At 34.9% G+C, this 72089-nt stretch overlaps 3 protein-coding genes and 1 long non-coding RNA gene across 6 annotated transcripts in view; 2 read left to right on the top strand and 2 right to left on the bottom strand.

The window, feature by feature from the left end:
• The first annotated feature begins 28172 nt into the window (after positions 1–28172).
• On the top strand, positions 28173–30442 carry LOC142644596 (pentatricopeptide repeat-containing protein At3g02490, mitochondrial-like). The gene has a single exon (XM_075819175.1). The coding sequence runs from the start codon at positions 28294–28296 to the stop codon at positions 30271–30273; it is 1980 nt and encodes a 659-aa protein (XP_075675290.1). The 5' UTR covers positions 28173–28293; the 3' UTR covers positions 30274–30442.
• Positions 30443–34406: 3964 nt separating this feature from the next.
• LOC142641958 (uncharacterized) lies at positions 34407–40825 on the top strand. The gene is made up of 4 exons (XR_012845559.1): positions 34407–34690; positions 34780–34836; positions 34923–35023; positions 40469–40825. It is a non-coding gene; the product is annotated as an uncharacterized LOC142641958 (long non-coding RNA).
• A 3794-nt stretch (positions 40826–44619) lies between these two features.
• Positions 44620–54791, bottom strand: LOC142643369 (lecithin-cholesterol acyltransferase-like 4). The gene is made up of 11 exons (XM_075817973.1): positions 54277–54791; positions 53290–53381; positions 52884–53002; positions 51173–51308; positions 50957–51008; positions 49997–50097; positions 47771–47953; positions 46907–47064; positions 46676–46730; positions 46498–46551; positions 44620–45344 (listed from the first exon to the last, which is right to left on the bottom strand). Exons 1-11 carry the CDS (start codon positions 54521–54523, stop codon positions 44928–44930), a joined length of 1614 nt encoding a protein of 537 aa, XP_075674088.1. The 5' UTR covers positions 54524–54791; the 3' UTR covers positions 44620–44927.
• A 9110-nt stretch (positions 54792–63901) lies between these two features.
• Positions 63902–72089, bottom strand: part of LOC142643190 (peroxisomal ATPase PEX1) — a 24337-nt gene continuing 16149 nt past the window's right edge. For all 3 annotated transcript variants that reach the window (XM_075817736.1, XM_075817737.1, XM_075817734.1), the window contains exons 11-18: positions 71713–71943; positions 69346–69546; positions 67930–68055; positions 67790–67851; positions 66491–66608; positions 64763–65047; positions 64581–64666; positions 63902–64249 (exon numbers count right to left, since the gene is read on the bottom strand). In XM_075817736.1, coding sequence (XP_075673851.1) covers positions 64628–64666; positions 64763–65047; positions 66491–66608; positions 67790–67851; positions 67930–68055; positions 69346–69546; positions 71713–71943 — 1062 coding nt within the window. In that variant the 3' untranslated portion in view covers positions 63902–64249; positions 64581–64627. The remainder of the gene's footprint in view (positions 64250–64580; positions 64667–64762; positions 65048–66490; positions 66609–67789; positions 67852–67929; positions 68056–69345; positions 69547–71712; positions 71944–72089) is intronic.

Here is a 72089-nt window from a genome sequence, read left to right as displayed (position 1 = left end):
ATTATCCTGACGACATATTTCATGCTCAGAACAATGAGGTGCTCAATATGAGAGAGCATCAAAGAGATACTGAGAATGTAAATGAGGGAGATCATTTGAAGGAGTCAATTACGAATAATGGGAAGAGACCAGAAGTTGCTGCCAGTGATTAAGCTGCTGATGATGATGATTCGGCTAAAAAAGCTCTTGATGATGATGACACTAGGAGCATTAACAATTCTAAGGATGAGGATGAAAGGGTGGGATGTCCAGAGTTTAATGAGAAGACTGGCATGAGTAACTCTCAGTTATGCAAGGGTATGAAGTTCCCAAATGGGAAGGTGTTTAGGGTTGCCTTGAGGAAATATGCAGTGAAAAAACCTGTAGACATTAAATTCAAGCTTAATAAAAAGAACAAAATTTCTGTCTACTGCAAGTATGAATGTGGTTGGAGGGTATATGCATCACAGATTGCAAGGGAGTTAACCTTCCAAATAAAGACCATGGTTCCAACTTGTACATATGGGAGGACATTCAAGCATAGCCAGGTCACTTCTACATATTTGGCTAGGAAGTACTTGGATGATTTCAACAAAAACCCTGATTGGGCAATTTTTGGTGTGAAGCATTGAGTTATGCAGGATGTGTCTGTGGACTTGAGCACAAATCAAGTGTACAGAGCTAAGAAGAAAGCTAGAGAGTTCATACTAGGTGATGAGAGGTTGCAGTATGGGAAACTTAGGGACTATGTAGAGATGATAAGAGTAACTAATGTAGGGAGTCAGGTGATTCTGCAAACTGAGATTATTGAGCCTAACACACAACCTAAGTTCAAGAGGATGTATGTGAGATACAATGCATAGAAAGTTGGATTCTTGGGGGGGAAGGGTGCAGGCCTCTTATAGGATTAGATGGTTGCCACTTGAAGGGCAAGTTTGGTAGACATATATTATCAGCAACTGCAAGGGATGGGAATGACAATATTTTCCCTATTGCATTAGGTGTGGTTGAGCAAGAAACAAGGATACTTGGGTGTGGTTTTTACAAACATTTGCAGATGATATTGGGAGGCCAGATGAGTTGAATCTGGTGTTTATTTCAGATAGGCAGAAGGTAATACAATTCACTTGCTTTTTGAGATTTATGTTTGTTCTTAGTCATTACATTTCTGTTGTTTGGAAGTTTTGTTTTTGTTCTTAGGATGATGGTGTTCATTTTTTTTCTTTGGATGTTTTTTTTATTGTATTTATGATAACTAGGGATTAATACCTACCATGAAGATGTTGTTCCCAACAGTTGAACATAGATTCTATGTGAAGCATATTTACAATAACTTTAAGTTGAACTTCAAGGGTTTAGAATTAAAGGCTGCGTTATGGAGGTGTGCTGCAGCAACAACAGTTAGGGAGTTTGAGAAGAGAATGCAAGATATGAAGGAATTGGACAAAGAAGTATGGGAGTATCTAGCAAACATTTGCCTAACCTAATGGACCAAGTCACATTTCACTCCAAGGGCCATCTCTGATTGTTATGTGAACAATCTTAGTGAGTCATTTAATTCTATGATACTAGAAGCTAGGGATAAGCCTATCATTGCCATGCTAGAGTGGATTAGGGTTAGGTTGATGACTAGAATGTACAGTAAGAGGACTGGGATTGAAAAATTCACTAGTGACATATGTCCAAACATAGTGCAGAAGCTTAAGCAGTTGAAAGTTGATTCTAAGTCATTTTCTGCTGTTCCGTCAGGTTGCTATATATATGAGATTGATAATGAGTATGAGAGGCATGTGGTTAACCTTACAAGAAAGTGTTGTACTTGTAGAGTTTGGGATTTGACAGGAATCCCATGTAAACATGGTGTTGCAGCAATCTATAAGAACCTGAAGAGGCCTGAGGATTATGTGCATGCATGCTATAAAAAGGATGCCTATGTGGTTGCATATATGGAGATGATTACCCCACTGCCTGGCCAAGATGAATGGGTTGAAACCAGCCAACCTGCCCCTGTTGCTCCAATTGTGTACAAGCCTCCAGGCAGGCCACCAATGAAAAGGAAGAAAGATGCAGATGAGCCAAACAACCCATACAAAGTTTCTAGGTCATATAGACCTATAAATGTGGGTTTTTCCATAAGGAGGGACATAATTCAAGGAGGTGTAAGGTTGGAATAACTAGTGAGACACTGTGGCAAAGGAGACAGAGACTGGAGAGGCAAAAAAAATTTGTAAGTAAAGCAAGAATGTGTTCACTATAACAATTTATAAGTAAATCTATTTTTGATGCAAGACAATTCTTTTTGTAGGGACAAGGAACAAACACTGATCAACTAGCAAGCATTGACCAACCAACAAACACTGACCAACCAAGTCAAGGTGCAACTTCAGTACCTCTGTCAGCAAGGAGGTTTGCAAGGCAACCACCTTGGTTTGCCAACCAGGAAGCCAGCCACCTAGGCAACCAATAAGGAGGTTTGCAAGGCAAACAGCCACCAACCAGGTAGCCAGGCAGCCAACCAGCCAGGCAGCTAGGCAACCAACCAGCCAGCCTCCTAGGCAACCACCAAGGAGGTTACCCAGGCAACCAACCACTCAGGCAGCCAACCAGGCAACTAATCAGCAAGCAAGGCAGTCAACAAGATTAGCAAATAAGAAGGCAAACCAGGCAATTACCATTTAAGCAAGGCAGCCACCTAGATCTGCAAACAAGGTAGCCAATTAGCACGCAAGGCACCCACCTGGACCAGTAAACAATGCAGCCAAGTAGACTAGTCAACTAACAAGTGGGGTAGCTAGCCATTCAACAAGAAAGCCAACCACCCATCAAGCAAGTCAACTAGTCAACCAGCCACAAAAGTAGCCACTAAGGCAACCAACAGGTAAACCCTACACATAGCCAACTGAAACATCTTCTTCAGCTTCAAGTAGACCACCACCATCTGCAGTAGATTCAAGCAGACCACCACCATCTGCAGCAGCTTCAAGCAGACCACCACCAAGTAAAGCACCCACAACTCAATGGTTCTCATGCAGCCAACCCATCTCTCATACTTCGAAGGAAACATGGGACACAAGAAAACCTCTATCTCAAGTATATACACCACAAACACCACCCTTTATACTTACATAAAACATTGGATTAGATCTTGATATGGAGTTTTTCTGTATTTTGTAGCCTCCAAGAGGGTTGGTACCACCAAGGGTAGTTAGGAGTAGTCATTTATTCTCATATGGGAGAGGAGGTGGATTAAGAGCTGAGACATCTAGTGCAATGTTCTTAACAAGCAAGGGCAAGGGCAATGGCAAGGGCAAGGCAAAGTTTTTGGGAAATGAAGATTGGAGAATGTGCAAGTAGAAACTTTACATTACTTTTTTTGTTATTGTGCATGTTTGATAGTGGCATGTCACCACTTTTTTGTTATTGTGCATAACTTTCTACTGTAAAGTTATTTTGTTATTGTCTTAGTGGGGACAGAATCACCTATTATTGAAGTACTTTGACAGTGTTTAGCCATTAATGTTAGGTAGAGTCCACTTGTTTTGAACAATGCTTATTATATATGCATGGAATGGTACTCTTGCTTTAAAACATAATTTTTTATGCTTCTTTTATTGATGTAAACAAAATCTTGTGGGGTGCATTTGCAATTGCCCCTTATATAAAATAGAACATAGTGCATACCCTATTCAAATTACAAGAACACATTACATAAAAAACACATTACAAAACAGCATTACACATTACATAAACAAGACAGGATGCTCTATTCAATTTACAAGATCACATTACATAAAGAACACATTACAAGGCAACATTACACATTACATAAACAAGGCAGCATGCTCTATTTAATTTACAAGATCACATTACATAAAGAACACATTACAAGGTAGCATTACACATTACATAAACAATGTAGCATTACACATTACATAAACAAGAACAGATTACATAAAGAAGAACACATCACATGCATACTCTATTTAAATAAACAACATTACATAGTGCCAAATACACAGTTACCACTTTTTTTTTTTTTTTTTTTGGTGGTAGTACCCAAATTTATACTTATACAATAACTACAACAACTTGCCTTGCCTTCAAGGCAGACTTAATGGCTTTGTTCCAAATTCTCCCATCCTTCCAAAAAACACAAAAAAGAAGCAAAAAACCCCCATGACACAACAAGTGCAAATTTGTACTTCTGTAACTTCTCTTTAGTTATCCTCTCTCTAAACCTAGCTTTTTCTTCCTTTCGCTTGGCTACTTTTTCCCTCTCAATAGCTGCTGTTTCCCTATCACTAGCCTCCTTTTCCTTTTCCTCTGCAACTCTTGCTTGATTCTTGTACATACTGAATCTTGCAAGGACAATGGGTGCAACTTCAGACCCACGCTTACATGTTTTGCCATCCAACCACCTTAAGTATTTACAAGTAGGTCCATCATCCTACAAACAAAATCAAAATAGGGTTATTCATAACGCCAACAAAACCAGAAAACCAACAAAACCAGAAAATAAAAATAAAAACAGGAAAAAAAAAATCTGAAACCAACTGTTACTCACCACATCATAGTAGCTGCACCCATAAAACCTTCTCTCAAAATTGTTCAAGGTCAAAGCAGTCTGTAATCGACAATGGTCAGAAGAGCATGAGTGGTGACTGGAACCCAAGTAATAACTTGAAGAAGACATGTTCAGATTTCACTTGGCAATTGGAGTACGGAGAGTAATGGGTTTGGGGATTTTTAGGGATCTTGATACAAAGGAAATGGGTTTGGTGTTCTAAGGTAGAGAGAGGTAGAGGGAGAGGGAGAGAGCTTTTTTTTTTTTTAGGATTCTAATTGGGTTCTAATTTTGGCTTATATAGTAAATGAGATTTTCTAACGGAAAGGGCAGAGGTGGGTAACGGGGGTCTAACGGAGGCCACCACAGGTGGGTTAAGTGACAATTTTTAAACCACGGGTGGGCATTGTCAAAATGGGCCAAATCATAGGTGGGTAAAGTGCAATTTCCCCCCCCCCCCCCCCCCCACCAAAAAAAAAAAAAAAACATAAAAATCAAGATCTAAAAGTATATTTCTTAAAATTGTGAAGGTTTGCCTTAAGAACATTCATACTCACATTTTCAAGCATATCAATCCAAACATAACTATCAAGGGGATATTCTTCCTCCATTTAATCAATGAATGTTTGAGATATTCTTCCTCCATTTAATTAATGAATGTTTGAATTTTTGCATGTCTTCGACTTATGGATGTCGTGCAAATCACAGATGTTAGCCTCTTACAAAGTAATCTTTAGGCATATTTTGATATGATAAACTTATTCTGGACTAGGCAAAACCAAATTATTATATTCTGGGAGAGAGGCCATGGGGAGATGGAGATTAATAAGGCTTTGGGCAACTGGTTCGTCTCCAACTCTACTATTGTGCTTGAATGGAGTTCATTCTGGGTATTACCACCAAGAGTTGATGAAGATGAGATAGAAGGGGGAGGTGTAAGGAGTTTTAATTTAATCAAAATTTTAATTTTACTTCGAATTTTTATGAAATAATGAATTTTTAAATTTTGGATATAGAAATCAGAAATGTACTTATTTTTTAATTTGCTGGTGTGATATGCTCAATGTAGCACGCCGCTTTGTATATTGTACTCCTTCAACATTTTTTGTACTTTCAAGAGGATCTCTATGTTTATCTTGTTGGGAATTACGAATAATTATTCAACTGCTGGGAGGAAGTTAACTCTCGGCCACACTAAACCATCTATTACAGCGAAACCAGGACTATCAATCAAAATGAAGGGGGGAAAAAATAGAAGCAATGCCAGATACACAACTTTAACAATTGTTGAGTGGTCCAAGTTTTTATTGATTCTCATGTCAGAATATCCCCTTGAGAGTTTTGTTTGGATTGATAGGCATGAGAATGTTCTTTTAAAGAGAAGAATGTTCTTAAGCTAAACGTTCACCATTTTAAAAAAATGCTTTTAGATCTTAATTTTTATGTTTTTGTTATGTTTTTTTTGTGTTTTTAACTATGGAAGTAGAGAGATGGGTAACAAAAGCCTATACTATTTTTAAAAAAAGGATTATATATATATATATATATATATATGATGTACTTGTAAGTAATCTATATAATAATAGAAAGTTCTTGTAAATATACTTTACTGTCTTCACCCTGAAAAATTGAAGCTATTTCGTTTTGGTTTTTTACGTTAAAATAATTTTTTGACCTTTCATCTTTGATTATGTTTTTATGTTGGCCTTTTATGTTTTAAAATTTCATTTAGACTCTTCATTTTAGCTTTTATAAAAATTGAAAATTTTGGAATATAACAGACCAATCAGAAAACCAAATTAAGTATGAAGGATCAAAATAAAAATTTTAAAATATAAAAGTCAAAAATGAAAAAAAAAAAAATCAAATATAAATTGTCAAAATGAAAATTTTGAAATGTAAATGAAAAAAAATGAAAAATAACCTCAATTTTAAGGGCCAAAATATCTTAAGTTTAAGAGTCTTAATTATTAAACCAACAAAAAATATTAAAAAGAAAAAATAATACACCGTTGTGAATTATTCATTTTTATTTAATCATTGATAGATTCAACCAATTTGTGTTTGTTTTGTATTGATTTGAGATTTTGTAGTTTCAAAAGATCTATAGTGAGACTTACTACACCCTATATATTCATTTCATTTCTCTCTTCTCCTTTGTGTGTAAATTTTTTGTATATTTGTATGCAACTACTTATATTTTAAGTGCCCAAATTCCCTACAAGAACCAAGAACTTGCAACAAGGATATGGGTTAAATGGGAAACCCCTTTCTGCATTTATCTCCTTCTCCACACTATACTATAAATAAATTAATGCTATAGGCATCATTAGACTAATTATGACTATTTTACGGTTGTAAGCAAAATAATGTATTTTAATTGATTTAAAGAAATTTTAAAAATTCAGGAGTTATAGGTTAAAAATATTAGAGGAAAAAAGAAAAAGAAAAAAACTCACCTGCTCTTTTTAATTTCGCTTTAATCTCAATATTCCTTTATCCTTTACTTTTTTTGTTTGCTTAACTTGTTCTCCAACTTCCTTTTCTCTTAGCTTTCAATCAACACTTGCATACAACTTGTTTGTTAATTCTCCTTTTCTTTCTGTTTGCTTTACTCCACTTCAATTTCTCTTAGTGATTGAGTTTGTTTGGGGTAGAGTCTCTAGGTCTTGGAGGCACAAAAGATTTTGAGAGAGAGAAAGAGAGAGAGAGAGAGAGAGCCTAGCTAGGAGGTTTTCTAGGATTATGGGGGAACCTAGACAACGATGATTTGTTTTTTTTTAGGATTATTAATTTTGGACATTTTTGGATTGTGTACTCAATTGGCACACAAAAAAAAAAAAAAAAAATCAAATAATACATGACACAAAATTAAGCTCTAACTTGAAATCTAATTGGATATTCTCTCGATTTTAGCTTTAAATATATGCTAACTTGTAACTCATACATACGCATGAATGTATTTAAAAACAAATACTTTTTTTTTTATCATAAAAATGTATATAATTAATTGAATTATTAGAAAAAATAAACATAATTAGATACATGTTAAGTGGAGTAGGGCAGGGATGGCAATTTCGCCCTGCCCCACTTAACCCGCCCCTCCCCGTTTTGTCCTACGTGGGTTTTCTCCGTCCCGCAAAGGTGGTGGGGTAAGGATGGGGTAAGATTTTAGCCCCGCATCATGGGGCGGGGCCGGGATGGGTTTAGACTTTTTAGATCCACCCCGCCCTGCCCTGCCCCGTATTGCTAACGGTTATAATTGTAAATTTTTCATACCCTAAAGCCCTACTATTTAAACAAACATATCAATATTAACTTATTTTATTCTATCCGATATGGTTCTTTGCCTTTATATTGTTATGTGTTATACTATGAGATTTTTTTTGTTTTTTTTGGTGATTGTCTTGTTAAATGCTTGGATATATTATTCAATTTAAAAAAAAAAACTGATTTGATTTGATTGGATAAATTTAGTTATAATTTCAAGTATATATTTTATTAATGAAATAAGTTTCATTAAAAAAAATTGTACTAGTTGTAGGGTAAATTAACAAAATGTAGAGTTTTACAGGGTGGGGCGGGGTTTTGTGGGGTCCCAAGGGGCGAGGATGGGGTGAGAAAGTTTTCCCCGTCATCCTTTGGAGTCAGGCAGAGATGAAGACCTCATCCTTCGGCCCTGCCTCACCCCATTGCCATCTTGTACTTATAATCATTTTTATTCTAATTTTGAATAAGATAAAATGTGTGATGCTTTTTGTTGTTTGGTGATTTTTGTTGATTAAATATATGATTGATTTTTATTTATTTATTGTATTTCATTAATATTGGACTCTTAGTAATTCATTAACTTATTTTTTACAAAGATTAAAAAATTTAAATGGACACATTGATGTAGGACACAATTTACTATCTAATTATTGTAATTTATTATTTTTGGTATTTTTATGTAAAAAAAAGTTATTTTAGGATTAGGTGATTTATTTTCTCGTTTTTAGGTGCATTTAATACTTTTTAGGTCAAATTTGATTCCTGATATGGTTAGGTATTAATTAGGAGTTATTTTAGAATATATTTTCTTGTCTGTCAAGTTTTTTGGAGCCCTTAAATAGGCCCTTAAGTCTGTAAACGTTTTTCATATATTATTGAATAAAAATCAGAAAAGGTGAGGCTTTACTCTCCTTTTGGTTCTTCAGGAACTGTGAACTTATTAGGGATTCTTCCTTGTGGTGCTCAAAATTTATACCTTCGGTTCGTGATTTAGTTATAATCATTGGGTCGAGGTCTGTTACTTATACATTTGGTTCGCATTTCACTTATAAACGTTGGGTCAAGGTTCTATCAAAAATCTGAATTTTAGCTTTCTTGGGCAAATATTCCAATATTTTTGTTGGATCTCAAAGCGTGTCGATTGAGGTTCGCATCATTTGGTATCAGAGCACAGGTTCTAAAATTAGTTTTACTATCCCTTTATCTTTTGTTTCCTGTTATCATCCTATCTTGTTTCTTTTGTGTTCTTTATTTCTTGTTCTTATTTTGTGACGTGCACTAGGTTAAAATTGTGCACCAAGCTCAAAAGAAAAAAAAATGGAAAAAAACAACGAAAAAAGAAGAAGAGATGGTAATTATTGAGAACATTATGGAAGATTAAATTGAGGTCAAATATCAGAATGAGTCCACAACTCACAATCCTCAAGACTCAGTTGATTTGTTGAAGATGACTATACAATATGTTGATTTTCTTGGAGTAGAAAATTTTAATTTTATTATCAACCCTTTGTTGATTGATGTTGCAAATAAATTGAAAGTAGATGAGAAGAAATTTTATGCTACACTTTATGAAGGATTCAAGTTTCACAACCGATTAAAGTCATTAAAGTATTTGAAGTATTTGTTTATTTGGAGCGGAAGATTTCAGATTTCAAAGATGAACTCGAGGACGAGTTTGTTTCAAGTGGAGGGGTCTGATATAGGACACAATTTACTATTTAATTATTGTAATTTATTATTTTTGATATTTTTATGTAAAAAACGTTATTTTAGGTTTAGGTGATTTATTTTCTCGTTTTTAGGTGCATTTAATGCTTTTTAGGTCAAATTTTATTTTTGATATGGTTAGGTATTAATTAGGAGTTATTTTAGAATATATTTTATTGTCTATCAAGTTTTATGGAGCACTTAAATATGCCCTTAAGTCTGTAAACTTTTTTCATATATTATTGAATAAAAATCAGAAAATGTGAGGCTTTGCTCTTCTTTTGGTTCTTCAAGAACTGTGAACTTATCAGAGATTCTTCCTTGTGGTGCTTAAACTTTATACCTTCGGTTCGTGATTCAATTATAATCATTTGGTCGAGGTCTGTTACTTATACCTTTGGTTCACGTTTCACTTATAAACATTGGGTCAGGGTTCTATAAAAAATTTGAATTTTAGCTTTCTTGGGAAAATATTCCAATATTTTTGTTGGGTCTCAAAGTGTGTCGATTGAGGTTCACATCATTTGGTATCAGAGCATAGGTTCTAAAATCAGTTTTACTATCCCTTTATCTTTTGTTTCCTGTTATCATCCTATCTTGTTCCTTTCGTGTTCTTTATTCCTTGTTCTTATTTTGTGATGTGCACTAGGTTAAAATTGTGCACCAAGCTCAAAAGAAAAAAAAAAGTGAAAAAAAAAACAACGAAAAAAAAAAAAAGAGATGGTAATTATTGAGAACATTGTGGAAGATTTAATTGAGGTCAAATATGAGAATGAATCCACAACTCACAATCCTCAAGTCTCAGTTGGTTTGTTGAAGATGACTATACAATATGTTGATTTTCTTGGAGTAGAAAATTTTAAATTTATTATCAACCCTTTGTTGATTGATGTTGCAAATAAATTGCAAGTAGATGAGAAGAAATTTTATGCTACACTTTATGAAGGATTCAAGTTTCACAACTGATTAAAGTCATTAAAGCATTCAAAGTATTTGTTTATTTGGAGCGGAATATTTCAGATCTCAAAGATGAACTCGAGGACGAGTTTGTTTCAAGTGGAGGGATCTGATGTAGTACATGATTTACTGTTTAATTATTGTAATTTATTATTTTTGGTATTTTTATGTAAAAAAAGTTATTTTAGGTTTAAGTGATTTATTTCCTCGTTTTTAGGTGCATTTAATGCTTTTTAAGTCAAATTTGATTCCTGATATGGTTAGGTATCAATTAGGAGTTATTTTAGAATATATTTTCTTGTCTGTCAAGTTTTATGGAGCCCTTAAATAGGTCTTTAAGTCTGTAAACGTTTTTCATATATTATTGAATAAAAAAAAAAAAGGTGAGGCTTTGCTCTTCTTTTGGTTCTTCAGGAACTGTGAACTTATCATGGATTCTTCCTTGTGGTGCTCAAACTTTATACTTTCGGTTCGTGATTCAATTATAATCATTGGGTCGAGGTCTGTTACTTATACCTTTGGTTCGCATTTCACGTATAAACGTTGAGTTGGGGTTCTATAAAAAATTTGAATTTTAGCTTTCTTGGGCAAATATTCCAATATTTTTGTTGGGTCTCAAAGAGTGTCGATTAATGCGCTTTGGGACCCAACAAAAATATTGGAATATTTGCTCAAGAAAGCTAAATTTTAGATTTTTATAAAACCCTGACCCAATGTTTATAAGTGAAACGCGAACCAAAAGTATAAGTAATAGACCTTGACCCAGTGATTATAGATGAATCACAAACCGAAGGTATAAAGTTTGATTGCCACAAGGAAGAATCCCTGATAAGTTCACAGTTTCTGAAGAACCAAAAGAAGAGCAAGCCCTCACCTTTTCTGACTTTTTTTCAATAATATATGAAAAACGTTTACAAACTTAAGGCCTATTTGAGGGCTCCATAAAACTTGACAGACAAGAAAATATATTCTAAAATAACGCCTAATTGATACTTAATCATATCAGGAATCAAATTTGACCTAAAAAGCATTAAATGCACTTAAAAACAAAGAAATAAATCACCTAAACCTAAAATGACGTTTTTTACATAAAAATACCAAAATTAATAAATTACAATAATTAAACAGTAAATTGTGTCCTACATCAGACCCCTCCACTTGAAACAAACTCGTCCTCAAGTTCATCTTTGAAATCTGAAATCTTCCGCTCCAAATAAACAAGTACTTCGAATGCTTTAATGACTTGATCCGGTTGTGAAACTTGAATCCTTCATAAAGTATAGCAGAAAATTTCTTCTCATCTACTTTCAATTTATTTGCAACATCAATCAACAAAGGGTTTATAATAAAATTAAAATTTTCTACTCCAAGAAAATCAACATATTGTATAGTCATCTTCAACAAATCAACTAAGACTTTAGGATTGTGAGTTGTGGACTCATCCTCATATTTGACCTCAATTGAATCTTCCACAATGTTCTCAATAATTACCATCTCTTCTTCTTTTTTTCACTTTTTTTTTTTTTTGGTGCTAGGTGCACGATTTTAACCTAGTGCACGTCAAAAAATAAAGACAAAGAAGATAGGATGATAACAGGAAATAAAAGATAAAGGAATAGAAAACTGATTTTAGAACCTGTGCTCTGATACCAAATGATGCGAACCTCAATTGACACGCTTTGAGACCCAACAAAAATATTGGAATATTTGCCCAAGAAAGCTAAAATCCAGATTTTTATAAAACCCTGACCCAACGTTTATAAGTGAAACGCGAACCAAAAGTATAAGTAACAGACCTTTACCCAGTGATTATAAATGAATTACGAACCAAAGGTATAAAGTTTGAATGCCACAAGGAAGAATCCCTAATAAGTTCACAGTTCTTGAAGAACCAAAAGAAGAGCAAAACTTCACATTTTCTGATTTTTTTTCAATAATATATGAAAAACGTTTACAGACTTAAGGGCCTATTTAAGGGCTCCATAAAACTTGATAGACAATAAAATATATTCTAAAATAACTCCTAATTAATATCTAACTATATCAGGAATCAAATTTGATCTAAAAAGTATTAAATACACCAAAAAATAAGGAAATAAATCACCTAATCCTAAAATAACGTTTTTTACATAAAAATATCAAAATTAATAAATTACAATAATTAAACAGTAAATTGTGTCCTACATCACACATAGCACAAAATTAGCTCATAATTAAAATCTAATTTGAAAAAAGTTTACTATATTTTTGGCACAGAGAGAAAAATTCATATCTCATAAATCTATGCCCCATGTTCTCGCTAATGCCAACACAAGAAAGGTACACATCAAACAATGAATAAGTGGGTCATTCCAGTAAATGGGTGGTTCCCATTTTAAAACTCATTATAAGAAATAAGAATTATTAAATGAAATTTACAAGAGTATAATATGGGTCATCATTATTTAATTGCAGTTGATTTAGATGGCGATGTGAAAATGAAATGACACGAGATATGGGTATATAATATAAATATAAAAATTTCTAACCACAGTCTTTTATATAACATATAAATATAATAATAATAAACTATTAGTGTGATAAAAGTACATAATATATCATATAAAAATTTAATTGATGTTTGATTATATATTTTTTATGCATTCCTTGATTGCTTGTCTAATTTTTAGCAATCTTGAACCAGTTTGTAAAATATTTATCTTAATTATTATATTTATTAGGTTGTAATTTAATTTGAAATTTTACATATACCAGTAAGTTAAAAACTACTCCTATTAAGTCATGAAGTACTTAACCTATAATATATATAGGAAAAAATATTTCTCATTCCCCCCCCCCCCCCCCACAAAGAGTCAACCCACATCATCAAAAATAACACATATTATGCATATTCAACTATGAAAAATAAATAAAATTTAGTTTTATATCTGCATGTACAATCTCTTTCAAATTGTGTGATGGTGGATTTCTTCATGTAAATGAAATTTCTTCCCCTTGATTGTTTGAGGGAGTTGTGCGTGTGGAACTATGTACAAGATTGTGTTGACGATGATGACTGTAAAGATTGATGTTTGTAGATGTTGATAAATATAAACTAGGGTTTTTGAGATTTACTGAAATTGAATTTGGTGAAATATATATTGGACCCAAAGTTATTTCCTTTATTTATGGGACTCAAAGTTAAAATTTTAGTCTTTCTCAACCAAAAAAAAGTTAAAATTTTAGCATTTTGGAGTTTATTATTAATGTACTGTTTTGCCCCACCTAAAGGATTGTTTGGGTTTATTTAATTATTTTTTTGTGTTTGTGTTTGGATATTTTTAAAATTTTTTTGATTTGGCACACTAATTAGTTTTTTAGTTAGAAGAATATTGGAAATATACAAGAAAATAATACTCTATGACTTTCCGTTTTTGTGGTTCATGCTATATATTCATGGATTGAATATTCGCCTAAGAAAGATACAAATTTTTATTTACCACGCCTTCTCTTTAATAAGTCATTTGGATTTCATAGGTATAAACTGTTGACAAATTGGAAGAAAGTTAGAAATGTTAAAATTAAAAATTGTTTTTTTTTTTTTTTTTCTGATCATATGAAAAATTGTTCTAATTTTCTTCATAAAATTACTGAGAATCATGTGAAAACATCATGTCATTCATCTTGTTTCATCCACTAAAGAGTTCAGCAAAAAAATTCAAAGAAGATGAATGAGACACTTTACTTGCCACTATGAATACTTTTTCAAAGGCATATATATAACATGCAAGGCACATGCTTGCTGTGGAAAAAGAGTAGTGATTAAGATCAATTTTAGATTTTATTTGCATCACAAAATAAAGATATAAATCATTAGATTTTTAAAGTACATAGAGATTTACATTAATTAAAGAGACATTAATTTTAAGAATTTTGATAATTATGACGTATAAAGTTAATCTCATTTGTATAAGAACTTTGATCAACCACAAAGTTATGGTAGCTATTTAGCATATAAATATCTATATTACTATAATAGTTTTTTAGTACCTACTTGCTAAAGACAATATATCCACTCACTAAAAACTTCTAAGAATGATAATAAATACCATCATTTCTCAACAATAAACAACTGAGTTTTGCTATAAAAAAAATAATAACAAAAGCCATGTGTCATGAAATTTTTCATTAGATAAATTATAAGTTTTGAAAAGTTAAATCTCGAAAAATTAATATTCTTTAGATAACAAATAAAATACGTTATATCATTGTAAGGGCAAATTTTGAATCCTAGGCCCAAAAAGCAACAGGATTAGGGCCCAAAGAGCCCACACAATGAATTTGTAGAGAGGGGACTTGTAGGCCGGGCTTCACCGGAATGATTAATACGCACAGTAGATTAAGGATAGTAAGGAGATGAAGAAAATCAAGCTGCATATGAAGAAAATCACTCATTGGTAAAGTCCGAGGAGATCAGTTCTTAAATATATTCCTTAAGATTTGGTTACAATTTCTGTTCTAAGTTGCTACAATACTTTCTCCTACCATCCTCCTGTCCCCTTGCCTCTGGAGGGTCTCTCCTATTATATAGCTTCCTTTAAATGATCTTGACCCTCCAATTGTTTGTCGCCTAGGCTACCACTCGAATGATTGTCCCATCAGACATTTTTCCAAACACCTTGTGAGTTGCAGCAATCAAGGTAGCATTATTCAGGGGTCTTCTCCACATAAATGCAGCCAGGAGGTTTGGTGGGAAGTATTAAATGTGGTGACAACCACCATCTCTTCAATCAGGGTTGGCCCCTTCCATAAAGTTCCCTTTCTCTAGTGTGACTTCCTCTAGCAACGTGTCACTGAAGTGGTCTTACCGTCTGAGGGCGTGATCTCCTCGGAGCTACAATGGCCTCCTCGGCGTTAGGTATGACACGTGTCATGATCTCTCTATTAAGTTTCCGTACCCCATAATTATCATTCTAACTTTCCAAGAATTTCTATCATCTAAAACTAAAGATAAATGAAGAAAATTTTTGGGATGTTAAAATTTAGCAAGAGTAATTTAGACAGTACACAATAAAATATTTTAAGAATCATAAGTGGTTTAACTAAGAGAATAAAAATATGACATATTTGCTATTTTCCAAAATATTAAGGGAAAAATTGTTTGATTTTAAAGTTTAAAAAGAAATTGTAAACTACCCCAAATATAGAGGATGAAGAGTGTTTTTTTCCTAAGTTTTTGTGTGTAAAATTATGTGTTTTTACTTTTTTTTTTTTTAGAAACCGGTGTTTTTACTTAAAATAGTGTGCAAAGAAAAAAAAATAAAAAAATTCAACCCAATAAAATTGTATGTGAAATAGTGAATTTGGCTCAACAAAGTTGATTAAACCAACAATTTTTTTAAAAAAAAACACAATAAAATGACATAACATTTTCATAACACCTTTATAATTTTGTTATATTTTATTTTAATTTGTAAAGAATTGACAACTTAGCAGTTTTGAAAATATTGTGACGACAACAAGATGTCATAATATTTTAACACAAAAAATGTTATGTCCATGACATTTTCACAACAAATCATAAGTATTAGGTTGCTACAAGTTGTTATTAGTAGACAAAAAAGTAATTTAATTGGTAAGTTTAAATTAGAACTAATAACAATTTACCACCTATAATTTGTTATGAAAGTGTAATGAAAAATATTGTGAATGTAGCATTTCTTTTTTCACAATACCTTTATTTTTAGTTGTGGTTGGTTATAGTATGATATTTTATTATTTTATTTTTGACTTATAATGAATTAACACCTTAACAATTGTGAAAATATTGAGCCAATTTGTTGTGTTAATGTTTTATTATAACTAGATGAATTCTCGCACGATGTGCAGTACAACTTATTATTAGTTTTCTCTAATATTTCAATAATTTTTATAAAGAATATTGTAGCTTAACAGGTTGACACTCACTTTCCAATAGAGACATTTATAATTCAGATCCCTGAACTGTTGATGTGTAAAAAAAAATTTCAATAAATTTCCTTGTAAAAATTATAATCTTTAGTTATTTTATAGACAAAATAGAAAGACACTAAGAGTAGTGTAGTGATTTGATCACACTATATATGTGTGTGTGTCTTCACTAATTGAAAATTACATGATATAATGATTAATATAGATAAGCATGATTTATGCCTACTAAAAAAATGCATATATACTGTTTTTTTTTGGTACATTCTTGATTGTGCGTTACCAATTTCCCCCATTTTTGTTGGGCATTGCATCAATTATTGCATAATGCAGTGTTTTAGTTGTTTCTCACATAAAAAAAATGTTTCTCATATGATTTTAAGAAAAAATAATACTCCCTCCGTCCTAATTTGTAATCTAATTGGGACACCTTTTTAGTTGCCTCTTTAAAAATAACTCTTTTTAAAAAAAAAAATTGATAAATTTATTTAAGGATAGTTTTGGAAACACAAGACAATAAATGATATTCCCTTAAAAAATTTGACTTTTCAAATAGGACAAATAAATTAGGAGGGAGGGAGTATTAAAATTTCATTATGCTATAACAAAAATAAATATATTTATTCTATTACATGCGCGCGCGCGCACACACACACACACACATATATATATATGTATGTATGTATGTATGTATGAAAGGAGTTAGGAAGTTTAAAGGATTAGTAACTAAACATGAGTAAGAATGTCATACTCTAAATTTATTATTATTATTCCAACTAATAATTATCTCTTTTATAAAGTTTATAAAAAAATAATCATATAAATTCATTTAATATATGTGGGGGTAAAAGGGTCAAAACGCGTAGTTGGGCCTTAGGCCTGATATTAGTGGCGTAAGCTTGTCTGAGTAGGGCCTTTGAGGCCCACAAGTCAGTTTTTGTTGGAAAGGTTGATGATGTAGTCTGAGGAGAAGCATCTCCTCAGCTGAGTCCAATAAAGATTGTATGATATGTCATGATGTTTGGGAAGAGAGTTTTGGAAAGTTTAGTGGGTAAAAATATGTTTCACGCTGTTGTAGAGAGGAGGAACATTTGAGAAATATCAAGGGAAAAAGCTGTTACCACCGCATTAAAGACCCCGCACCTACCTCTCTGGTCGCATTAATGGGGAAATGACATTTGAACAGTAGCAGTTAGCCTTACAACTGTTATTTGAGGACCTCCAAATGGTGGTGGAGAATAAAAAAAAGATTTGGATTATTGATTTGTGTTACCCGTGGACGGTGAAGGGAAGAGGAAGAGTGATATAAAATGAAAAAGAGAAAGAAAAAGTGAGGGATCTTCTTCAATTGTAACTTATCATTTAAAGAAATAAGGGCAATACAAAACATCCTTGGCTTATGTTCGAGGAGAATTTTTGTTATTCTTATCCATTGATTGTGTAGATAGTGGCAATCTAGCCCGCCTATCTGTTATTCGATATCCATAAAACCTAGATTTCAAGCCCACGCTCTACAAATTTTATTGTATAAGGCTCTTTGGGCCTAAGTCCATCTAGTGATTAGATCGGGTACAAAGTGTGCACTTACAGTTGGCGCCGTCTGTGGGAACCTTGTGCTTACGGAATTGGAATACTATGGCAGGCTCAGATCCGCATCACGCAGAGTCTCAGGGGTCCTAGCGTGAGGATCATTTCCAGCGACTTGAACATGAGAGGGATCGAGAAGGTAGTGTACATACGGTGCGCACTGGCGGAAGTCGTTCGCGTAGTGGAAGCAAAGTCCCCCATCAGGATGATGCGAAGGCCATGCAGAAGGAGATTGATCACCTTAAGAAGAAGTTATGTCATGCAAGACGGAGGAGGACACTATCTCTTTCTGATCCTTCTTTTGAGGGCTCCCAAGGCAGTAGTTACAGGCCAAGGTCCAGAATTCCTCCTAGTGAAACTTTTTTGTATGAGAAAGATGATCTTCCAGGCCGTGGGGACAAGAAGTCTTCCTCCAGGGGCTTGGAAAACGATGCTATAAGCAAGGCATTGCACTAGATCTCCAAGTCTCCTTTTTCATGCAGGATCGAAAAAGGGAAGCTTCCATGACGGTTCACTCAGGCCACGTTCACTATCTATAATGGCAGAACAGACCCAGTGAAGTACGTCAGTCACTTCAATCAGAGGATGGCGATACACTCTAAGAATAAAACTTTAATGTGCAAAGTCTTCCCTTTAAGCTTGGGACCTGTGGCGATGAGATGGTTTAATGGCTTGAAGGCGGGTTCTATTGATTCTTTCATGGAGCTCACTAGGGCATTTAGCTTTTGATTCATTACCTGCAGTAGGGTTCCTCGGCCTTTGGACTCACTGTTGTCCATGGCTATGAGGGAGGGAGAGACCTTAAAGACGTATTCTGATAGATACTAGGAGATGTTTAATGAAATTGATGGCTATTTTGACTAGGTGGCGATTAACACCTTCAAGGTGGGCCTCCCAACTGATCACGACTTAAGGAAATCGCTGACCAAAAAGCCTGTACGGAGTGTATGTCGGCTTATGGATCGTATTGACAAGTACAAAAGAATGGAGGAAGATCAACATCAAGGTAAAGGGAAGGCGAAGGTAATCCCTCAAGAGAGGAGGGATTTCAGGTCGGATAGATACAATAACAACAGGCCGAAGAGAGATTTCACTGGGCAGTCTGGTTTAGTGGCTCCTTAGGTAGTCAACACCGTGTTCCGAGAACCGGTGCATCAGTTACTGGAGAAAATTCGGAAGGAACCATACTTTAAATGGCCTAGTAAGATGGCTGGAGATCCTACAAAGGGGAACCAGAATCTCATTTACCACTATCATTAGGACGTAGGTCACACCACCGAGAATTGCAGAACATTTTGGAACCATTTGGAGCAACTGGTTAGTGAAGAAAAATTAAAGCAATATTTGTATCAGCCCAATGGACAAGGAAGCCATTCAGGTTTGATCAATCAAAGGAATAACTCATCCCGGCCTCCCCTGGGGATGATTAATGTCATTTTTGCTGCCCTTGGAAGGACTGGTTCCTGTCCTACTAGGGTGATGTCTGTGTCCCATGTTCTTGCCGAGGAGTCTGGGTCGAAGCTGAAGAGAATTAAATGAAGTGTTTCGCCTATTTTGGGCTTTTAGGATGAAGACAAGGTGGGGACCATTCAACCCCATGACGATACTTTAGTGGTTACGCTGAGGATAGGGGACTATGATGTAAGAAGAGTGATGGTTGATCAGGGTAGTGGTGTGGACATCATGTACCCTGATTTGTTCAAGGGGCTTAATTTAAAGCTCAAAAATCTTTTTGCCTATGATTCACCATTGATAAGTTTTGAAGGAAAAACTGTCATACCAAAGGGACAAATTCGCTTGCCTGTGCAGTCAGGTCCGGAAACAATTGATGTGGATTTCATTGTGGTTGACGCTTATTCCCCATACATGGCTATCGCCGCAAGGCCTTGGTTGCATGCTCTAGGTGTTGTTTCCTCAACCCTACATGTCAAGGTGAAGTTCCCATCGGAGGGACTAATTGAAGAAATTCTTGGGAGTCAAACAGTAGCAAGACAATGCATATCAGCTGCAATACTGCATCAAAGTGAACCGGAGTCCTCAGCCTTGGCTATGGTGGACTTATAGCAGTTAACGCCTCTGGATGCACCCGGTGTGGTGACGACAGAGGAGGCAACATGTGAAGAGTTAGAAAGATTTCTTATAGGTGACGATCCTGAAAGATTCTTTCAGGTTGGTGTCCGGCTACCACATTAGGAGAAGATGGAATTGGTTATGTTTTTGAAAAATAATATCGACGTATTTGCTTGGGATCCTTATGAGGCACCTGGGGTTGACCCAAAGTTCATTTGCCATCATTTGAACGTCAATCCTGCTGTCGTTCCGAGGAGGCAACCACCTCGACGTTCTTCTAAAGAGCATACTGAAACTGTCAAGGAAGAGGTGCTCAAGCTTAAAAGGGTTGGGGCAATTAAAGAAGTTTTTTATTCGGAATGGTTGGCTTACATTGTTGTGGTGAAGAAGAAGAATGGAAAGTGGAGAGTGTGCGTAGATTTCACAGACCTAAACAAGGCTTGTCCTAAGGATTCATTTTTTATGCCTCGCATAGATCAGTTGGTGGATGCTATGGTCGGACATCCTCGGATGAGTTTTTTGGATGCTTTCCAAGGCTGTCACCAAATACCTTTGGCCCAAGGTGATCAGGAGAAGACAACCTTCATTACTCCTATAGGAAATTACCATTATAAGGTAATGCCTTTTGGTTTGAAAAATTCAGGGGCTACATATCAAAGGATGATGACTAGGATGTTCGAGTCGTAGCTGGGAAAGACTATTGAAGTGTACGTGGATGACATGGTAGTGAAAAGTAAGGTCGTGTCCATGCACGTGAAAGATTTAGATGACACCTTCCAAATGCTCAGGAAGTACAAGTTGCGCCTTAACGCCTCTAAATGCTCTTTTGGTGTAGGCTCTGGTAAATTCTTAGGCTACATGGTGACTCATAGAGGAATAGAAGTAAATTCTGCAAAAGTTAAGGCAACTAACAACTTACAACCTCCTCGGAATCCAAAGGAAGTTCAAAAGCTAACGGGGATGACTGCTGCTCTCAACAGGTTCATTTCTCAATCCGCTAATAAGTGTAGACCATTCTTCCAATTACTGAATAAGTGGAAGAGATTTGAATGGACTGAGGAATGTACTTTAGCCTTTCAACAACTTAAAGAGTATCTTTCTCGGCCACCCATCATGTCTCGGCCAGAGGTAAAAGAAATCCTGTTTGCGTATATAGCGATGGCTACTCACGCCGTCAGCTTGGTTTTAATATGGGATGATAGTGGTATACAGAGATCAATTTACTATGTAAGCAAATTTCTACATGAAGCTGAAATGCATTATTTGCCGTTGGAGAAAGCGATTTTGGCCGTAGTACATGCTACACGTAAGCTTCCTCACTATTTCCAATCCCACACAGTTGTCATTTTGACCCAGCTTCCACTCAAGTCGGTATTGCGAAGTGCTGATTACTCAGGGAGGATAGCAAAATGGGGGACCATCTTGGGGGCTTTTGACATCAGATATATGCCTCGCACCTCTGTCAAGGGCTAAGTCCTTGCTGACTTAGTGGTAGAGTTCGCTGAACCTTCATTTGAAGAAAGTACAAAGGGGTTACACATGGATGGAAAATTAGTTGGCATCCTCTTTTTGGCGCAGGAGTTTGCGCTGCCCCTCTACTTGAGCCTTGATAGTTTTAAGGCCGGCCTCGACACTATTTCTCTCTCTCTTCTCGTCTACCAATTTTTTGGTCAGATCCTCGTTTTCTGCCACGACATGGCCTAAAGCCTTCTCGGTCTCGACCCTAATTTGGAGCTCAGCCGCAGCCTATTATTCTCTACCCATTTCTCAGCAACAAAAAACTTCTTGGATGGCCTGCATTGAAATATTGAACAAGCACATCATGACAGAAACAACATAGAAACACATATGAGAAATTGTATACAGAAAGATAATGAAACAATGAGATAGAAGTAATTGGAGGATACATACCAAACCCAAGTCTGGAACTCCCTTATGCTGGAGTGGCTGGGAATTGGAGCCCCATCTAGTTCCAGCACAGGAGACCAACTGGCCTGCGTACGGCACACCTTGGCCAAGTCATGGCTTTCCCCACTCTCTACAGAAGGGGCGCGCGTCCTACCCTTGGCAACATTTTGTTGTTGTTGTTGCTTAAGTTTCTTCTGTTTCGTCATTTCTACCTCCTCGGCCCTGTTTTTCCTTTTCTTTTTAGGGTCAGGGGTGTGAATCTTAGGGTCGGAAGAAGGAGGAGGTGGTGGCAGCTTAGGAGGGGGTTAAGATCCAACTGTATCCTTCTTGCCAGCTTGCGTACTTCTCCTGGTCATCAGCGATCTTAGGCTTGACATCTCGTCTTCTTCAGAATGGGTATCAACTTGCGCAACTACTAAGCCCTTTATGCCAGGACTCTCGGAAGGTTAGTTTTCCTCGTCCGAGATGGTGACAATGTGGCTTTGTAGGTCTCTCTGCTTCCTCGAGATGGAAATGGTCAATTTCCTCTTCAAGGGATAGATACAAAGACGCTAACTTTTCTCGGATGATTGTTGCCTGAGAATGTACCGAGAGAGGGACTGCTTTTATCGGGCGTACGTAGAGGATAGTCGAGGGATCGTCCGATAACTCGTATTTGTCGAGAAAGCCCGGTCTCGAAATGTTTATTGTTCGGCGTCTTTGGTCACCCGCCATGATAGCGTTGCCGATGTCTTGAAAATCGTTTGACAGAGGGTCATATCCCAATATGAGAGGGGCTGCCCTTACTTGCAAGTCTTCGCTCATGAACACCTTGGATCATAGAACACGATTGAGGTTGGTGACGCTGCAAAGGCTTAGACGGGGCCGCACATGTTGTTTGTTTGCAAAAGCATCCGAGGAGACAAGCATGGTTAGATCAGCAATAAATGTCAAATAAAGAAGTAATGACATACAATTTAACCAGAAATGGTAAAATTAATGGAGCCAAATCATGGGTTAGGGAATCTAATTCCTATGGAGTCACACCTGGGGTTCCCCATTCGACTAGGCAATGAGAATTGTCGTGCCACATTCCATTAGCAATCAGGTAATCGTCCTTCATACCTTTGTTGGATTTGGGAAGACAAGATATGAGCCTAACAACATTAGACCTAGATTTGAGATAGTATCCTACATCTTTAAGCTTATGTCACACGTACATATAAACGACGTCGTGCCATGTGAGGTTTTGACCCATTTGCTCATTTAGAGCGTCAACGCAGCCTAAGACTCTGAACACGTTGGGTGTACATTGGTTTGGGCACAACCTATGGTTGCGAAGGTATTCGCTGGTTACGTTTTTCATGGGAAGTGTCATCCCACCTTCTAAGAATGCGATGATGGGAATAACAACTTCTCCACCCTACCTATCATTAGCTGTGGCTTCAGGGGGGCAATATCTTAAACCTACGTTTTGAGGAATGCGATATTTAGCCCTAAAACCCTCCATACTGGCATTGGTATCTACTAGACACTTAAATCTACCAATTTGGTGGGGATAAGAATGGATATTTAGAGAGGGAAATGATGTAATTAATGGCCGAGGACAATAGCCAAGAAGAAATGAGTTAATTTTTTTTTTTTTTGAGAACTTACTAAAAAGAGGCAAATACTTCTTCGCGAGCTTCTTAAGAGGAAAGAGAATAAGAGATTTTGAGATTTGATTTATTTCTAAAGTGAGAGGTTGAGTTTCGGTTTCCTAGGTGTTTTGGCGTGTGGAAGGCGGCATTGAATGTGAATTATCCCACCCAAACTTGAGAAAAAATTTGGACCGTTGGATGCGCATCACCCTATTGAACGTGGAGGACAAAGTGTGACTTGTAGCCATAAATGTGGGTGTTACGGATTTCGAAGCGTCAGAAGTGGTTTAAAAGAAGCGAAGTGACCCTTTCACGTGTAACGATTCGCAAGGCATGTGGAGATTGTGGCGTTGGTTCAAAACTCCAATTTTCTTCTCGGTTGTGGTGAAAAATAAAGTTTTGAGGGGCTATTGTGGGGGTAAAAGGGTCAAAACGCGTATTTGGGCCTTGGGCCTGATATTGGTTGCGTAAGCTTGTTCGAGTAGGGCCTTTGAGGCCTACAAGTCAGCTTTTGCTAGAAAGGTTGATGATGTAGTCCGAGAAGAAGCATCTCCTTGGCTGAGTCCAATAAAGATTGTATGATACGTCATGATGTTTGGGGAGAGAGTTCTGGAAAGTTTAGTGGGTAAAGATATGTTTCACGTTGTTGTAGAGAGGAAGAACCTATGAGAAATATCAAGGGAAAAAGTTGCTACCACCGCATTAAAAACCCTGCACCTACCTCTTTGGCTGCATTAATGGGGAAATGACATTTGAACAATACCAGTTAGCTTTACAGCTATTATTTGAGGACTTTCAAAGGGCGGTGAAGAATAAAAAAAGATCTAGATTATTGATTTGTGTTACACGTGGACGGTGAAGGGAAGAGGAAGAGTGATATAAAAGAAAAAAGAGAAAGAAAAAGAGGAGAATTTTTAAGAAAGAAAGGCAATACAAAACATCCTTGGCTTATGTCTGAGGAGAATTTCTGTTATTCTTATCAATTGATTGTGTAGATAGTGGCAATCTAGCCTGCCTATCTGTTGTCCAATATCCATAAAACATATGTTTCAAGCCCACGCTCTACAAATTTTATTGTATAAGGCTCTTTGGGCCTGAGTCCATCTAGTGATTGGACCGGGTACAAATTGTGCACTTACAATATATATAATTAATACACAACTATAGATAATTAATATATGCATTTAGATATTTATAGAAGATGGTTTTGGATAATGTTGTACATATATTATAAATAAAAAGTAAACTAAATTATAGTAAATAAACATATACACTTTGAGATATTAAAAATTAATTTAGTAGTTTCACTAGATATTTGCAGCCTTCTCAAAGTAAGATTTTTTTTTTTTTAAATCATGAAACCAAAGATAAATTCAAAAAAGTATCAGGACCATGAAAATCAACTGATTTGTGTTGTGTTCACATATTTCATGCCATAAAATGAAAGTATGCACAACTCTCTCACTGTCTTCTGCTCATCGATAGTGTAACATTAAGACATGATGTGGGCAAGTGTATATGCATGTATCTTATAAATGATTTAAAATTAAATTATGGTAGAATATGGCTTTACATTGCACACCAAATATTTTCTCTCCTTATATACCCAAAGTAAAAACCATCCAACCAAATTACCCAAACCTAAATCATATTTAAGCCCCTAATTTTAAAAAGAAAAAAGAAAAAAAAATTATAACTATAGGGGTTTCAGCGTCTTAATGGTAGTGGGCGGCCTGTATAACAGAGGTAGTGACTTCGTAGATTCCTCTTTCTCTCCCTTTCAAATAGACATTAATGAAATAACAGTAAAATAAGTTGATATGGACTTTTAGATAACCGTAAAAAAAACTTAATGATAGATGTAAAAAAAAAAGGCTGCAAAATTAGAGCTCCACTTGACAGGACTTTATGTACTCTCACATGAAGTCTCTGCTTTTATATATATATATATATATATATAGTCTACTAATTTGTTTATAGAATAGGGATTAAAAAAAGAATTTGTATACCCCCAACTCACACAAGCAAAAAACGGGATTTTTTTAAAAATAACACTCAAACTCAAACTATTTTGTTAGTTAGCACATTTTCAAAATTATTTAGCTATCTAACAACTCAAGAGCAAGAGACACGATTTTGAAGTCATAAATCGAGTGTAAATAACTCAATTTTCCCATTATGGCGGTAGCTGAGGTGGACATTTGATCCACGTAGGCACAAAACTCGAGTTCTTTGGACTCGATTTGGTTGAAAAGAACTTGAGTCCTCTGGACTCAATTTAGTTTAAATGGAAAATGAGCCTTCTGAACTCGATTTTAGTTCAGCCCTCCATGTTTAATGTGGGTCCCAGTTCCCCTAGTTCTCTCTGTCTCTATCACACACAAATCACTCAAACTTCGTTGTCTCTCTCATAGTTTCTCACTCTCACTCTTCAAACTTCCCTCTCAATCTTCGAACCTCATCGTCTCTCTCAGTCTCACTCATGCACTCACACTTCAAATTTACCTCTCACTCTTAAAATTTCAAAGACTCTTCTTGTCCACTCCGTCTCTCTCTGTCACTCCGTCCCTTTCCACCCTCTTCAAACACTTTGCAAACACTCTCAGACCCTCTCAAACACTTTACACTTTCATCTTTGTATTTTGGGTGGCTCCACTGGTAGGTATTTGGGTCCTAGTTCTTAGTGGCTCCATGTATATCACAAGTAAGGACTCTCTCTCTCTCTCTCTCTCTCTCCATAGTGTTTGCTTGATGTTTGGGTTCTGAGAAATTATGGCAAAATCAACAAATTTCGATTTCTTTGTATTTCATTCATTATACTATTGTCCCATATCAATTATTTGTGATGATGTTTATTAATAGCACCTTAAAGGTTGCTCATTTTTTTTGTTTCTCTACTTATTTGTGATACTTGAGCTTATATAGTTTCTAGGGTTTCTTACTACCTTTTATTATTATTGTCATTGTCATTTGAAACAATGGAGCTTGTGTTTTCAAAAAACCAATGGAGCATGTATTTGTGATACCAAAACTAATTAATAAATCATTAGGTATTTTTTTCATGACAAAAAAGAAGAGGAAGACATTGAGCACATTTAATCACCAACCCTTCATCAATCAGAAGATTCAACAGCCTGTGATCAAAACTAAGTCATAAATTTGAAAGGTGCTCACGTGAGCTATAAACACGAAAGCTATGGTATATAATTAAAAAGAGCCACTACTTTGCTTCTCCCATAGCTTCTTCGAAATCAAAACGGTTAGCTTTTTCCTAATTCTATGTTGTTATTACAATTCTTGAACCCAAAATCAGTTTTTAAAAAAAAATTGATTTTGTTGTTTTTCATTGTTAGCCTTAATATAAACCTCAAAGTTAGTTTTTTAATGTTTGTTTCTTGTTTGGTTGCTAAAAAACTTAATCTTCTTCTTCTTCTTCTTCTTCTTCTTTTTTTTTTTTTTTTTTGTATTTGATTGCTCTGATCATTGGTTTTTTAAAGGAAAGAGATTGAGTTATAATCTCACTAAACAAACAAAAAAAATTAAAATTGGGGAATAGAATGTGAAACAAAATTTTTGAGTTTAAAGTTAGTTTGGTTTCCAAAAATCAATGAATGACTCTCAAGTCAATTAGGCCAACTCATTGCATCAAGGTTGGTAGGGTAGAAGGGTTGGTTGGTTTTCAACAAATCTAGGTACAAAACAATTTTTACAACTTTTTTCATAATGGTTAAGATAGCTAGTAGTGATTGGTGTACAATAAAAGTGGTGGTTTGCTGTGGAAGTGATGCTGTGAGTGAAAGAATGTGTGAGTGATAGAGAGAGTGTGAGGGTTGTGAGGGAGAGAGTGTTGTGTGTGAGTGTGACTGAGTGAGAGGGATGGGTAAGGAAAATGCACCATTGGGACCCACACATTACACGTGGAGGGGCTGGTCACCATGCATAGAAATTGAGTTCTTAAGACTCGGTTTTCATTAAATGAAAATCGAGTCTAAAGGTCTCAAGTTCAGTATGCATGTGGCCAAAAAGCGTGAAAAAGGCACCGCTAGGACCCATACATAAATCGAGTTTCTAAACTTCAGTTTTAATTTAAGCAAACTCGAGTTCAATAGACTCAATTTCAGTAAAACAGAACTCGAGTCTTAAGGACTCGATTTGCATGCCTACGTGGACAACTTGTCCACCTTAGCTACTGCCACAACATAGGAATTGAATTCTTTATACTCAATTTTGCACTTTTGCTCTCAAGTTGTTAAGGGCCTATTTGGTAGAGTAGTTCAAACCCACATTTTCAAATTTTAAACAATTTTACACACATTTTTACATACTTTTTTACTCACACATATTTGAAAAAATTACAAATAACATTACTTAAAATCCTATACCAAACGAGTCCTAAATAGCTAAATAGTTTGAAAAGTGTACTAACTAACAAAATAGTTTGAGTTTTAGTATCATTTTCCAACAAAAAAAAAAAAAAAAAAAAACCCAAAAAACGCATCGTAACACATACCACTTTGACTTGTCCTGGCTATTAGCTAGCAGTAGCACTTAAAACTCCCCGCACTTAAATTTAGCAACTGTAGCTCGCAAACCAAAACCCAATCCAATCTTTCTTAAACCCTAACACTTCTCCCTCTCCCTCTCCCTCTCCCTCTCTCTCTCTCTCTCTAACCCTAAAAGGCAACCATGAGACACCAATGGCGCTTGCTTCTACGACCTCACCACATTCTCCGATCTCAGCTTCACAATTCCACTCACTCGTCCTCGCATTTCCAGGTACTCTCCAATCCCAATCTCAATCTCCCACCATTTCGTTCTCTCACTTCACTCTTTCACACCACTGTCTCACAAAAACCCCAATTCATAAACCCTAGAGACCCCATTTCTCGTAGATTCTCGTCTGAGCCTGAACAAGCCATTGAAGAGAAAGACACGGATCACACTCACTTAGTTGTAGCTGATATTTTTGCGAAACCTACTGTGGGTGTGGATGATATTAGGAAAGAGTTAGAGTTGAACAATGTTGTGATTAGTCATGAATTGGTGTTGAGGGTTCTGGGGAAGCTCGAATCGAGCCCCGATGTGGCGAAGATGTTTTTCAATTGGGTTTTGGAGAGTGATGGTCAGAAACTCAGCTCTAAATCATATAATTCGATGCTGAGGATTCTGGGTGTTAATGGGTTTGTTAAGGAGTTTTGGGATTTGGTTGGGGTTATGAACAAAAAGGGGTATGGGATATCCAAGGGCGTGCAAAATGAAGTCTTGGAGAGGTTCCAAAAGGATGGGCTGGGTGGTGATGTTGAAAAATTGAGGGCTGTGTATGACTCTGGATCGGTGGATAATTCGGTGGAGAAGGTTTGTTCCAAGTTGTGTAAGATAGTTAGGAGTGAAGTGTGGAGTGATGATGTTGAAAGGCAGATACGGGAATTAGGCATTGAGTATTCGAGCGATATGGTTAAGATGGTATTGGAAAAGGTTGGTGTGGAGCCAACAAAAGCGTTGATTTTCTTTAGATGGGTGGAGGAGAGTGGGTTGTTTAAGCACGATGAGCAGACTTATAATGCTGTGGCCAAGGTGTTGGGGCGGGAAGATTGTATCGATAGGTTTTGGAAAGTTGTTGATGAGATGAGAAGCAACGGGTATGACATGGAGGAGGCGACATTTGTTAAGGTGTTGGGGCGGTTTTGTAAGAGGAAAATGATTAAGGATGCTGTGGATTTGTATGAGTTTTCCATGGCTGGAGCAAATAAGCCTTCTGAGGATTGTTGTGTCTTTCTATTGAGGAAAGTAGCAGTTGGTAAACAATTGGATATGGGTCTTTTTTCGAGGGTTGTGAGGATTTTTACTGAGAGCGGGAATTTGTTGACAAATTCTATGCTTGGTGCAGTTCTTAAGTCATTAACCAGTGTTGGTAGACTTGGAGAGTGCAATAAGGTTTTGAAAGAAATGAAAGAAGGTGGGTTTGTGGCTAATGGTCATTTACAGAGTAAAATTGCATTTCAGCTTAGTAGCACTGGTAAAAAGGATGAGGCAAGTGAACTTATGGAGGATATGGAAGCATCTGGGTCCACTCTAGATCACAGGACATGGGCATCTTTCATTGAGGGGCATTGTGTGGCTGGGGATCTTGACAAGGCTTCTGATTATTTCAAACAGATGGTTGAAAAGGAGGGAGTTTCTTCTGCTAGTTATGCATTCCACATTTTGGTAAACGCTTATTGCCAAAAGAACAGGGCAATAGAGGCATGCACGCTTCTTGTTGAGCTGGTAAATGTTGAACAGTTGAAGCCCTGGCATACTACATATAAAGAATTGATAAGTAAGTTGTTGGTTCAGGGTGGGTTTCAAAATGCTTTAAGTCTTTTGGGTTTGATGAAAAATCAAGGGTTCCCACCCTTTGTGGATCCATTTATTGAGTATGTATCAAAGTCCGGAACTGGTGATGATGCTATCAACTTTTTGAAGGAAATGACTTCAAAGAGGTTTCCAGCAACATCCGTGTTTCTCCGTACATTTGAAGCCTTCTTCAAGGCCGGAAGGCATTTTGAAGCTCAAAATTTCCTTTCCAAATGCCCAGTCTACATTCGTAACCATGCTGATGTCTTGAATCTCTTTTATTCCATGAAATCTAGAAAAGGTTCTTCTGCCACTAATGTGGCTGCATAGGCTTTTTGGCTGTATTTCCTTTTGTTTCATGTCAGATTAATGTATTATGATATTTCTTCAAGAAATTTTGGTATGCATATTTTGTTCTCTTTCATCCAAAATTATTGACTATTGTGGCATCATAAGCTTTTTGTGGCTAATAAAATATATGATTATTTGAGTTTCCTAACATTTTTCTCTTTATTGTATTTGTCTCATGGGTTCAGTAGAACTCTTACTGTGACATCTCAAGTGCTTAGTGATTGACTAGATTATTGATGAGATTAAAGATTTCCAATTTTCTTAAATGGGCTAGGGGGGGTTAATGTCCTGGGTTCATTAACATTACGTATCTGAAGTTTGAAATAGATTCTTTGAAATATCAATTGACTTGAACTAGCCTTGGAATTTTTCCTGTAAGAGGTTTCTTTTGACTTTTCTTCTGATATTCATATATGATGTTTATGATCTTCCACTGTGCTTGCCTTCTTTATATGATGACTTGATCCTATCCTTTGTTCAATTTATTTTATGAATTTCAGTACTTGGCAGTTTTTTAAGGCATGTATGTTGGAGCAAAGTTGGCTTTTCTAGATTGATTTGGTCCTCCTTTTTAGGAGCACAAATATGCTGCATTTGTCCGGCTTTGCAGTTGAGCACAAATATGCTGCATTTGTCAAGCTTTGATAAACTCTAGCACTGCTGAGCATGTTTGTCCTGTTTCCTTTTTCTGTTGTCATTGACTTGCACTTATGAGTTATGACAACTTATTAGAACTTTAGATCATTAATTGGTTACACTTCTTATGCTTATTGGAGCTCTGGTCTATTGTGATTCATCGTCTTTAGACCAAGTGGCATCTCCTTTCCTAAGGTGATGGTGACAATGTTTTAATCCCATATTGACGAGAATTATATTGACCAAAAAAAAAAAAAAAACTGATGAGAGCATTGTGCAAGTGATTTTTGGTTAAATCACATTGTTAATAGATCTTTATTTTTGGCACCCATGGTATATTTTTGTGAAATTATGCGATGAGACTAGTTAAGAAGTGTGTCATAGCTGTTCCTGCTTTTTTCTATTGTCATCAGCTCAAATTTTATATTTAAGCGTGGGATTGGATCAGTTTATGCTAATATGTGGAGTTGCTCCACTCCTATTGCATTGAGAATCTTACTTTAGTTGCTTCAAAATTTGCAATACGTTCCAGATGAGCAGACTTTTGATGGCCCATGAACTTAAACTCTTTTTTATTTAATAGTGGAAGATGTGTTGGTTTAACAATATTTTTTATTTAATTTGAGAAGAGTTTTGAGGGCCGTGGGTCTTTGTTTCTTCAGGTGGGTCATTGTTTTCTTCAGGTCTGATTATTATCGCTGGCAGATGTACTGGATGTCTATTGGACTTTCAACCTAGTGAATCCTTTTGGGCTTTTTTAACATTTGTTGCTTGCATTGAATGGGTTCATCCTGGTGAACCTCTTTCATTATTCTTTCCTCTAAAATGTTACTCTTAATCTTAATCATTGGTTAATTTCTTCTCTTTTTTTGACAGAGTTAGTTACTTTCTTTAAAAAAGGGGTAAGTGCGTCATTTCCTAGAAACAGATTAAAAATGGTGGCCTTTTTGTGGTTGATGTTTGCCTCTTGTTCTTTTTGGTTAATCACAAATCAGCTTGCTTCTTGCTTGATTAAGCATTGTTCCTGTACTTGAATAGAATTTGTTGAGCTTTGGTTCATGGGTTATTAATAAAGTACCAAGAGCCTCGTAGTTCAGCTAACAGTTCTTAGTATGTCCAACTGAGACAGTCACGATTTAAAACCCCCATCCCCTCTTGTAACTATCGAATTATAAAAAAATTGATGAAATATTTATGAGATGCTACAATCTTATGGTTGATATTACCACTTTCAACTATTTTTCCCAAGTGAGGCTTTATTTGGATGCGTTATTTGGTTAATATGCAACATTCCAAGTGGAACCAAGCTGCAACGGGAGCAAATTTAAGCTAGGCTGTAATTTGGCATTATATGGTTGTTAAATGATTGTCAATTGAAGAGTAAGATCAAGAAAATAATGTTTTTACTTTTTGGAAATGGAAGTAATGCATTCATTTTATGAATAACAGTGTTGAAAGACTAGTAACAGTTCCTAACAAGGTTCATGATCTGCTTCCCTTTTCCCCCTTTTGGTGCTGCAGAGAACACTTGAAACTTTTGAAATTCTGAGTTGCCTTCAAGTTAAATATATCGTTAAGATCCATGTTCACATGGAAATCCTTAAATAGATGTTGAATGGGATTCCTTCCTTGATTTGTTAATGCTTTGAGCTTTGATGAGGTCTAGATTTATGATGATGTTATCCTTTTTGTATTTGTTTGCACTGTTAAGCTCCATGTTTATGGGCTCACTGAGGAGATTTTTTCCTTTCTTGATTTGTGGATACTGAGATTTGCTAGGTGTTGGTTTTCATCACCACACTCACACACACAAAAGGGAATGCTACCTCCTTGCTTCTAGGTGGATGTTCGTACCTTCTCCTGTTTCCTTGAACTAAAATTAACCCCGTTTACCAATTAATCATAGGAACATTCAGTGAAATTTTTTGCATATATATATATATATATATATATATATATATATATTAAATGCAACACTCTGCCTGGGTTTGAAGATGATGAATCTGTGAGTAGGATTTTCCAAGCCAAGGAAAACCTTGATTCGTAGATTTTGGTTTAGTGGAAAATAGTGGCCATATTAAACTAATTCTTCACTGCCAAACAGTAGGAAAGCACATAGCAAGAGAATCACCACATTCCCCGCACCATTGATCTTGCCAAAACTTCACTCTAGATCCAACCCTTACCTCAAATTTGAGATAGCTTGACAAATTAGGACAACCCTGTCTAATATGCTTCCAGAAACTCATCCCATAAGAACTAGACACTGAGTTGGAACACCAGCGCCCCCCCTCCCCCCACCAAGCATTTCACAACCATACTTCACTAAGATCAGTCTCCTCCATAACACATCCCTCTCAAACCCAAACCTCCATAGCCATTATCCTATAAAGCTTCATTAAAGTGTCTCAAAATCCTAATAGCCAAACCATCAGAGGGAAGAGGAGCACAAAGTTTAGCCCTATCCACCAGAGGAAATTTGGGTTCATCCCATAAGAAATTACGCTGAAGCTGTTTGATCCGATTAGCCACGTCAACAGGAATAGGAAAAAATAGTGGACCCAAAATTGTTAGATAAGTATTAGTAGATGCTGAATTTTAGGAGGAGATGGCAGAAGTTGGTAGAGAGAGGTATATAAAATGGGAGAGAGGGAAAAAGGTGCTCACTTTTTAGTCTTATGAAAGTTTTTTTTTCTAACTTCTTAATTTGAAGTGAGATTCAAGGGCTTTAATGGCTATCTGAGGGAATGGGGGCTTTACTGTTCAGTCCTATTATGAGGCTATTCAAAGTAATCCAATTAATTCTTTCCCTTAGAAGAGTATTTGGCATGTAAAGGCCCATTAGAGGGTCTTATCCTTTGCATGGACATCAGCTTAGGGGAAGTCTTTCTTGTGATAATCTCAACAAGTGGGGTTTCTCTTTAGTTGGTTGGTGTTGCATGTGCCAGTGTAGTGGGGAGATGTTAGATCATTTGTTTTTTCCATTGTGATGTTGGCATAATTTTTATGGAGTTTTGTATTTTGAGCATTTGGGATTCAATGGGTGTTACTGATCAATGGGTGTTACTGAGTACAGCTGACCTCTTGTTTGTGTGGAGGAATTGGTTCGGGAAACACTTACCAGATATTTGGAACTTTGTCCCGTTATGTTTGATGTGACTATTGTGGAAGGAGCGAAATAGTTGGATTTTTGAAGACTTAGATAGCTCAAGGGCCCAGTTTGAGTTACTGCTGATTCAAAGTTCAAACTATGTTTAATTGGTCTAGGGCATGGAGACTTACAAATTGAAACTCCCTTCTAAATTTCACAGAATCACTTAAATTTTGTGCATAATATATATTTTTTTGTAATTAGTTTTTCTTGTATTGTGCTCATCATCATGAGCATGAAGTAATCTATTCTTTTAATTAAATACCATTACTTATTAAACAAGGAAAACTTAATAGCCTTAATGGCTGTTGAATTTTCTTATGTTCATTATTATGCCAAAGCCCATCTACTGTTTGACTACAGTGAAATATGTATTTTAGTGCTCTGAATCTGTTATATGCGTATTGATAGGTAGGACTGCATCTGGTACAGCAGTATCTTTTTCAGTTTGATCAGTTGGTGAGAGAGCATTTGCCCAAGCTGGGGGAGCATTTTACCCAAGAAATGATAAATCCTAGCATGTATGCAAGTCAGTGGTTCATTAATGTTTTCTCATATTCTTCTCCTTTCCATTTAGCTCTTCAAATTTGGGATGTCTTTCTTTATGAGGTTAGTGATTGGTAACATATGTGATTTGCCTTAGAAGCATTGTGATTTGGGGTAAAACATGATACATATCCACCATTTTCATTTTCCAGGGTGTTTATTGTTTATAAGGTTGGTTTGGCCCTACTAAAGTATTGCCATGTGACATGGTGAGTTTCACAGGATCTTTTGTATGCTTAAAATTAAAATTAATTGTATAGTTTCTCGCATGTAATGTTCTCGTTCTGTTTATCAGATAAACTTACCTTTTGAGAAACTCATACATGCTTTGCGTAACTTCCTTAAGGATGCAATGGATCCAAATACATTATTACCTATGGCCTCTACTCAATTAAGGTTCTCTCTCTCTCTCTCTCCTTTGAATGTTGTCCTAATGCTTGGATCTGATATTTTCAGTTGCTCTAAGCCATAATCAATTTTTCTTCACATATGGACTATAACCTTGATGCCTAAGCAAATTGTCTGAACCTCTTGCATAAGGTCACTAGTTCAGGCAACTTGCACATTAATAAATCATAATTGAGGTTAATCTATCTCTACCAAAGTGGAAATTTTCAATTTTAGGTTAAAAGGCATGAAATGTTCAAAACATACAAGTGACCTTGTGTAATGTAGTAAATTCTAGTGGGTTCTCAATTGGTAAAGCCTTTTGTTGTTGAACAATTGACCTAGGATCAAATCCCATCTACACTAAAAAGAATTCCTTTAGTGTCTTGGCTTGATGGTAAAGAGAAACCATGATGGAGCTAATGCCATAAGTTCAAACTTTATCATATATATTAACAAACCAAAAAAATGTAGTAAATTATAGAATTTTGATGCAAGCACAAAAAGAAACATATGACATCGATGGGCATTACTTGTATGTTTCTGCAGATTGATGCAAAGAAGCGACTAAAGGACTATTTGCCAACTTCCTTTTTCTGTATTTCAATTTACAAATCAAAGAATTCCTTTACAAATATCTCAAAGGAAGTAGTCGCTCCTGCATTTCCAAAATTAGGAATTTTTCTGAGAGAGCGAAGAGGGGTGGGGGAGGAATTGCTTTTGGTATTTGAGAGTTTTCTAAATGATCATGGATATTTGGTGTAACTTAAACCCTTTTGAGCTTATCTCATGGTGGGGGTTATTTTGATCATTGCTTTCAGTTTTCTGACTAGTCACTGACTCATTTATCTAGTTCTACACATGCAGTCACTTTGGCTATCCTTAGCTTCATAGAATATGTATAAAGTTTATAGATATGAAGCCATAGCTACTCAGCTAGTTCAGTTGGTCATATCTAGTTTAGGAACCCTAGAAACTAAAATAATCTCAGTTTTACACCAATTTTGGTGCCACATTGACTTGGGATTCAACCTCAATTGCTTTTTTAATTGGTAAGTTTCACATGCACGTAGTGTGTTATGAATAAATGACCCCATCCTCCATCTTGCTATTACAAGGGGAGGAGGTTCCATTTGAGCTTGAATTCTTTGGTGACCATAAATGCTCTTCAGCTGAAATTGATTTTACATTAACCTTTTTTGGGAAATGATACAAGGGAAGATGTCTCAAGAAAGGAATGCTTCTAGCTCAAATGCAAATAAAAAATCAATATCATCAATTCTTAACTCATTCAAAATGGTTTGACTGCAAAAATGCTCCGATATGATTTTATGCATATTTGACATCATTTTATTTGTACCATATGCAATGGTGAGATATTCTGTCCTTCGTTTGCAAGTAATTGAAGTGCCTTTAGTGATCTGAGAAAAGAAAAAGAAGCGGACCTTTACATGGATTTTTGAACACTGATTTTTTTTTTTGTGTGGGCTGGGGAGGTGGTGGAGCTTGTTTAGTGTTATTAGTTGTTCAGACAAATGTTGTGTATAGAATGCTGTTTATTTAAATTTCTGTACAAGTGCTCTCCGACTCTATCATCAAAAACTAAACTGCTAATCAACATAGCTTTTATTTTAATTTTCCAAAGGATTAAGAAAATGTATTTTGCATTTCTGAAGTGCACTCAAAAGATATTTCTTGTGTCAATAGGAAATCTTGCCTTATGCTGCTACTAATAAGTTTCATATATGATTATTGCACCCTCTACATACCAGTGCTGATTTCCATTTTAGATATGTTGATACTTCTTCTTCATTTATTTTTATTTTTTTTATGAAATGAGATTTCATTAAGAACCAAGCACCAGAAATACAACAAGCAGCTTGGGCTGCAAACAACAGAAACAAAGTAAAAGATTAGAACATCGCACAGAACATAGAATATTGCATCACAAAGACACAGCAGGCCAACTGAAACTACAACCAAAAACACAAGAAAGAGCAGCCAAAAACTAAAGCTAGTTAAACAACAAGAGCCCGAAACAACATGATGCATTAAAACCAGTGGTTGGAAGCTTCCCTAGACAATAAATGGCTCTATTCATTATGGAGTTCTCAACTCCTTTCAGCCTGAACAACCTAAACCAAACATCAGCAACAATGGCATGTATGATGTATCAGCTCATCCTTGGATCTTATCCTGCTATTACAGATACAAGCATTTCAGTCATTACAAAGGTGATAAATTGTTACGGCCTAAGCCAAGTTATAAGGTGTTGAGGGCTCCTTACTTTCAGCTTCCTCACAGCCCAATCAACTTCCGCACTCCTCCCCCCGATCTTCCTTCTATGGAAACACTTCCTAAGGACAGACTCCCAGATTCTCTTTGAGAAGGAACATTCTATGAAAAGATGACTTCTGGACTCAATTCTTCCTCTTAAAAATAGACAAAGCGAGTTCCCTATATATCCCAGTTAGAGGTAGTGGCTCATATTTTGAATGAGAAAGTAACACCGGTCTCTAGTTTAGAGGCCTCATGGGCAGAGGATAGCAAAGTGGAACAGAGTCCATGAGACCCAATGTGACTTTATCTAAGTGTGTTATGCCTAGGCCAAATAATAGATTGTAGGGTGCGGAAGGCAAAGCCTCCTATGAAATGGTAAGGTATATTGGGAAATTCAATGTACCGTGTTAAGGTTTCTTGGGGCAGTATGAGTTCATTGTAAACCCTTATTTTTCACATAGTAGAATTCTCAACCGCTCACTCCCATGGATGTAGGCACATAGTTGAACCATGTAAATTTATGTGTTGATTTTCTCTCTCTTTTCTCTCTATTTTCAATATAACATTGCTCAAATCTGAATTCTTCAACAATTTCCACTGAGCACGCATGTCTCTAGCCGTGAGTTTGTTCTGAATAACCAACCAGGTCACAAAAGCATGTTTTGGAATATTCTTATGAAATCAATCTAACCTCAACCAGTTAACGGAAGACTTCACTTGACAAATAGCTCTCCTTGTGTCTGTGCAACTATATTTCTTTTTCTTGTTGGCAGCTGGCAGCCATTCAATTGAGTCTACACCTCGCAAATTCATCATCACAAACTTTGCTTTGAATAACAACTAAGCTGTCAGGCCTGCCAGGAGGCTAACACCAAAAGTTATTCACTATGAACTTAGAGAGATTTTCTGAAGAGTGGCTAGCTGAGTCATGGATGATTCTGCTTCCATACTTCAGCTGCAAAGGCCCATCCTCATGCAATTATCATGCTACACAAAGATCCTCTCACTATTTCCAAACTTATGCTTCAGCAATTGCCTAGCAATGCTCCTTTGTTGAAGAGTTTTCTGCCATCCTCACGAACAAGCAGCTGGAATCAGTCTTTCCACAGAGATTTTCCTCTCAGTAATAAGCTTCTGTCTTTGCTACCCAAATTGAACCAGAAGCAAACAGATACCAAATAAATCTTAAAAACATCAGCTTTATTCCACTCTGAAATTTTGAACAAGCCCGAGCACCCTTCCTTTTTAGGAAGTTACATCCTTCCAAGCCACCTAAGCTCTTGCACTCCCTTTAGTCAAGCAATTCCACAAATATCCATTCAAAATCTGCTCATCCTGCCTCACCACAATAGAACTGCACACTGTATGACACCAATTAAATCAGTTGGAGTGTACTAGAAAAGGACAAATATGTGGGACACCAAGAGTGAGTTCTATTTGTGATCTTAGCAACCAAAGGTTTGCAATCCTTCCAAGAAAGCCTACCTGAAATAAGAGGAACTCAAAACTACTTTATCAGAAGCTTTCCCTCTTTAAAATGCAATAAACCTAATTTTGCTGCTTTCCCTACTCTGTCACACCAAAATAAACTTCACTTGTTGCTAATATTGGCTGCCAGACCAGAAAATTTTAAACTTGTCAAGAACTTGCTTAGCGATCTCCACTCTGCTCAAATTGGCCGCCATTAGATCACATTAGATCGTCGAGCACAAAACCCCTCTTCTGAACAGCCCTCTGAATCAGCTTGCTAAAAACCTCCGTGGCCATAACCAAGAGGTGAGGGGGGTGACAAGTTGCCTTGGTGCCTTAAAGGAAGTGGTAAGTTTGATACTCAGACTTTTCATAAGGAGATTTGGGGTGCTAATATTTCCCCATTTCCTTGGAAGAGTATTTGGACCATTAAGATTCCTAAGAGGGTAGCCTTCTTTGTATGGACAGTAGCTTTGGGTAGGATTCTTACATTGGATATTCTTTCTGAGGAGGGGCTACCATTAGTGAATTGGAATTGTATGTGTCAAAGCAATGGGGAAAGCAGTGGACCACCTCTTACTTAACTGTGATGTTGCTTATGCTCTCAGGGAAGATGTGTTTAAGATGTTTGGGATTCATTGGGTCATGACAGGGTCTATTGTGAGCCTATTGATCTGTTGGAGAAACTGGTTCGGGAAATATAGCTCGAATGTTTGGAATTTGGTGCTGGGCTGTTTGATGTGGATTGTTTGGAGGGAGCGGAATTGTCGTTCATTTGAGGATACCAAAAGCTCTTTAGAAATACAAGTCTTGACCCATGCAACAATCTTCTCAGGACAAATAGCCTTTACATACCTAAAGGAACTCCCATTCCTCTGAATTGTAAGCCTTCAAAATACCAACTTTAACAGTGCAGCTAGGCAGCTGATCATCCCTATGATAATTGCTAATCAGTTCTTGAGCAACTAAAGCAGTTTTTCCACTGCCCACTTGTCACCCACATGAAGTTGAATATTTTCTGAAATCTACCCAGGTATAAAAGCTGTTTGGCAGGGGCTAATGAAACCATTGAGGCACACCTTTAACCTATTTGCTAGAATTTTTATGTACACTTGTACAAAGTGTTACAACAAGGAATAGGATGGAATTATAACAATTGAGAGGGTTTTGTACCCTGGGAATCAAGGTTAAAGTAGTGGCACTAGCCTCTCCCAAAAGCATACCTCTAGTATCATATGGAAACACCAGAACTAATGAAGTAATTTGATGGACAAGATGAGTAGGATTATAAAATTTTCATGTAGCCACACTTAGTAATTTGTATTTTAATTAATGTAAGCAGAGGAAGGAAATAATTGTCCCTATTACCCTGGAAGTTCCTGAAGTACCTTTCATGATACGTTCCACACTATTATGGAGGGGTACAATGACTGAAGTCCCACTTTCATACACTCTTAAGCTATGCAGACACTTTATTTACACCATATTCATATAATAAGACACTTAGGATCTTTGAAATTTCATCTATATTCCAGCATCCTAAGATTTGGGGATTAGGTTACTCAGACACCTTGATCCACATTTCCATCCTACAATTTGCCATGCAGGCTTAGAAGTTCTTAAAATGCTTAGTATTATTCTGTTGGATTTTCTTTCATTGTTCTTTTGGTTTTCCAGATATTCATGTACATATGTTTTATTAAGTTGTTAGGTATCTAAACGTTTGGAGGAAATCAACCAGAAATATGAGAAGAATGGAAAGCGAGTTCAATTGGCAGATTTTCATGAAAAGCAGAAACGGTCATAATGAAAGGTTCTTCTCATCTAAGAGGAGCTAAGAAAAACTGGTCAATCTATATAACTCCCAATTTTTTTTATTCGTCTTACTGGTGATGTATAGTATGAAGAAATGTGTGGCAAACATCGACTCTGTTATCATCTGATTGTTCATAGCTGCATGCTCCATAAATTTTTAAAGAAATCACAGCTTACATGTGAAATCATTTTCCAGCACAAATGAAAATTTCATATTCTGAATCTCTGATATAGATGGGATCCTATCCGTATGTTCAAAAATTTTCATTTGATTAAGTTGACCTAGCGATATCTACAATGTTGTGATAAAGTTGAAATCTTAGAGATTATTTTACGGATTAAATAGAAAAAGAGAGTGAATGTCTAGATCATTGTTCTTTCTGCAAATATTTTATGGTTATTGTTTAACATTTTGTCTTTTTTAAGGCTTGTATATACTATATACTAGTGGAGGCCTTTTTTTGTAATAGCCATTCCTTAGAACTTCTAAGATGAAATTTATCCCATTATTCCACCACTCATTGTTCAATATATATTTTTGAGGCCACTTGTTCATCACTTTCCCTTGGCTGTCCGTATGATTAAGTTGATTACATAATTAGCTTTGTTTAATTGATACTTTTCTTTCTGGTTTAGCAGATGGTAGGCCAACTAAGTCAACTTTGATTATCCCCTTCGACTTTTATAAGAAACTAGCCATGGTCCCGCGCGATGCGCGGATAATGCTTTAAGCTGTTATGTGAAAAACTTATATAGAATATTCAAAATATTTTAAAGTAATAACATGAAGTAATTTTGCAATAACATGAAGAGATTTTTGTTAAATTAATAATGTAATACAAAATTAAGGGATGGAGAATTTAAACTATAGAGAAAAAGTTACACAAATTAGAAATTAGTTATTATGTGGTGTAATATCTTCTAAAAAAAATGTAGCGTAATAAGTTGATTGTTTGTTTAATCATTTTTTTCTTTTTGCTGAAATTTTTAATCATAATTTTTGTTTCTACGTTGGCTTGGAGTTAGCATAAAAAATTTGTAATTTCATGTAAATGTTTTTTTTTTGTTGAGAAAAATGTAAATGTTTAGTTGGCTTTTGGAAATATCATCTAAAATTTATGATGTCACGTTTATGTATTGAAGTATGATAGTGGTAAGTTAAATAGTCAGTGAAAATAGTGATATCCTATTAATAGAATTTTATTATAATCCAAATATGTAAAGCAGTTGAGGTGTAAAGCTAAATGAAAAATTACTCTTACAAAGCGTCACATGACAGAATTGCATGGTCTCTCACGTGATGTTTTTTTCTTTCTTATATATATTTTTTAAGAAAAAAACCATATAAAATTCTTTTATATATATATATATATATATATATATATATATAAAATTAGTGCATACTTATATATAATTAATGTGTATTAACTTCATTAATACACTCAATGAATTAATTTTTTTATATAAATGTAAACTTTGATGAGGTGGAAGCCTAAGTAAGAGAAGCTCAACGAATGTACCACTAGGCTAAACCTCATGCTCTCCCACATGAGGTCTCTGCTTTTATATATATACTAGTAAGTTACTCGTGCGATGCACGTATAATGTTGTAATATTTTATATAAAATGGTTTCGGAGAATGTTGTATAATTACTATAACATAATTATTATAGAACTTTATTTGTAATGAGTCTATTATAAAAAACAACCGTTATAAATTTTACACATATATCCATTATAAATAGTCAATTGCAATGATGAGAAATAAAATAAATAAATAAAACTTTGGAGGAATATTATAGAATAAAAGTTGATATAGAATGTGTCTTTCTCTTTCTTCTTAATTCTAAAAACAAATACACATACTAAACACCCACGGTCAATTACATTATTTACAAAAACCACAAATTCACAACGTCCAACCTTAACATCAAAATAGTAATTGCCATATGTTGTCACCCAATATAAAATGAAAGCCCCCCTTTCCTTGGTTGTAGGCAACTCATACGGATTATGATTAAATGAAATAACAATGTTAGAGCTAGGTAGGTGTCATCGAAAGATTGAAGGTAAATGACATCGTTTTTTGTCTGTGTATATTCGACATAGGATGGCTTAAAGGGCTATGGCTAGATATATATATAAAGGGGTAGAAGTGCAAGATGTGAAAATTGTGAATTAAAATGCAAAGAAGTTTGTGTGTATGTGTGAGGGATAAAAAGTCTTGAAACATTAAACCAAATTATACAAATAATATTTATTTTTTAATTAGAAAAGTCTTGAAATATTGAACCAAAAAGTCAATAATTAATTTATTCTTATCTTGAGAATATTTCAATTCTCTTTACATAGAATGCGCCACTTGGTAGAACTTTATTACTATTAGTCCTTACTTTCTTTTTTTGTTTTTCTAAAAAATACTAAAATAGTGGGTATACTAAAATAGTGTGTGGTATAAGCTTAGACAATTAATAAGATATTAATGAGATAATAGTAAAATAAGTTAATGTGAACTTTTGGGTGACAGTAAAAAAAATTAATGAAAGAGGTAAAGAAAATGTTAAATGTAAAAGTAGAGCGCCATTTGGCTGAACCTCAAGCACTCTCGTATGAGGTCTCTGCTTTTATATATATATATATATATATATTGATTGATAATATATTGATATGTTCAATATCACAATTTTAAAGGCTACTAGTGGGCATTCTTTGCTTTAATATATGTCAACAATTTTATTTTATTTTATTTAACTAGAAACACCAGGAGGTGCGAGTTGAACTACTAGCAGCTCTTGGCTATCAACAACGCTTGTTGGTTACAAGTAAATAAGTTCAAAATTGTTGTTTATGCATTATCTGAAGAATGTTTTGTGTAGAAGAAAATAAAATTGACAATCCACTTGGAATATGGATGGTTTTCTTAATATGGAGGATTATTCCTCTCTTTCACGTTGTTGTTGATGCATCCAAGAAAGGCACGCTTCATGCTTCATGCTTGTAACACCGTTTCATTATAGATAGAGATTTCCTCCAAACAAGCTTGTAGCAATTGCTGCAAAGAAGGATAGGTGTCAAATAGATAAAGAAACACATATGCAAGAGAGGAGTTGTTAGCCCTAATAGCGCCTCTTTCATCTAAACTAGACGCCTCTCTCTCCTCTCTCATCCTCCACCTTTGTTTTTCTTAGCAACCTCAAATTGGCAAGAGCATCACCTCTTTGTTTCAATCTAACCGACATACAGCCAAGCCAAGTCCCTCTCATCCTCCTCCTCCACCTTTGTTTTTTCGGAACCCTAGATCGGCTAGAGACTCATGGCCACATGCAGCAGCCGCAATCTCACCTAACCATATCTCCATTCCTCCTCTTCACCCCCTTCCCCCTTTATTTTTTATTTTTTTTTAATTTTATTTAAGTACACTAGAGGTCCGTTTGGATACAGCTGAAAACTAAAACTGAAAAACACTATAGAAAAATAATTTGAGAGAAAAAAAAAAGCGTTGAAACGCAAACACGCTGCGTTTCAGCCCAATCAAAACGTTACCTAAGATGTCAGACCAACAATTATTAAACAAAAATACAGCGGCTTGTGTCTTATGCATTTTTGCACCAGACACGATACGATTACGACACCTAGTTTTGGATACCTGCCCAAATCGTATTGTGTTCAGTTAAAAAATGCATTAAATACAAGCTTCACCCATAAAAAAATGTTGGTAGTGAAAGTTGATGTACCTATTGACACACCCACGGGAACACAATTTTGCACGAGAAAAAAAATGTTTCTTAGACAACAATTTCACAACTTTTTAACGAACGCTGACATCAAATGTTTTAACAACATTTTTCAGTAGAACAGCCTAACAAAGTTGTGTTCTGGGTGTGTCCAAATATTTTTCTCGTGCTTAGACAGCCACATTGAACATCCAAATCAATCCCATTTTGTTACCACTTCACACCCCAAAATTAACTGCCTCACCATAGCCTTCGTAAAGGTCGAGTGCCTTAAAATAGAAAAGCAGGTGTGGAGAAAATAACAGAGACATCAGAACTACAAGAACTTGAATGAAATGGGGCCTAGAATAAGACCGTTACAACATTGAACTTCACGTCTTTTAATTCGTGTAAACCACCTTCCTGGCTCACACCCAAACATATACGGTTCAACAACTTTGATAAACCTATAAGAAAGTTCAATGAATTTTAATCTTGATAGTCTGTACATACATATTTACATATCACACACACATTACATATAGATTCTTAATACACGAGTTTAACCTCACAGATGACTATACAGGAGACTTTCACCTTTCGGGGTTCAATAAAATGGTTCAATGGGAACCAATTTATGCATCAACTGACACACTTACGGCATTTAGCTCAACATGCTGCTTGCCCTCATTTTGAGGATGAACAATAACAGTAGCACAAGCCTCAGCCCGCGAAGAATTATTATCTCCCACTTGAGAAACAGATATGGAACTCACCATAGGCTTTGCATCAGCCATATGGTCTTGTTTGACTTGGTCTTCTGAGATGATTTCCCATTCTTCTTTAAGAGATGTTACTTGTAAGCCTTTTTCCTTGTGGCTTTCCATTTCAAATGCAGTGGGTAATATCACATAATCATTGACAGGGTTGTAGTAAGGGTCTGAATCTGCCTTCAGCCAGTGCTTAAGAATCCGAAATACATGATGGTCACAGAGAATTCCTCGATGCTCACCAGGGATTCCAATCCTTGCTTCTGCATCAAGCCCATCTGCCTATAAGGGAAGGAAAAAGCAGGTTATATAGATCGCCAGTTCATAATTCACAATTGTCAATCTAAAATTTATCAGGAAAAGGCCGTAGTTGAGAGTTGAGACTATAGCTGCATTTCTCCTTTCAAATTATTATAATCAGCAATGGAAGATCAAGTTTGGCTTGTCATATTGTTCTTAAGAGAATCTTACATTTGTACAAATCATCAAATTCAAAAGACTTTCCTTGTTTATTTTCTCCATGTTTTATTGCTCCTGGAAATCATAAAAGCTAAACCATTGGTCTAATCTACTTTTTTTGTTTTTTATAACTTGCTCAAATCATCTGATATGTTGTCTGAAACTGTGAAACCAATTAGTATCCCGCATGCATATAACACAAACCTGTGTAATAGGTGAATAATGATATGCCAGCTTGGTTTCTTCATTTCAAAATGTTTACAAATGAAATGTCAGCTTTAGTATTCTATTTTTGTGTTTCATTTATTAATCATAAATATTTTCAAGGAATTTCCTTTTTTATTCATCCAGCTTTTTATCACTCTCAGATTTTTTATCCAATTTATTATATGGTTAACACTCCAGGTAATGAAAATGTTGCTACAGAAATCAGAAAGATTTCATTATCCAAGCATTATACCTAAGAGCTTGATCATGATCCTAGCTCTTATTCAATTAATGTATATTTTCCTTTAACAAGGTGTTAAGTTTCCCTTTTCATCTCTTTTCATTTCAATTTGTTCTTTATGCCATGTGGAGGTCCAAACAATTTTTTTCCTCCCTCCCCCACCCATCCACCCAGCGTTTTTCTAATCTCTTCTCTAAATTAAATTAATCCCTTTCTTTGGACCAGCAAAGAAGAGGCATAATCACTTATTATTTTTAACTTTTATTTTGGCTTAATAATTTAGCTAATTTCACTCCCACCATTTCAAAGTCAGAATGCATAAATGTTTAACCCTACGAAACAGCATTAACAGAGTAAAAAGGATACGTGCTTTCACTCGCTGCATTAGAAATGCAACAAAAAAAAAAAAAATGCAGCCACCACAAATCATAAATGAGATACTTCAGTGAATACCAACTGTTAAAGCTGTGTTAAAAAGATCATCCATGGCAAGAAATCATAACAGATCAAATAGAAAATCTGGCATACCTTGGCCGATTCTGTTGGAACTGTCCCATCACCATCCACACATACATATGTAGGCTGAAATTATGCAAACACAAGTTAGCTTTCTTACACAAACAGTAACTTGCAGCACAAACAGTAACTTGCAGCAAAAGATGAAATCAAATTACAACATGGATTAAATTTTGTTGTAGATAATGACCTGGCAAAATGGTAGTTCTTGTAAATCAGTAACAGGAGTTTCCTCGCTTCCATAGCTGCGCATGGTAAATAACTTTTAGAGATCAAATGAACCAAACTCAGTATCAAAAGAACATAGTGGCATATTAGTATTTTAGTTTTAGTATAAGCTTCTATTCCACAATAAATTGCTCAATAACCATAGTTTCTGACTGCAATAAACCCATAACACTTCATTTAATGGAGATATTACCAGACACTATGGGGTGTCTCAAGATTGGTCCCATATATGTTGTAGAATTTAACTTGAGAAGGAACTTTAGCAGAACATAAAACTTCTCGTGTTTCATTAGCCCATTTCAAGATGTCCAAGTTGAATGGTAGTGGAATACTTTCACCGTCAAAATTGACCTGGAGATATGCATAAAGTCCAGTAAGCAATATCAGTTCTTTTCATCTAGTTTCAGCATAATGTTAAATAAGAACAGGAAAAAAAACAATCATAATATTCCACAGGTGGCATTTCTACAACATGATGGTTAATGCAAAGCTCATCATTATTTTATTTTCCTTGGGGAAAATACAAACAACAAATATATAGCAAAGCACCAAGCAAACTGTGTGGAGATATATAGTGGCAACCATAGCTCCAAGTCCAATTCTTAATCACAAGAAAACCCTGAAATTACATATGTTACAATCATTTGTTGACAACTTGACATAACAGAAAACATAAAGAGTTTATAAGAATGTGACAACTAAAAATTCTCTACTCAACCTTAACCCTTAATCCCACTTGGTGCTATCTAGGGCCATAGTTAGCTGACTTAGCTCTCTAAAAATTGTCAATTGTTTTGCACAACTGGATATAAACTCAAATAAAAGGAGGGTTACGATGTGTGACTGCCATTGTAACGCTCACCTTTTATGAACATGGATCTAAAGAATGTCTCAACTAAAAAATTGACTTACAATTTTAAAAATTGAAAAATATTCCAAAGTCCAAACATGACAAGTTTCATTTTTCATTAAACCATGAGACAGTAAAATAATCCACATTAAAGTTACCACAAACTTCACTAATCTGTACTTGGCACAACAAGAGTTCAGGGCTTACAGTGTTACTTGAAAGAGCTTCCTTAAAAATTTCTATACTTTCTTCTGGGGAATAAGATTCTAGGATAAGATCAGAGTTCCCATCACTGTCTTGCTTCTCTCTCCAGATCTCTAGAACAGGAATGTGTTGCCAATGAAAATCCAGACAACCCATCAGTTCATATATTGATGGGCATTCAATCAGCTGACAAAATTGCAACATGTTAATATATTATCCGAAGAACCTTGGTGATTGCAAACATATATATGTGTGTGTGTGTGTGTGCCTATCAAAGTCACCATTATAGAAAAAGGAAATAAAACAAATGCTCCCGCTGTCCTAGTATTGTTTCTCCGCCTTAGAAAATCCTACTTTTAAAGGGGCAATTGAATGCGATTTAATATATTATCTGAAGAACCTTGGTGATTGCAAACATATATGTGTGTGTGTGTGTGTGTGCACGCCTATCAAAGTCACCATTATAGAAAAAGGAAAAAAAAAAGAAAAAGTGCAACTAATGCAGTCAAAAACTCAAAATCAGATAAACTGAATGAATATTATCACCAAATGCTTAAATGTTCCTACAAAAATGACAATATAATGCTTCTAGAGAAAAAAAAAATGAATAGCAAAACTAAAACCTCAAAATATACATAACCCTGCAGGCCCACGCATGCCAGAGAATAACTCATATTTTACAGCATTTAGTGACTGAAAAAGCTTAGGGTGTAATATAGCAGATTTCAGGGACTGAGAAGCACACGGTTATAAACAAATGCTCCCGCTGTCCTAAAATTGTTTCTCCGCCTTAGAAAATCCTACTTTTGAAGGGGCGATTTAATGTGTTATTTTGTAAATAAAAATGTAAGTATCCAATATACGCTCCCTAATTTAAACTAATACAAAAGAAAGGAACATATAGCATATTTGCTCAGTATAAAACTCTTAAAAAGTACAATGATCAATCAAATCTAATTGGGTGGAAAAGGACCAAGAATAGACCTTTCACATCCCACAATAAAAAGATATATTTTTATTGGAGATGGCACACTGATTCATCTTTATACGACTTATGGTGTAGTTAATTCTTCACTGAAATACCTCTTCCCTGATCTTTTTACCATGGTTGTGGAAATAATGATTCAGTTGCCTCTTAATTGATGGAGGAGAGCGGTACTGAAATCCTCAATTTACTTGAGATTTAAATTGGAATCTTTGAATAATTTTCTTGATTTGTAGAATTCTAATTTCCCATATAATGGAGTTGAGGATCAAGAGTCTTGGAGATAATGATGCTTTGAGAGGGTCTACTAGACAATCCTAACCATTCATACATTTTAACTTACTTTCTGTTGTCATATAGAGATGAAAACAAGGACACCAAGTATCTATGTATATATGTATATGTGTGTGTGTGTGTGTGTGTGTGTGTGTGTGTGTGTGTGTGTATACACACACTTGAGATTGGAAATTGGAATCTTCGAATAATTTTCTTGATTTGTAGAATTCTAATTTCCCATATAATGGAGTTGAGGATCAAGAGTCTTGGAGATAATGATGCTTTGAGAGGGTCTACTAGACAATCCTAACCATTCATACATTTTAACTTAATTTCTGTTGTCATATAGAGATGAAAACAAGGACACCAAGTATCTATATATATATATGGGTTGAGTTCAAGTTACACCATCTAATATTTTTTAATTAAATGTGAATTTTGATAAATCTACTGCTGGATTATATTATCTTCGTATATTCTCTATGTTTATAAAATTTCAAGATGATCAAAAATTCATAGCCATGTCATCAATCAATTGTTTAAATTTAAGTTTTTGTAATTTAATATAATCTATAAAAGATGAGCTTATGGATTGAATGGTAAATTATATCTAATTGGTTTGAAAATTGGCATGCATGTTAAGAACATATAGAACATGTAATTTAACGGTTAGATTTTCAAAATATGAATTCAATAACAAGTTAATTGGGTTGTGTAACGTTGCTTAGAGTTGTCTTAGGTGTAACTTGAACCTAACCCCATATATATATATATATATATATATATATATAAATTCAAAAGGAGAGAATTAGTGATAGAGATTATTGCACAATATTCAACACTAACACAAAAGTGGCAGATGTAAAGTTCAATAAGCAGTCATAAATCAAAATATACCAATAACGCAAACAAAACCGGAAGTCCCAACATAGTTGTAACCTGAAATACCAAAAGTAAGGGACTCATACCAGCTGGTGCATGCTCCATTTGGATATAAAAAAATTCTGTTCCCATCCTTCAACAAATGACATTCCATTCAAAAAGGTAGACGTAACATATCCAGGTGCACCTGTTGGACAATTTCACAGAATGCTTCAACAGGACTGATAAAGTTCTCAATCCAAAATCAACTTTTTGGTATATTTTCTGACACCATTGAAGTAGGGATGAAAATTAACACCAACAATTATAAAGAAACTACAAGGAGTTTTTAGAAGCTCAACCTTGACTAACAAATTGATTAAAGATTTTAGAAGATTAAACCATGCTAATAAAGTTAAAACTTTCAGCAAATGGTCCTACAAACGATTCCAAGGTGATCCTCCAAAGTCAGCTATTAGTCATGTAGCTACTAGTAGTATGTCTGGGTTGATCCATCAGGATGCAGCCTAGTGGATGGAGGCTTGGGATGAGCAGTAGATGTCTGGGTTCAATCCTCACTAGAAGTTTTGCTGGATTACCTAATGCACAGTTCTGGCTAGTGGGGTCGTTTATTCGTGGTTTACTCCCCAAGAGGTGGGTCCAAAGGGCCCTGCCTTGGTGAGGTTCCACATCATTAAAAAAAAATATTTTAAGAATGGCTAGACTCTTAGAATATATCAATCAGTAGAAAATAACAGGTTCCAAGACATCATATTGAAAATATATTAACAAGGAAAGTGGCACAAGCATGTACAACATTATACACACTATATATGAGATCCACCCTTTGCAAATTTGAAATTTAGGCAATACATGCCAAGAAAGTGAAGAGGAAAGTCAAGCCATTTCCATACAGAGAAGAGAATATCAAGTGTTTCAAATTTTAATTTTGACAAAACAAGGTTCCCGATTTCTGCATGTATCAAGGAGCTAGGAGTTATGGTCTCTTAGCTACTATAAATATGCTCCAAAACTCCAATGCGTTCAAGTTATATAGGATCATTTACCCTGAAATGGTGCAGCAATTGCAATCCAATTCTTCACATATTTCTCAAAAATCTGCAAAACAAAGTGCATAAGATTGGGAGAGTTTACCTTGCAGCAAAACTGAAGCAACCAGCTAAGAAAGAAATAACCAAAACTTGAAAGAGAAAGATAGAGACAATATGGAAAGGGAGAAAAGAAAATAAGAATAATTCAAGAAAAGGAATGTAGATTCTTACATCGCTATGCAGGGACATGAAACATTTCACCAGAAGACCCCCCATAGAATGACTTATGATGTTTATCTTTTTCCCTCCAGAAGCATTATATACTAACTCTAGTTTTGCAGCTAACTGCTCCAATGTTTCTGGCAATCTATAACAAAAACAAAGCATAGACAAGTTAAAGACATTAACTCACAAGAATAGAAAAAGATCTTCATGCATCAAGAATCCAGCCCAATTACAGACAGAGATGAGATTACTCTACAAAAAAATTTCACAATAAAAAAATAAAAAATAATAATAATAAAAAGAAGAAAACTATTTAAAGTCCGCCTCAATTCAATATCTATATGTGCAACTGTGCAAGACATGTGACATTTTAATATTTCATTTTTTACATTAGTAGAATGCTCCATCCAGTGTGCATATAATGAACTACCATCAGTCTCTATGTTTCTTGCTTTTCACAACTTTGGCATTACATGGTAGTTGTGGTTTACATGTGTTTAATTTTGTTTGTTTGTTTTGAAGTCTTTATTATAACCAGAAGCTGAAGTTATTTAAAGGGAAACGTTCCTGTGGAGTTCCCATTTTGTGCAGGGGAGGTAGAATCCTTCATATGTTTAGAATTATAATTTTTCAGAGTTTTCAAAAGAGAGAAGCACATGGGTCCAACTCTATCACATTCATACAAGAGCTTTGTTAATTGGATGCAAGAACCTTGAGACAGTACAGAAGTCGATTGCAGCAAAAACTTAGTACAGCTGATACACTAAGGTAATGGAAAAAAGCTCTTGTTTGATGTTGAAGAATTTGGGATCATGGCATTTAACTTGGCTTCAACAAAGACAGAATTTGGGATCATAGTATTTAACTTGTCTTCAACATACACTCATAATCATATCCTATCTTGGGAGAAACAGCACATAGAACATCAACTTTTAAGTAAATAATATATCTTTCTTTACAGGTCCTGAAGAAGAGCAAACACAAAAGAAAGTCGAGTTCCAAGGATGAAAGAATCCTTTTCCTTAAGCATATTGAAAACTCAAGTTTGATGTATCAATTAGAGACAATGGAAATAAATCTATTATTGCCTTCATCATCCATAACTGGCAACGTTCACCACTTGGTGGAACAAATCCACTTGTGAAGTTGATGGCTCTCAATGGCAGTACGAGGAAGCAAGAATCAATGATGAGTGACACAGGATGTTAAAACTGGACATGTGAGCATTAGAACAATAGTTAAGTGATTCTATCCACCCTTTCCTATTAGCTTAAGCTCATGGGATAAATGATAGTTTATCAGTTTCCTCTGCCAGTAGGAAGAAATATTCCTTAGAATTGTTCCTTGTCTTTCTTAGCTAAATACCCCCCTCCCCCCTCTTTTCATGGGTGCAAAAGCAACATATTGAAAAGAAAAGGTTGTGATAGGCCAGCTTGACCTCTCAGAACTTTTGATCAATGAAGATCCGATAACAATAGAAACTTCAAGACATGAAGTATGAAACAGGTTGTACGAGTGCATAAAATTTGTAACATTGTTGCATTCAACTAAATTTGCAGTATAGCAGGCTCCTGTTTTTTTCTTAATTAGTAATAAAATTCATTGAAAGAAATATTATAGAGGCCAAAGCACATAGGACATGTACTGAGGGGGCGTGAGAACAAAAACAGCACTAAGAATTATAAAGACTACATCTATCAAGCAGTTTAGCAGGTACCTGTTGCTTTGGCGGAAATCATACCCAAATCCAAAAAGTGTTTTTCCCTCTTGAAAACCCCATTTTATCATTTCAACAATCATGTCATGGTAATAATAAACACAATCACGCCCAATGATCTGCATCAAACAAAACACTATAATAAATCCATAAGCAGTTCAATTTTTCATCACTTACAGCATACTTGGTTAATAAAACAGAAATGGAAACAGAAACATCCCACCATAGTAAAAATTTTACCAACTGTTTTACTTTTCAATTCAGTGTACATAAATAACACTTATTAGCTATTACTTCAAGGTTTTAATAAAGCTTAACATTGTTAGGGACAGTAAGCTATTCAACTGTAAAGCCTTTTTGTTTTACCAAATGTAAATGTAATACAAAGTCATGATACATAACGCACCAAGTCAGGGTCTAATAAATCAATTGCATACAGTCCAAATCTGTCTTCAGGAACCACAATAGTTGAATTCGGATCCAAAGACACAGTTTTACCTGTTTCATATAATAAACATCATTATCCAACACCACCAGAAATTTTAAAGTAAGAAAATCTAGAAAAGACACAGTTTTACCTGTTTCATATAAAAAAATTTACGAAGTATAAAAGCAATTGCAGCAATGCAAAGCACAATAAACATCTATAATACGATACTGAATATTTGTGTGCAGGTGCGTACAACCATTTGTTGACTTACCTAGCAATTAGCAGTAGACAGCATTCTAGGAAGTATACACTTGCTATTAAAAACAAAAGTCCATACCCAGTACACAAAGGCTTCCATTTTTGCATTGTTTAGGAACGGTGTCCCCAATTTTTGGAGAGGTTGACTCCCAGACTTTAAATTCACAACACATTGCTTGGACAGAGCGCACTTGCCATCACACCCAATGCACCAATTCCAATACATGTGCTATGAACATGAATTAAAATATTTATTTTTAAGTCTAAAATACCCGGTCCCTAAACTTTAGCCCATAAGTGATTTTAGTCCTGAAGTTTAAAGTGATCGCTTTTAGTACCTAAAAAACTTAAAGGGATCGCTTTTATTCCCCCGACAAACTTAAAATTGATCGCTTTTAGTCCCTAACAAACTTAAAAGTTATTGCTTTTAACTTAAAGCAATCGCATTTATTCCCTAATAAACTCAAAAGTGATCACTTTTAATCCCTAATATGTCTAACAGGATAATTTATGTGTAAGCAAGTGATCACGTTACTAAATTCATGAATTTTCACAACATTCAATTTAAGGTTTCTAGGTCTTGAGAAATTCAATTTATCTGAGCTCGAAATGCCAAAATCAGAGTCCACAAACAATGAAAAATCCATCAATCTATGCACATAAATAAATAAATTTAACGAAAAGATTATATATAAAGATTGTTACCAGTAGAGGGATCGAAGCGAGACCAAAGCTTGGAGCGGCACTTGTAATCGGCTCCGAGAATCCGAACCCAAACCCGCTCCTCCTTACCGTTACCGGAATCAACCGCTTTCATGATCGAACCAGCGATACCCGGAACCAACAGAACCGGGTCGAGATTCGGGTCCACATACTGCTCCGCCTTCTGCCTCCTCAGAAGGCTCAGCCACATCTCCACCGATTGCACGATTTCCTCCAACAGCACCGCCATACCCAACCAAATCAAATTCAAACCCCTCCTGTTTTTTTAGATTTCAAAGCTTTTTGCTTCTTCTTTTTTGGGGTTGAGAATTCAATTCCTAGGAAATGAAATCCTTAAATCTTAAAGTCTTAGAGAGAAATTTTGTTGAGAAGGTAAAGGTCAAAAGGTGGAGGTGGAGGTGGAGGTGGCGGTGGCGAGAGGTTACAGCAAAAGTGGCAAAGGCTTTCACGGATTAATGGATTTTCGAAACTCTTTGAAACAAGTACGGTATCTCCGTGAATCTAGATAAGACCCATTTTGTTTTATTTATTGTTGTTGCCATCTCAACCGCCAATAGGATATTGCCACCTCATAAAAATGACTTCTTCTTTTAAAAGTAACTTACTTCAAATATAATAAAACTCCAAATGAATAAAGTCCAAAAAAAAAAAACTCTAAATGAATAAACTCTCGAATAAACCTCTTTAAAACTTACAATTCATAAATATGGACAAACAAAAATAAACACCAAATGTCATAACTATCTAAACAAAATCGAGATATTTAAAAACCTATAAATAATGTCAATCCTTGAGAAAGTTGCTTAACAACTCCAAGTCCGATATTACACTTTACCAAGCGCTCTATGGATACAACTCCCAGCTAAACTTTAATATGAAAATTGTAAATGATGGTATGAGCCATGTATCTTGTGAGTAACTCTACACAACACAACACAACATAAAATAGAGTCAAAGAAGACACGAGTATTTTGAATTTATAAATCAACCCAATGATTTGTTTCCCAAAGCACATAGTGAACCAATAAACAAATATGTAATTTAATCTCATAATCATTTTAAAACACATACAAACAATTGATCAAAGTTTAGTGTCATATATACATATTTTCACATACAATCCTGTGAGCGGATACCAACATCTAACCCCTATTAGCAAGGATTCATTACATAATCTCAATGATCAAATTCACACATATATTTGATCAAGTTTAAAAACACTCAACGGTTCACATATCACTATAGTAAGGTTTATGCAAAACTAAAATATTTTGCATAATATTAACAGTCATTCCAAAACAGACTTAACATATAGTAGATCACAATGTCAAATTGAGCATATAATGCTTGACTCTTTTAGGGAATGTATAAAGATTGAAGAGCTTATAAAATTATTTTACAATTCATGAGTAAGTTTGTAAACCCGATTGGCTAAAAGAAACATTTTAAATACCTTTGAAGAAATAGGAACCAAATTTGAAAATCACTTGATTTTAAATTGATTTTTAAAGAATAAAAACCAATTTAAAAAGAAAGGTAGATAAAAAATTCAGTTGTTTTCTAAAAATAATTTTGTTTAGAAGCAATTTTTAAAATAAGTGACAAAGGCTCAAGATCTTATTTAAAAGTCGAATTTTCTCATTTAGTAGTATAAAATGTTTTTGATAAACTTTTGAAAATGTAAGCTTAAAAAGAAAAAAAAAAATTAAGAACCTAATGAACAAAATTTGTGTATGTCATGCATAATTACTTATAGCATTTGAATCCCTTTGAAAGTTCAGCTAAGACATCTTCCAAATAGTCTCAAAACACTCTTGAGTAGGATCTAAAATCAACCACGGAAATTACTTAATACCCTTCACAAAAGATAAAGCTTATCAAATTATGACAAACTAATTCAAGAGAATTATACTTTGGTAAATTAATGACATTTTGTCAGTGATGCAAAGTTTCTCTAAGCAATAATGTTTCCTTGCATGGTCTAAACTCATATAGTTATGAGAAAGGTAGAAGCCAATATATTCTAGACCTAGGATTTTATATTCCCATTGAAAACGTAAGAGCATGTACATGACCACCTTTAGAGTTAAACTAGGCCTGTCAATGAGTCAGGCCGATTCAAGTTTGAGCCTGAACTGAACTCAACCTGATTGGGTTAGGTGGTTGGATCTTGGACCCATATTCGACCAAATAGTCAATTCGGACCCAGTGTTTCGAGTCATTGGTTGTGCGGATCAGAGTTGTCGGTTAGGCGGGTCTAGGCCATAGATTGGGATAATTTTCTAGACTTCATTGAAATTTATATTAGTTTAATTTTTTTGGCCTTCATTGGATATCATATTTTTTGAATTTTCCATATAAACATATTAGGCCTCCCTTTTACTCTTTTTTTTTTTTTAATGGGCCTTCAAGCTAAACTTATATTAAGCAATTACACTACTTATAAATCCATTGCCCCTCCAGGACATAAACATCATGGAAAAAATAGCTCAACACAACACACAAATTAAGTCTATTTTTACCACTTGTGATCTGTTAAGCATCCACACATTGACTACAAAAAATAAACGCAACAAAATAGATTGTAAAGCCTGGACAAAATAGCACAATACAACTAACAACACACATAAAATCATATTTTCACCACCTGTGAAGTGTGACCTTTTAAACAACCACACATTGACTACCAAAAAATAAACACAACAAAATAAAATGTATAAAATGGACAAAATAGCAAAGCGCAACAACACAAAAGCATGCCTACTTTTACCACCTGTGATCTGTTTTGCATCCACACAATACAAGCATCTAGGCAGGAAGCCAATAGCTCAATACAACAAGTCATAATACAGGTCACACTTCACCACCTGTGAAGGTGTGACCTGTCAAACAACCACACATTGACTACCAAAAAATAAACACAACAAAATAAAATGTATTACCTGGACAAAATAGCAAAACACAACAACACACAAACATGCCTACTTTTACCACCTAAGATTTGTTTTACATCCACACAATACAAGCGCCTGGGCTAGAAGCCAGTAGCTCAATACAACAAGTCATATATAGTCAAGAAAACCTAGAGGCATAAAAGCCAATTTTAACACCTATGTTAAACCTACCAACCACGCAACAAGTAATATTTCCAGCAACAAATAAGTCAACCACAACAAGTATAAGCAACAAATAAGAGTTTACTGCAATATTTCCATATATATATATATATATATATATATGGATATATACTTAGTAAGCCATAAAGGCAGAGAAGACAATTAGATTACTACAAGTTTTTAAGGCAATAAACAATAAGGCAGTAAGCTTGCTAGCTATACAATGTTTTTAGTAATATAATTAGTTACAATTATGAAATATCACAGGTATTTTCAAAAAATAGTTTTCCAAAGTATTGAATGACAAATATTATAGTTAATAAGTCTATAACTTATAGAAAAGAAAACCTATGGACTAAGATTTCTTTTTTATAAGCATTAATAGTTGACTATTGTTAGAAAAGTAATATCCAAAAGAGCTTCCAAAAGGCTACCTCCTTTACAAAATAACTGATTCCTCCTACAATAAACAAAAATTTTTATCAAATAATACATTAGTACCAGAAACAAGACCAATTAGAGAGGACAAGAAGTTTATATCAGTAAAGGGCCAAAGGCAGTAACATACCAAGTAAATTATCAATTATCAATACTAATTAAGGGTCGTTTACCTGAGCTAGAACCCTTACTTGAGCTGGTACTTGATGTTGATTGTTGATTTAAAATTAGAAAAGAAAAGAAAATAAATACAATAGATTAAATTTTGTTTGAGTACATGAGACATTCAATAAGAATTAATAGACAATAAGTTTCAAAATTTAAACATATTACCTAAATCATGAAATTCCTCCTCCAATGCCTCTACCCTATCCCTTGATTGGTAATAAGAAATCATAATTGTGGCTTGAAGCCAACTTTGTGCACATACAAGGTCTTGAACCATGAGAAGAGAGAGAGAACTTCGAAATGGATTAACAATGCGGCCTTCGGTGCTAAATGCTGACTCAGATGCAACAGTAAAAACTGGTACAACCAACACATCTTTAGCCACTTTGGACAACACTTGGTACCTACTAGAATTATCTTTCCACCCACTCCAATACCCCAAAATTCACATCCTCTCACTCCCACTTGGTTCTTGCATATTTGGTGAATGAATAGAAGAGTAAAAATTATACAACTTAGTCAAAAGATCTTTCACATTATCAACTATCACTTTCCCCACTGCATTTCCATAAATTTTAGAAAAAGAAAACTTCAAAAGCCTCAATTTTTTTCGTGGATCAAGAACCTCAGTCACATACAAAAGATGATTAATTTTATCACCTTTCTCCCAATACTTCTCAAATTTAGTTTGCATGTTTGTGGCTGTGTTTTTTAAGAGGGAGTTTTGGGATTTAACTAAATGAGAGATACTTTCCTGAATAACAAAGATCTCATTAAAGAAGGCATTTGAAGTAGCATACAAAGAACTGGAGAACTTCTTTGTTGCATTGTAAAATAGCCTCAAGAAATTCACAAATGCCCTACAATTTTGAAAATCAGTCATACATGGAGATCCCAAACCACCACTATCTTCCTTACTATCTTCCTTGGTCCTAAAGTACGGTGTATAATCATCATCTTCAAAGTCCATTCTAAGGAACACTTTTTCAAAATTTTCAACAGTTTCTAACATGAGGTAGGTTAAGTTCCATCTAGTAGGTCCATCTAGACAAAAAAGACTCTTGGACTCAATATCTAAACTTTCCATAAAACTGCTAAAAGTTTGATTTCTATTGGATGAGGACTTCACATTCCTCATAGCGTCATGCACCTTAGTAACAGATGCATCAATCTCTTTCAAATCCTCCCCTACAATGAGATTTAGGATATGGGCGCACAACACCTCATGTGCAAGAACTCATTTTCTAAAATTGTCCCATTTCAATCTTTTGTTACTCTTTGCAAAAATTTAATTGTGGTTAAATTTGAGCTAGCATTATCCACTGTCAAAGTGAATATGCCATCAATACCCCACTCACGCAAAGACATCTCAATCTTTCTACCTATGGTCTCCCCATTGTGGTCTTCAGCTTGACAAAAATTTAAAATTCTCTTATGCAACTTCCAAGCATCATCAATAAAGTGACATGTGAGACACATATAATTCAAATTTTGAATAGAATCTCATGTGTCCATAGTAAGACACATCCTACAACCCTTCAAGGATTTCCTTAGTTTCTCTCTCTCACTATTATAAATGTCAATCGCATCTCTAGCCACAGTTTGACAAGATGGAATATCCTTTAGACGGAGCTTAGGTTGCAAGGTAGTTACATATTTCTTAAACCCATACCTCTAAAGGCAACTCATCAATTATAATCATTTCAGCAAGTACCTTTCTAGAATCCTCAACAGTAAAGATTGTTGACACAAGTTGGAACCCTTCCTCACCATCCTTCTTGGTTTTAAAAACTAAGGTTTTCTGCCCTTAAACTAGATCTTCTTTATTAGGGTTCTTGGGACAATTTGACACATGAGCTAACAAATTTCTAGTACCACAACTCTTGGGTGGTAGTAGTACCATCAGCTTGGGTGGCACTAGAACTATTAGCTTTGTGTAGTAACTGATGTTTGGACAGAGAGTGCATCATTGGAGGGTTCCATGACCTAAAAAAAATCAAATATAAATATTAGCAAATTAGAATAAGAAGAGAAATTAATAATTATAATAACCACACAAACCAAAAAGGAAAAACAATATCCTACATATGCAAAAAAAAAAAAAAAAACACACACACACAACACAAAACATAAAACGCTAAACTAAACAAAACCCAAATATAAACAATATGGCGCTTAAAATTTTATTAAATAATAAAAGCAGAAACATTGATGCTCAAAATTTATTAAACAACAACAATCAAAACGACAACAACAACTGCATAAGTAACATGCATCAACTCTAACAAAAAAACAAGAACATAATCCCAACTTTGAACACAAAACACAAAGCGAAAAAAAATCATACCATAAAGAAACTGTGGGTGTTGAAGTTTCAAATTTGAAGACTGAAAACCCCACTTGGACGACTCTCAATTCCTGAATAAAATTAAATTAGGAACAAAATTAATCAAACAAATGAACAAAGAACAAAAGTAAAATGGTTAGGGTTTCAATTTTTTTAGTTAGGGTTTCAAATTATAAAACATTGGGTTTATTTGATTTTAAAAATAGATTTCCATAACAAATAAAATCAATGAGAAATTGGGAAAAAAAAAAAAGATGAGAAAAGGAGAATATTTACCTTAAATAGTTTGGAGTAAGAACTAAGTGGGGTGGAAAAACAAAAACAATCTCTTCAACCCATATTGATTGGTGGTAGGGAGAGGGGTGGGTGTTGGTGGTGGCAGCGACTAGGTTTGAACTTGTAATGAGAAGCTAGGGTTTGAACTCTGGAGTAGAGAGAGGTGAAATGAGAACTGAGAGTTTGAGAGTCTGGTCCATTCATTAGTGAGAAGGCCAAAGCTTAAAGAGTGAAGAGTGAAGATTTTGTAGTGAACTGGTGAAGAGATTAGAGAGAGAGAGTCTGAGAGATATCAAATATCAGATCAAAAGATTGAGCTCTAATTGTGATCATTTGATTTTGTTAATAATTTTGATTTTAACAGTCGATTTATAAATTTGGTACCTATGCCCCTAAATCACTGATATGAGTCTGTATTAGAGTCTACTAATATGACTCAAATGAGTTTGTAGAGTCTAATTGTGATTGTAGATTTTATATCTTGATTTGATTTAAACATTGTATTTGAAAATTGGGAACTTGTGCCAAAAAGTCTAAACTTATTTATGCTCCTGCTTTACATTACCCAATTATCGAAGCCACATATTCTTTCATAATTAGGTCGTTTCGAGTTATTCAGGTGAAATATTTTATAATCTGAAACCTGAATTGATTATTCGGTTATTCTTAAAATACAACTCACGACTGATCAAGCCTTGCATTCAGAGCTGCCCGTGGACCTTTGGGTCGGGCAGGTATGTTCAGGCAGGTCAGATTGTCCGGGTCACTAGACAGCCCTAAGTTGAACTTTATATTCGAATGAAATTGGTAGGCAACTTAACATAATCATTGCACCTGCTTTTGAATTAAAATATATTATATATCAACCTTTCATAAACCCAAGATCTTCAATTCAATGGGCAACCAATATAATATACAAAACTATCTTAAACTCAAGATTACACTCATCGGGTCCTTATTTGAGTATTACCCTATACACAAACCTCTCTTCAAAGTGATTATATATACATAACTTCAAGATTCGAATAATAGTAATATTTTTTGATATAAAATAAAAATTCTATCATAACTTAATTTAAGTATATATGTGTGTGAAACTCTCAAATTATTATATGTGGGGTATTACAAGTTAAGCTATCTATAACTCATAAATAACAAATTTGATCAAATTAAAACTAATAGACGAAATTGTACAACATTCATTATGCACCCCCAAGACATTCAATTTATCCACATTTAGGTTCTACAAATAGGCTTTGGGCACACATGTCATTGTCTGCAATCCTAGCGTCGTTGTCTACCATTGTAGTGCAATTAGTGAAGAATTGATAATGTTGTGTTTCTCGAGTATATACATCAACCTTGCAAAATGAAATTAGTTTTGACTAATACTTAATAAATACATACATGTTTTACAGTTTATTTAATTTTATTAGGTGAGTACAATTATTTAAGGGTTGATTATAACATGTTATTAGGTATTTCACCTTATTATAATTTATTTATGACAAGCATTATCTACCATTTCTTTAATTCCTTCTTAGTCTTTTAGGTATGATCGGAATGTTCTTTGGATTATTAATATTATTAGATGGTTTAAATATTACTAATGGTAATAGTAATTGATAGGCACAACCGTATAATGTTCAACAAATAATTACAGATTAATATCAAGCAATATATGTTAGGTCTCAGGACTAAATATAGTGATTATAAGGTTTGAATGTAATCTAATAGTGTTTTAGAACGTAAACAATAAGTAATGTTAAATTTTCTCTTTTAAAGCTAAATAAATAAATGAGTTTGAATTGAGTTTTGACCCATTGAATATATGTGGAACAAATATGAGATTAAATTGCTAAAATTTAATAGAATTTGGAACGAGTTTGAGATATATATATTTTTAATAAATTTGGATTTAGAATAGGTACTCTCAAGTCTCAACCCAACTTTATTTTTTCTCATTCTCAAGTAAGTGCATTGAAATGGATCAAGTGAATTAAAATAGACCAAAATGGACCTAAGTGGATTGAAATTAGTGATATTTTCAATTCAATCAAATCCATGAGTAACAACGGTATTTTTTTTTTATTTTTACTTTAAATGTTATTTCATTCGGTTATTTAATTATCTAAGCACTACTTTTTTTGTTAATTCGTGATTTATATTGCTATTTTTTTTATAAATATTGCGGCTAACAATATGTGCTTATTTTACTTATTAAAACAAATCTATATTTATTTAGATGTTCATTCTGTGAATCCTTTTCAAGTTTTTCTTGCTTATTCAATTCCTATTGATATAAATAGTGAAGATTGGAATCTTAAAGAGACCAAGTTTATTGCTTCCGCTTGAAACCAAGATAATTTAATTTTACTTTTTCGGAAAATTTAGTCCACATAGATAAAAAGACAGACGAATCTGTCCACATGATCACATCCACATAAGCTTGTGAGAACTTGGGCTGAGCTTGCCGGGCCCTCTTGTTGTTGGGTCATACTTGGGGTCCAACGTATAATTATTTGGGCTAAGCATAAATTAATCCACCCAATGAAATGTGACACCTAAATTGTTACATCAGTACATGTGAGCAAACCAAATACTGTTTGGGCCATATTATTATAATTTTTTAATAATATAAATAAATAATCGGTTTCATTATAAAACTTATATACCTTTTAATAATAAATAACACAAGGTTAGTAAATCTAATTTTTACAAATTCATACACGAAAATTACTCTATCAAATAGACTCAAATAATATGTTCATAAAAAAATAGACTCAAATAATATAATTTCAATTATAATTTAATTATCAATTATTAAAAATTATTCAAGTTTGAAAATATAATTTAAATTGCTGAGCTCAAGCTCGATTGGCATTCAAAATAAAATTAAATAAAAAACTCCTAAACTCTTACTATTCACATTGACTCGATTAATTTGAAAGCCCTAAATCATCAAAGAACAATTAAATGAATAATCATGAACTTTTAGATTACATATATTGGCTGAATGTTCGAATCCATTCGGTTTTTGTGATGGATTGGATTTTAAAATACACGAGATCTTAAAAATCAAAACAGGTAGAACAAATTGAAAAACAAATCGGATCATCTTAATGCAGTTTGAGAACTACTAATAGAGTCACAACCTTATTTCCCACCGTGAAAAGCATCATTTATATTCACCAAGATCAACTAATAAGCCTAACGCCCCGTGCCTAACATGAAAAGCATCACTGATAATTAACCTCAAATATTTATCAAGGGACCCGAATCTCTTTCGATATATACAACTAAAACAAAATGTTGATTTTTTTTTAATCACGTACATTGTCTTTGTGGTATAACCTTGCCTGTTTTAAATCCAATGACTACATTTTTAGGCCTATGCCTTTGGTCTTGGTTTTGTATTATACTCGGTAAAAATTCAAAATCGTGGTGCAATGTATATCCACCTGTTTTGATTGACGCCATTGTTGTAAAATTTGTGGAGCAATGTACATCTGCCTGAACGACTCTCTGAATAGGTCATAAATTTGACATGGCTTGCCATTATCACCTAGATATAGAGATTCTGTTACCTTCTTTGAGGGGTTTAACACACCTGCAAGATCAAAATTCGCCATAGAAGATTAACTACTCCAAAGAACACAAGTCTAGCCATATTAAAATCTCGGCTAAATCATAAAAAGAAACGTAAAGGCTTCCTTCTTTGTGTTTTTCCATAAATTTATAGTGGAATACCAACGTTATGATGAGCTCTCAAACAGGATCACATCCAGCTGAGCAACTTTTTGAACAGCTACAGGATTATTTAGCAGATTCCCATATGATTTGTGCATTTCCAACACAAACAACACCCCCCCCCCCCCCCCCCCCCAAAAAAAAGAAAAGAAAGGTGAAATGTACAACAGAAAACATAATGAACAGTTTACCATATAGCACATTCCACTTATCCTGGTTAGAAGACCTTTCTTGTTTTTCATGCTAGGGTTGCTCTCTTTCCTTTCGCATCTCTTGACTGCAAATAAACTATGCAAGTCAGAAGCTACATTCTAGGAATATATCAATAAATGATACTTTATTGGCATCAAAATGCATGGAGGGAGAGAGACACCTGTGCAGCAACAGATCTTTTTGAATCCAGAAACTCCCTGTAAATGTTATATAGTCTCTGTTTCTCAGTTTCTGAAACAGAGGGTCTTGCCTTATTGGCAGTAGACTTCAAAAGACCATCAGTTATTACGGGTTTTTTGTTTGGCTCACTGGTATCTGCACTGTCCAGAAGGTCATGAACTGCTGCAAGCTGTGCATCTGAAAGCAGAGCTTGAAGGTCAGCCCCACTAAATCCTTCGGTCATATGAGCTATGGCATCTAATTCAACGTCATTTTCCAATGGCAGCTGTATCAATTGATAAAACCATAACATTATCATAAATAAAGCTTCATGATTTATGAGTAGCACTAGCAACTGAAGAGTCACAGTACAATTTTGGCACTAAAAATACAATAATAAATAAATAAATAATAATAAATTATTGTGTCTAGAACAACACTACCCTTCAAAAGTTTCAAGAAATGACACTCACAGGCTCGAGGTTTTTATAAATACCCTCTCACATTGTTACTTCCTTAATAGAATATATTCCATTTAAAAGAAAAAAATTCCTACTCCGTTATACAAACCTCAAGGGGGGAGTGTCATTCATCCACAAACCTCAAAGGGGGAGAGTCATCTCGCCCATTACTTAGAAATCTTTTTTAAGAATGGAATATTTCATCAGAAAAAGTAATAGTTTGACGGAGAATGGATGCATTTGCACCTCAAATGCAATTGACTTGCTCATAAATGTTCTGAGTTATGATGATTCAACAAAACTAGGGTAACACATAGGCTTGAGTTTGAAATAGCCTATCATATGATTGATTAGGGTCAGCACTTGAAAAAGAGAATTTGGTATCAAGTTATGGCTTGTTCAGGGCATTTGTCAAGGCAATCATTTAAACCCATTAAACCCATTATTTATAGTGGAATGGGTGTTTCAACTAATAAAACATACGAGAACTTATTCTCAGTGTTGTTAAAGGCACTGAGTGCACTTAAGCGCAAAGGCCTCCTGGAGCCTAGGCGCAAAGCGCAAGCGCGCGCCTGATCGATATGAAGTGCACATTTAAAAAAAAAATTATTAATGATCAATACAACAATCAAGTGATCAATTAATCATATAAATTACAATAAAACATTTTTATATAATTTATATAACATTTATATAATTTTTTTGTGCTTTACAAAATATATACAACCATGATATTTGATGGCCATGATTACAAAATATGGTTGAATCAAAATAGAAGTATAGAACCAAGAAGGCAAAGGCTAAAAAGTACTAGAATGTTAAGTAATGTTAATCTTTGTGAGTGTTTGGTTTTCCGTTTGTTTGTGTGGTTGTGGTTAAAAGTTCAAAAATATCTAAATAGATAGGCTTAGGTGTATGGTAGCACACCACACTATTAGTTTTTATATATTAAATCAATGGCTTATATCAAACATATTTATATCTAATGGCTAAAACTCAAATCAGGAATTAAAAAATAATAATAATACAAAAAGCTCAAAAAAAGTGCTTAAAGCGCGCTTTTGTGAGGGCGCTTCACTTTAGAGGGAAAAAAGCCCCAAGGGCTTTGCGCTTAAGTGCGCTTTTAACAACACTGCTTATCCTCAAATTGGACCTCAAAAATCATTAAAATAATTGTAAGCAATTAATATTCAAATTATATTAAAATAGAAACGTGCATAACTAAATAAAAGTTATGAACAATGCATTAATTTGATTATCTTACTAACCTTTCTAGAAAGTACTGTGAGAATATCCAACCTCTCCTGTTGAGATGGAAAATCACAGAATAAAAGCCGATCTAGCCTACCAGGTCTCAACAAAGCAGCATCAAGTAAATCTGGTCTACTGCTTGACATGAAAATTTTAAGTTAATTTACCATCAGACAAAGTAATCAATAAAAAGACCAATGTAGAAAACAAGATCCAAAATCATGAAAATGCAAATACGAAAGAAACATTCCATGATTGAGACTTCAATTTGCATATAAGTATAGGCACTAGACATAAACCTAAGAAAGCAATTTGCACAGGCTTATTAACTTGAAGCTGCCAAGTCATGCCAAGTTGTGGGGATCCTATCCTGTTGCACAGGTAGTTATTAGAGAACTGGGATAAGATTTGTGCCCCTATCAAAGCTGATGGTTTGGGTATAATAAAATTTAGTACTTTTAAATATAAGGAAAGTAGCTTTCGAGATATGGTACAGAATGGGATCAAATGTGAAGGCATGTCATTGGTGCAAAGTATTGAGAGAGTCTTTGGTTTGTTGGAAGGCAGTAGTAAAGAGGGTCGCACGGGTCAAGTTTGTGAGCTTGTGAAAGAAATTAGAAGTGGTTTGAAAGAATCTTCTTTTCCACTAATAATAATCCCTTATTTTAACACCAAAGAAAGGCCACCATACTCTTCTTCACTTCATTGAATAACAATTCCAATGCAAATTCAGTCCACTGCAACAACACAGCCAAGGAACAAATCCACACTGTAATGTTATAGAAATAGCATGGGAAGAAGTTGAAATGGAGTGGTTCAATTAATCAGGCCCATCACTCTGGCAAAACCACCAGATACAAGTACTGATGGTCAATTGGGCATTTAACATATTCAGATGTAATTTCCACACCACCAACCTCTCCACTCCCCCACAGCATACCCTCCCACCCTCCCACCCGCCCCCCCCCCCCCCCCCCCCAAAAAAAAAAAAAACTACCGCCTTTTCTTGTCACTTATCTCTCATTCACAAGAGGGGAAGATATATATTTTTTCCCCTACAGGAAAAAACTTCTTTTTTTATTCTTTCATCATGAACAGGGAGAAAATTGTAAATTGAAGATGTAAAAGTGATGAGAGACGCGGCACTATATTATTTGTTAGAAGGTCATGCTAAAAGGTTTCTTCACTTTGATCTGAACCATGGGAGTTTACTGTCACAAACAAAATTTCAGGAGGATTCTGAGTTTTACAACTTGGCCACAAGGACAAAACATATTTTTCCAATAATTTTATGGTTATTGTGAACAGAAACTGACCTTGTGGCAGCAAACACAAATACACCAGTCAAAACTTCAATGCCATCTAATTCAGTCAGAAACTACAAAGAGGGAAATGCAATTATTAGAAAATTAATTGAAAGAGGATGGAAGTTGGGACTGGCAAACAAGAGACTGACCTGATTAACAACACGATCAGTTACTCCAGTATTATCATGCCCTCTTTTTGGGGCTATAGAATCAAATTCATCAAAAAAGAGAAGGCATGGAGCGGCTGCGTTTGCTTTGGAGAAAATATCTCGAACCTGAAATCATGATATATGCATCAGCAGCAGGACTATGCATTACACTTCACTTCTAGGAAGTCATTCAACATATTTCCAAAAAGGGTTACCCATTAAAAGATACAAAGGATCATCATTCATGTTTTATCTTCTATGCACATTGTATAGCTACACATGCATCATAAATCCCAGTTAAAAAACTACAATAAAAGGAGGCAACTAAACAAATACTGAACACTTCTTTTTTTAAGAATAATAATAATAATTAAGAATTGAATGGCATTTTGTGCATCACCCGAATACATTGTATGAATGATGTTTATATAAGAAACATAAACAAATACTGAACAATTGTTCTTTTTTTGAAGTAAAAAAACAATAATAATTAAGAATTGAATGGGAGTTTGTGCATCACCCGAGTACATTGTATGAATGATGTATATGACAGAGACAAAATAATCATGGTATAAAACTAGAATCATCAAAAGATCCACCAGATGTCTCCATCCTCTCATAAAGCAAACACAAAATAAGAAATTTCAGCTAAGACAAGGAAAGCTCAACATCTTCAAGGAGCGAGCAGAGTCAGGTAATGCAAACTGCAAAGGCCCTGAGACTGTGTACTGCTAACTGTGCCATCCACCTATGAGCTTCAACAGAGAATAAGTCCACAATGGTTCCAAAAGCCTAGTATGACTATAAAAAATATGCTGCTACTGCTATGTTAGCTCATACTTTTCTCTTCATTTTATATACATTCAGAATTAGTATTAAAACGGTGCTCCTTGGCACTCATTAGTCTTGGAGGGTACCAACTACATGGGAATAGTAGTATATCATAGGAAATAATGGGAACAGAAAAAAGTCAAACACTACATAAAGAAACTAACAATATGGGTCAAAATTAAGAAGATGATGATAACTCTTCTTGTGGTTCTTATCATTGGCATCATAATAATCATCTTAAAATACCATACAATATCCTGTATCAAAAAAAATTGTTGAGAGAATAACTATAGTTCTTACACTTCAATCTCCTTTCCACACTTCACTCACTTATACACATAATTACAAAGAAAGATGGTTACCATGAAGCATACATAATATCCCAGAAAACAGTTCACTGAAAGCAAAAGCGCACAACCAATAAATCAAGAGAAGTGAGAACTAATACAAAATTCCACACTGATAAATTATGTGGTATAAAAAAGCATTGGCTACTATATAATTTGAAACTACAAAAACACAAAAATCATCGAAAAATTGGTATACAAAATATATTTGTAAGGCAAGAAGTAATTGGACACTCACAGCTTGCTCAGAAGCACCAATATATTTATTTAGCAGCTCAGGCCCTTTCACTGATATAAATCGTAAGGAACAGGCAGCAGCAGCAGCACCCACTAAATGTGTCTTGCCACAACCAGGAGGCCCATATAAGAGAACATTTGACCGCAACCTTAAAGGAGCTTGTGAAAAGGTATTTGGGAACTTTGAAGGCAATTCAATTATCTGACATTGATAGTGGGAATTAACAATAGATGAGAATATAACATACAGTTAAAACAAAGGATTGGAACTGAAAAAGGAAAACAAAAAAAACAAAAACAAGAAAAGCAAAATGATAGTTGCAAGATAGAATTGAATGAAAGTAAGAGACAGCACCGGTACAAACCAGTTATCATCTATAGGCTAATGATTTGATTTTTCCTTCCTCCTATCATGGTCTGCTAATAATATTATTGAACCAACAGATAGGTAAGAAGTTCTATACCATTTTGGTTCCATAAAGCAATAGAAATTTAGATAAGGTTCTCTTCTGGAAAATAAGAGGAAATAATGAAAGAGACCAAGCAATTCAGAGTAATTATTGGAGTCAATTTTCAGTCTCCTTATGACAGAGTTGACATGCTGACATTCTCATATATTTTCTATATTTCTTCCTGAAGCCAAACTTCATTTCCCCACAGATCTTTTTTTTGCCCCTCTAGACTGGAGGTAAGCACACTCCCCTGCATACATTCATACTTGATTCTGAAGCATAAACACCAATGCATTGCACGTAGGAAGCAGTACAAAGTCAGAAGCAGCTAGCATAATCATTTTAAATTGTTGGTAAATATTTCTACTTGAGTGAATTTAAGATGGTGTCATGAATTCCTTCTGCTACCCCATGTTGAGTATTTTACCTACGATACAAGATCTATGAGTGGGGACAGCTAATCCCCTTCAAATTCGTGGGCTTACAAACTGAAAAGAAATTCCAGCAAAAAACCTGTGCATTTGACTTTTTAACTTCCAGATATGACCAAATAGTTGAAAGGGTTTGTCTTCTTTTGAAAAATTTTAGTTTCTCCATCAGAGGTGGTTTAAACATGAGTCATCACTCTGAATTACGTGGGATACCACAAGACCAACATCACCTTATTAAAATGTAAATAAGGTTTCAATTACAAATGCACATACTTCCCGTCAGAAGTTATATATCAAATATTATAAACTATTATATCCTCTAAGGTTATAAATATACAGCCATTCTGGTGACACCATAGTCTCAGCTATATTAAATTTTCAAAAAAGCCGTTCTTGTGAGCTCTTGCTTCAAAATCTGTATCCAATGCTTTAAGCTTTCTGTTTATCCCAATAACATCCAAGTATATGCAATTCCTCTCAATACACATGTCCACCACTGAACACCATGATCTGATTAGAAAACCTTAGCTTTCGCATTGATTCAATTATGGCCTTGAGAAATCATTGAAGTACATCACAAATTCACTATTAAGTGTTAAGAAATGAACCCAAGTTGAATGATTATGATCATTTTATAAATGTAGCAACAGACAAGCAATGGAATCACAGTACATAGAAGAGGTGTTATAAAAAAAAAAAGGGGAAAAAGGAAATCTAGAAATGAAGCGCAAACATCAAATGCATACATATGAGAAAAGCCTTTTAAAGAAAAAGAACATTGAAATTTTTTTAGTTCAACAGCATATATTCATTAAAAATAAATACAAGTTAGATGAGTTTACCCTAGACATATTTCACTATATTTTATGAAATATCAGCTTTCATGGAATTTAGGAAACCAGATATGATTAAGGCTGTGTTTGGGTCAATGTAAAATGTTTTCCAAGTGTAAAATATTTTCAAATGAAAATATTTTGAAAAGGAAAATATTTTCAGTTGTTTGGTTGCATTATGGAAAATGCGCCAAAAAATGGTTTCTAGTGCTTGGTTTGCACATAAAATTATTACAAGAAAATATGTATATACTCCGGAAATACGCCGGAGGATGTCTCAACTGGAGCTTCTCTCTCTCTCTCTCTCTCTCAGGTAGAGGCCTGAAAATAGGAGTGTAATCGGTTGAACGTAAAATAGAAGTGTAAATGATTTTACACTGAAGGGGTCAAAATTTTACGGTCAAACTGAAATTGATTTCAATTTGACTTTATTTTCTGGTCCACCCAAACACCCCGTTGGGTGTAAAATATTTTCCGTAAGGGTTTTTCACCCGAAACAAACACAGCTAAGTTTTATTTATAAACTCATACTGAAAACCACTATTTATTTACTCAAAAAGAAGAGTAGCATGTTTGTGATCTAATACAACGCAGTGAAAATACTAATGTAATTTATGACTAGAAAATTACAAAGCAAATTTAAAAATTTCACCTCTTTAATTGCATTCTGAATGTCATTCAGACCACCAACATCATCCCACCCAGAGCGACCAACTTCGGGAGCGGATTTTGTGATGTCACGCATGGCAACTGGAAGGAATTCACGCATTGCCTGGGAAAAATCTTCCCTGACTAACGTAGGCTTTCCGTCCTTGTCAAATGCACAATGGGGAGGCAAAAACCGACCAATGGCAGCATGAACAGATCTATCAACCAGTATTTCCTGAAAGAATGAGATTGTTTAATATATAATTTCAAAAGCAGCACCTAAAAGTTCTTCCTTAAAAAATATACAATTATCAGAACAGATGTAAAATACAGACTTAAAAATATACTCTCTCTTTTTTTTATGTAAGAAATTTTATTAAG

The sequence above is a fragment of the Castanea sativa genome, chromosome 7 (assembly GCF_040712315.1).
Source record: "Castanea sativa cultivar Marrone di Chiusa Pesio chromosome 7, ASM4071231v1".
Lineage (NCBI taxonomy): Eukaryota > Viridiplantae > Streptophyta > Magnoliopsida > Fagales > Fagaceae > Castanea > Castanea sativa.
The sequence above is the reverse complement of the archived record's forward strand: the minus strand, read 5'-3'. Positions and strand labels throughout refer to the sequence as shown.

What these genes read in the sequence shown, in the direction of transcription:
- LOC142643369 (XM_075817973.1), bottom strand. Translation starts at nt 54,523, where the DNA reads ATGGCGGTGCTGTTGGAGGAAATCGTGCAATCGGTGGAGATGTGGCTG. An exon ending in AATTGCTGCACCATTTCAGG is followed by an intron (nt 50,098 to 50,956) that starts GTAAATGATCCT and finishes ATTGTCCAACAG; the next exon opens with GTGCACCTGGATATGTTACG. An exon ending in AAGAACTACCATTTTGCCAG is followed by an intron (nt 46,552 to 46,675) that starts GTCATTATCTAC and finishes GCATAATTTCAG; the next exon opens with CCTACATATGTATGTGTGGA.
- LOC142644596 (XM_075819175.1), top strand. Translation starts at nt 28,294, where the DNA reads ATGAGACACCAATGGCGCTTGCTTCTACGACCTCACCACATTCTCCGA.